Source organism: Procambarus clarkii, chromosome 45 (genome assembly GCF_040958095.1).
Source record: "Procambarus clarkii isolate CNS0578487 chromosome 45, FALCON_Pclarkii_2.0, whole genome shotgun sequence".
Taxonomy (NCBI): domain Eukaryota; kingdom Metazoa; phylum Arthropoda; class Malacostraca; order Decapoda; family Cambaridae; genus Procambarus; species Procambarus clarkii.
The window spans coordinates 1,336,517-1,406,925 of record NC_091194.1 but is presented as its reverse complement, the minus strand read 5'-3'; the positions used below and the strand labels follow the sequence as shown (position 1 = coordinate 1,406,925).

The following is a 70,409-nucleotide window of genomic DNA, read 5'->3' as shown; positions in this document are numbered from 1 at the left end:
TATATCCCTCGGCGCTTCTTTACCGGCCTCGTGACCTCCTTCCTCCTCCTCCTCCTCGTCCCCTTTGCCCTTCCCCCTTTGTAACGCAACCCCTTAGCGTTGGAAGGATGGGGGGCTAGGGGGGGTTGTGTAGTCCAATGACCTGAGGGACAGTTGAGTCTGGCTAGTGCAGCTCCTCGTGTGACTGAGGGATAGGAGATAGACTAACTGTGTTCTATTTACTAATAATTAGCTTTGTGGTCCCATAAACTGTTGTCGGTTTTGGCCTCCAACAGCAGTATAGTGTGTTTTTCACCTAGTTGTGCTTGCGGGGGTTGAGGTCGGCTCTTTCGGGCCGCCTCTAAATTGTCAATCAATCACCTGTTACTAACTACTATTTTTTCCACACACACACACACACACAGGAAGCAGCCCGTAGCAGCTGTCTAACTCTCAGGTATCTATTTACTGCTAGGTAACAGGGGCCATCAGGGTGAAGGAAACTGCCCATTTGTTTTTCCGGCGGTGCCGGGGATCGAACCCCGGTCCCTAGGTCCACGAGTCTAGAGCGCTGTCCACTCAGCCACCACCTGTGTGTGTGTGTGTGTGTGTGTGTGTGTGTGTGTGTGTGTGTGTGTGTGTGTGTGTAGCCTTCAGGAAAGGTCACCAGCTCAAGCCAGTGGTATGGGCTCCACGGTGTCAAAAGACTGTGTCAAGAGAGGGTGGTGGTGTCAAGAGGGTGTGTCGGTGTGTCAAGAGTGGTGGTGGTGTCAAGAAGCTGTGGCAAAGACTGTGTCAAGAGAGGGTGGTGGTGTCAAGAGAGGGTGGTGGTGTGTGTCGGGTTTAACATAATAGTCAGCTTGGTCCATGAGTCTAGTGGACCAACAGCGTTCTACGACGGATGTTCTCTCTTGATATCACGGTCTTCCTGTTGCTGTCACAATATACATACGAAACGCGGAAGACGAATGGTTAAACAGCTCTCTCTCTACATTTGCCACTCCGTAACAAATGTGACGTATTAGGTGAGAGGACGCGTTGCATAACACACCTCGTCCGCTAAGCCATATTTTTTTTTTGAGATATATACAAGAGTTGTTACATTCTTGTACAGCCACTAGTACGCGTAACGTTTCGGGCAAGTCCTTAATCCTATGGTCCCTGGAATACGATCCCCGGCCGCGAAGAATCGTTTTTTCATCCAAGTACACATTTTACTGTTGCGTTAAACAGAGGCTACAGTTAAGGAATTGCGCCCAGTAAATCCTCCCCGGCCAGGATACGAACCCATGACATAGCGCTCGCGGAACGCCAGGCGAGTGTCTTACCACTACACCACGGAGACTGTATCAATCAATATCGACCAATCCGTAATTTCTTACGGATTCGACCAATCCGCTTAAAATGCAATTTATTAGTATTAAAGCATCACAATATCGACGTTTTAAGTCCACCAGTCTCGATAGGTTAGGTGGGTTGGTTGGGTTCGGGCGATTCTAGTTATGCAAAACAATTGCATCGTTTAATTTGACCTTTAAGGCAAAAGAGTTGCATTTTGTACGTTTCTGGTTATGGAAAATTATTGTGTGTTTAACGGAGTGGCTGACAGAGGGGTTGATACCTGGTTGATACCTGGTTGATGGGGTTCTGGGAGTTCTTCTACTCCCCAAGCCCAGCCCGAGGCCAGGCTCGACTTGTGAGAGTTTGGTCCACTAGGCTGTTGCTTGGAGCGGCCCGCAGGCCCACATACCCACCACAGCCCGGTTGGTCCGGCACTCCTTGGAGGAAACAATCTAGTCTTGAAGATGTCCACGGTTGTTCCTGTAATATTTCTCATCTTCACAAGTTGTGTCTAACTGTAGAGAGTGAGTTTGTTTACATGGTGATATAATGAGCCCAGACGCGCGGGAAATGTGATCTGTGCTGCTTGGCCTGCTTGTTGGTCTCTGGGGTCGTGGCGGCGCTGGGGTCACACGGTGGGGGTCAGGGGGAGGGGGTGTGGGGTCAGCCGGTAGCCCAGGAGAGGGGGGGGGTGTCCTGGTATTCACATTACCACATTCTTATAAAGGACGTTCGTATGCATCCCCCTCTGGCACAGTGGCCTACGTCTTTAACTCTCAGTCGAGGAGCCCCGGGGTTCGATCCCCAGGATGGAATGAAATAGTTGGGCATGTTTCTTCTCACCTGATGGCTCTGTTCACCTAGCAGTAAATAGGTAGTTTGGAGTTAGACAATTGTTCTGGGTTGCATCCTGGGGAGGTGGATCGACCTAGTGAGACTCAACCCTCGGTACAGGCTTCGTGTCCCCGACTACGGGAATTATTATCAGTAATCACCAATGATGTTTAAATCACTTGTATATATATGGTAGTGTGTGAAGTACGACATAGAGTACTGGGAAGACGGGACACCACGAGCGTAGCTCTCATCCTGTAACTACACTTAGGTAATTACACACTCCTCGGGCCTCCTACTGATTTTCTCAGTGTTAATAATGTTCTTTAATGTTCTTGTTCTGTGGCAGAAGTTATGTTGGTGATGTGGGTGAAGGATCAGGGGCGGGCGAGAGGTATGAGAGTGGGTTAAGTAAATATCCCCTCAGTTATATGTGCTCCCTGAGCGTTTTCTATGGTTGCAGCTGGAGGCTGTTAGCCTCATAATGTCTGGTGTGTCCAGTCATGGAGTGACCCCCCTCTCGCTCTCTAGGGTGGGTGTATGTATACCCCCGGCACACCAGGGTGGGTGTATGTATACCCCGGCACACCAGTGTGGGTGTATGTATACCCCGGCACACCAGTGTGGGTGTATGTATACCCCGGCACACCAGTGTGGGTGTATGTATACCCCGGCACACCAGTGTGGGTGTATGTATACCCAGGCACACCAGTGTGGGTGTATGTATACCCAGGCACACCAGTGTGGGTGTATGTATACCCAGGCACACCAGTGTGGGTGTATGTATACCCCGGCACACCAGTGTGGGTGTATGTATACTCTGGCACCTGAGGCATTATGCGAGGCGGGCTTCGGGAGACGGGTTCGATGTGATATCACATCTCTGGGTGTCATCTTTTCTGACTGTTATCGTTTCCCTTCCTTGTGCCTGCTCTCCTGTTCTCAGCACCATCCTTAATAATAATAATAATAATAATAATAATAATAATAATAATAATAATAATAATAATAATAATAATAATAATAATAATAACATAAACATATAATGATCATTTGCAATGCTCCGTAGTAGGTACAGTATTTGAATATTATATAAAACCACTAATTATTCGCAACATTTCTGCCATAACGAATTAATAAAAACAATTGGACTTTGTGTGGGGTAATTCTTAATACTCTATATTTACTGGAATTAATATCTTGTGTAGACGATATTGTAAGTTTTTGCAACTTACCACAATATTAATTCGTACGTGCCTAGTGTCTACGTGTTCTGGGATCAATGCTCTCGGGGCCCGGCCCCGGTACCTGACCAGGCCTTTCGGTTGGTTGTCTGGTCAATCAGGCTGTTACACGCCGCTGCTCGCAGTCTGACGTGTAACATCTTGGTTGATCAGGTATTCTTTGGAGGTGTTTATCGAGCATTGAGACGTTGGAGTCTTATCTCCACTTGAAGATTATGTACAACTCATTGTTCTGAAGCCTCGAGTAGTGTGACTCTGTCTTAGGTCACTTAGGTACTCCCTTATTCACGGGGGCAACTTTCCCGTCACTTCTGGTCGTATTTCTGCCGTCTTCACCGTCTCATGAGGCGGCACGGCATCTGAGGCTTCATGACAGACCCAAAATTTACAGTCTACCGACTCAGCGGCTCTGTCTTGTTTGATTTATGTCGCTCAGTCATAGAATTATATCAACTTAGGCTTTGGCGTCTCTGAATCCAAATGCTTGTGTGTTGTAAAGTATCTTCTCTGTACATGTTCCCGCCAACCTCTTTCTCAGGGTCTTCTTCATCTGCAGTCTAGTGCTTCCTGTCAACCTCCCGTTTTGTTTTGAATATTGGCACCGTTTTTGAGGTCATTCAACTTTCTGGCAGCTCTCCTGTTTCCAGTGTCTTTGTCCGTGGCTACCATAGAACTTCAGCTCACTTCCCTTCCCCCCCCCCCCTACCCAAGATCACCTCCCTATCCAACCTTGTTCCTTCCTACCCAACCTCGCCCCCCCTACCCAACCTCGCCCCCCCTACCCAACCTCGCTCCCTCTACCCAACCTTGCCCCCTCTGCCCAACCTCGCCCCCCCCTACCCAACCTCGCCCCCCCCCCTCTACCCAACCTCGCTCCCTCTACCCAACCTTGCCCCCTCTGCCCAACCTCGCCCCCCCCCTACCCAACCTCGCCCCCCCTCTACCCAACCTCGCCCCCCTCCCTACCCAACCTTGCCCCTCCCTACCCAACCTCGCCCCCCTCCCTACCCAACCTTGCCCCTCCCTACCCAACCTTGCCCCTCCCTACCCAACCTTGCCCCTCCCTACCCAACCTCGCCCCCCTCCCTACCCAACCTTGCCCCTCCCTACCCAACCTTGCCCCTCCCTACCCAACCTCGCCCCCCTCCCTACCCAACCTTGCCCCTCCCTACCCAACCTCGCTCCCTCCCTACCCAACCTCGCTCCCTCCCTACCCAACCTCGCTCCCTCCCTACCCAACCTCGCTCCCTCCCTACCCAACCTCGCTCCCTCCCTACCCAACCTCGCCCCTCCCTACCCCTTCTCGGCCCCTGCCCAACCCCCGCCCCTGCACCCCACAGCGAGTAGTGAGGGAGGTTGTACACCGGCCATGCGAGTCAGGGTGTTGGTATTGCGTTTCCACCAGACAGTTTTTTTGCAGCATCTCCCCAGTATTGCAAGCTTCACTCTCATGTTTTTGTTTGCAATATTCTTCAAATAAACTTCATCTTGTTTGTATAACGCCTAAGTTATTATTGCTTGAAGGTGACAAGTTGTTCCAAGACTGACCTTAATAGCCGAAAGCAAGCAACTGAAGTCAACAGTAACAATAAACAGAATGGTTAGTGTTACTGTTCACTGTTATATGCTCATCCTCCACAACTACAACTAGATGAGTACAATTAGGTGAGTAGACAGGAACCAGGAGCAACACCTCATGAACTTGAGGGATGAGGGATGCTAAACTCATCATCATAGAAGACAACATTAGGAGACAGTGTAAAGAACCTGTTGCCATCAGACATACTACTACTACACCATCCAACACAATGATTAGACATTCTTCGTGGTGACTCCCTTTTGCTAAATTAACACTTCATAAACATAGATTGTATATAATACATGCTGGAGTCGTTGCGTATAATACATGCTGGAGTTGTTGTGTATAATACATGCTGGAGTTGTTGCGTATAATACATGCTGGAGTCGTTGCGTATAATACATGCTGGAGTTGTTGCGTATAATACATGCTGGAGTTGTTGCGTATAATACATGCTGGAGTTGTTGCGTATAATACATGCTGGAGTCATTGCGTATAATACATGCTGGAGTCGTTGCGTATAATACATGCTGGAGTCGTTGCGTATAATACATGCTGGAGTCGTTGTGTATAATACATGCTGGAGTCGTTGCGTATAATACATGCTGGAGTCATTGCATATAATACATGCTGGAGCCGTTGCATATAATACATGCTGGAGCCGTTGCATATAATACATGCTGGAGCCGTTGCATATAATACATGCTGGAGTCAGCAACAGCTCCTCCAGGGAGCCTTCCCTTCACATAGCTCATCATATGCCATGCTTTACTGGTTTTTCCCTGGAACACAATTTGCCTTCCAATTTATTATCTGATTACTACTGGGTGAACAAAGGCGGACAGTTAAGGATCAGTGCACCTTCGTGCAAACTGTACGAAGGTACAGTATTGCAAAGAAGAAGAAGAAAAAGGATCGGTGCATAGTCGATTCTCCTTACCCCAGGGCTCAAATCCAGCCAAAATAACTCACTAGGGATAGGGTGAGCATGCTGCTACCACACCACAATGTTTGTAATAAATGTGTGTGCATTGCATTACTACTGACACTGAACATAAGGCTAATAATGCAACTTATTGTCCCCTCCAGATATGATTATGAAGTCCTGATGAGGAATTCCACATTCTGCCTTGTGCCTCGAGGTCGACGCCTGGGGTCCTTTCGTTTCCTGGAGGTGCTGCAGGCAGGGTGTATCCCAGTGCTTCTTGCTAATGGTTGGGAGCTTCCCTTCAGCGAGGTCATAGACTGGAGCCAATCAACTATAGGTGCGGACGAGAGATTGCTTCTACAGGTGAGCAGGTTTCTTGACTCCAGTATAAGCATGATGTATCATTTAATTCTTCAAGAGTATAGTTACCCCAGCCAGGTCATGTATAGGTAATTAAAAAAGAAATGATCCGCAAAAAAAATTATTTTATGATTTTCGTTGTTTAAAATTCAGTAGTAGTTAAGATCTGGAAATTACTGTATTTGCCAGTATATAAGACACACCTAATTTATAAGGATATATGGGGACAAAAATTTAGTGTGCTTTATCATACATTTATTGTAAGTGATTTTCAGGTGGGTTTGTAGGGTAGAACATGATTTTGTGCATGTAAGTAAATACAGTACTGTATATATTGGATTAGTGGTGAACAAAAATGATCTACCTCCCAGCAATTACAGTACTGTATTGAACAAATATTTACAAAAAATTATATTCTTCTTGGATATACAGATTATTGTACAGTGTACAATATTCAAACTACATATTTATTGTATCTTCTTTATATTGAAATATATATTGAATATACAGATTTTCATATTTCCTTGGATATACTGTACAGAATTTCATATTCACTTCAAATTTTGTCAAATTGAGTCCTGAAGTTTGGAGAGAAGAATTCCTCCATAATATTGCAGGAATGGCATTTGATCCCTAATGATCAAAGTTCTCATTATCCTTCCAAGCTATGTAATCATACTACAAGTGTGTGTAGTATATAGTCCTTTCAAGCTCTCCAAATGTACTCACTAGAAAAGAGACAAGAGAGATATCAAATAATATACACTTGGAAAATACTGGAGGGCCAGGTCCCAAATCTACACAATAAAATAACAACATACTGGAGTGAACGATATGGAAGAAAATGCAGAAAAGAACCAGTGAAGAGCAGGGGTGCCATAGGCACAATCAGAGAACTGTATAAACATCAGAGGTCCACGGTTGTTCAAAATCCTCCCAGCAAGTATAAGAAATATTGCCGGAACAAAAGTAGACATCTTTAAGAAAAAACTAGATAATTTTCTCCAAGGAGAGCCGGACCAACCGGGCTGTGGTGAATATGTGGGCCTTCAGGCCGCTCCAAGCAGCAGCCTGGTGGACCAAGCTCTTACAAGTCAAGCCTGGCCTCGGACCGGGTTTGGGGAGTAGAACTACTCCCAGAACCCCATCAAGCAGGTATCATACTCCTTTCAAGTGCTATATAGTCATACTCCCTTCAAGTGCTATATAGTCATACTCCCTTCAAGTGCTATATAGTCATACTCTTTTCAAGTGCTAATTAGTCATACATGCTTAGCACTTTCTCCTCATAATAACCTTACAGTCAGCATAACCTTAGGCTTAAACTTTCTATTAGCTTTCTTTAATTCTGCTTCTATCCCCGCGTGTGCTTGGCTTGGCAGGTGCCGGACATGGTGCGTTCAATAAACGCTTCACAGATGCTTCACATGAGGCAACAGACTCAGCTCATGTGGAATCAGTATTTTTCTTCCGTACAAAAGATTGTACATTCTACCCTTGAGGTAAGCATATACAGCACAGTATTTCATTTCCTAGTGTTAAGTAGACCGTATAGGCTATAAAATATTGTTGAAATTATCAAGAATTTGATTTCTTCTTATTTATGTATATTCGGAAAATATTTAAATCTTCAGTGACTCTTGATCATAAGTTGACAATTGTTTGTAACTCAAAAATGATGTAGCTATTTAAAATACTACACTGATAACAAATTAAATGTGGGAAAATTGCATATGGTGACTGTAGCACAGTAGGAAATCTTGAATAGCTACTGTAGCAGTGTAGGGGTTAAGGGTAAAAGCTGATGCTTTGAATGTTTGCAGATTGTGGCTGACAGAGTGAGAAGGCACAGATCACGTCCACTGTCTGTCTGGAACTCAAGTCCAGGAGCTTTGGCAATTAATTTGACCTTCTCTGATTATTTACCACATTTCCCATTCTACTTGACATCTCTTGGCACAACCCCCAGTGCAAGGTATCATAAAACACGCTCTCATCAACATTTACATTGTGATAACTGTATATTGCATATATATTTGTTTAGAATTACATCTTGTTTTCAAACTACTGTAGTATTGTGTAGCTTTTGTTACCTTTCAAAAGATACAATGAATGCCCATATGATAGGAGTGCTTGTTTAACATACTGATTCTTGTACAGGTATACAGCAGTGATATCTGTAAGTCACGGAGGCACTGGTGCAATCCACACATCTCCTCTCTACAAGCTGGTTAAGAATATTGCCCGTAGCAAGTTCGTTGAAAGGGTGAGTATATAAGAGGTTTTTAATTTATTTATGAAATGCAAGTAATTAAAATTATTTATGAAATGCAAGAAACACTGGTGTTATGTACTTTAAACATATTCATGATAAGAAAGAAACAATCAATTAACAAAGAGCTTCAGAGGGGGGAAATTAGGTGAAAAGAAATGTGTCCAATCATTTCTGTTCTGCCCGTGATGAATATATAAAGACCAATCTACAGCTACAAAATGTGCTCGTCTCTTATCTTTTAAAGATTGTTGTTGTTTGGAGTAGCAACCAAGCTGCGCCCACAGAGAGTCGTCTTCCAGGAGGTAGCGTTCCGGTACACGTCGTAGTGTCGACAGATCGTTCCACCTCAGCACGACACAGCCCGCACCCACTCATTACCACTGATGCTGTGTTCTCCCTTGATGAAGATGTTTCACTCACTACCGATGAACTTGACTTTGCCTTCACTGTATGGCGAACATTCCCCGATCGAATTGTTGGGTATCCTGCTCGCTCACACCACTGGGATGATTCTAAGGTAACGTGTGAGCCACATATATTCACTGAGCCAAAGCATCATCACTTTCATTCCATTCATTTGTTCTCTGGATCATATTTTTTGTTTGTCCTTGAATTCTTGATATTAGAAAGTGTAAATATTTATATTTTTAAGTGTTTTCAACATATTCGTACATTAATTCGTTTAGGGTATAAGTTACCTGATTTACCTAATTTACCTGAGGGCCACTAACACTAGACAATCATAAGGAATGATTCCATCACATCGTTACTCCATAGCACACAATAATGAAGTTTTCTCAGCCATGAAATTGTATAGAGTAATGATGAATGTTTTAAGACTGGACTGGTAATGAGAAGATTTAGGCAGGGAATAAGTCACAGTTAAATGTCTTCTACAGTTTTCTTCCCTCTTGTCTTCTTTTGTTAACTCAGTTTTATCTTGTACTGTAATTAAGTGATATACATTTTGTATTAATGTAGTGGTATACATTGTATATTGGTGTAGTGATATACATTGTATATTGGTGTAGTGATATACATTGTATATTGGTGAAGTGATGATACTTTTATGTATACCTTTTGTAATTTATATTTGTTAATATTACTAACCTTACAAACCTTTGAATACTGATTACTGTTGGGCTGTTCAGTAATCTATTAAAAGTGGCTCATCTAATATTTTTATTTGTTGTGCTTAAATTGTTTTGTTAACTGCTTTTAAAGTTATATATGAGAAATTATAAAGCCCGAAGAAATCACAATAATGTGATATAGTATACAAAAAAATTTTTGGTTCTCTTCCATTGCTTTGTTCCAAAAAGAGTTTCTCAGATATCAAAAAAGCTGTGAAGTACAGTAGACCATAACGTATTAAGTACACAAAACATGGGTTTTGTGTGTGGTACAACAACATCCTTTTAACCTCAAAAGGATGCCTGCTGTGAGCATGTGTGACTCATGAAATATTAGTTAGCATGGGTTTTTCTTGTGTTTTCTTGTGAACCACCATATACTCTCATACAGTATATGGTGGTTCAGAGCAAGTACAATGCGCCTTTCTTTCATGAAATATATCACTTTAGAAGTAAAGTACAGTATACCTTACTATCATGAGGTATATTATGGTAGAAGTGAGCTACAGTTATGTTAGTGGTCTAGGGAAAAGTGTAGTGAAGGCTGACAGTTCCTCCACTTTCAGAGAGAGCTACATCCACCTCACACTCACAGCTTGTTACCATTCAAAATTTGATATGGAATATGTGACACTATTACCAGTAATATTCCTCAAGAGATATATATGCAGTATACATTATATCATAAATTTTCTTGGTGTTAAATGTAAACTCTCCAGATCAAACATTGGTTTCATTTAGAATTTTGTTTTGTTTTATTGCCTTATAATTCGAGGAACCTGCTTTGTTTTCAGGCGGGATGGAGCTATACAAGCAGATGGACCAATTCCTATTCTCTGGTGTTGACGGGTGCCGCCGTGTATCACCGTTACTGGCAGCACGTGTATACCCACCAATCACCCTCAGGTCTACTCTCTACGGTGAAAACCACCTCAAACTGTGATGATATTCTCATGAACTTCCTGGTTTCTGCCATCACCAGACGGCCACCCATTAAGCTCACGCAACGTAAACAGTACAAGGACAATACTTCAGAAGCAAGGTAAGAATGTTGTATCTACTGTATTGTACAATATAAATTTGTTAATTAAAGTATGCTACAATGTTTTTTAATTTACCATAAAAGAGTATCTCGAGTATTAACATTACTATTTATGAGTAATTATAAGCTGTCCCTAATTCTATGCTTCAGGGGTTGAGTTTTAAAAGTACAAGTATATCTTGCAAAAAAAAAACAAAAAAAAAAAAGCATTTTTAATTCAGCCTTATGGCCTGAAGTTGAACCCTAACTTTAAAACCCCACATGAAAGTTATACAGTATTCACATTCAAAATTGCTTCTATGATTTAAACTACCATATACAGTAGTACTCTATGTATGTCGTGTTCAAACATGTGATGTACATAGAGTACTGGTATATGCTAGTGTACAAAATTGCTTTTATGGTTCAAGATGATCATGCTGGTCATCTCTCTTAAGAGTGCATCCAAATATAACTTATGTTTTAAGAATTTATTTGTAAAGGATCCAGTAGAGCAATGGTCAGTGAATTATATTCTCACAACCAAGATGTCTCATCTTGCTGTGAGGCTCTTGGTAGTATGGAAAGAGCAGTGCTCCACATTATGTGACAGCATAATGAACTTTTTGTTGTTCGACAAATGTCGATTCTTACAGTCAGTGTTCAATTGCTAAATATTTACTGTACAGTATTTATTTTTATGTTAGTATATCTTTATGTAATTCCCTTTTCCTTTTGTGTTAGTATATCTTTGTGATCCCTTTTTCTTTTCAGATGGATATGGACAGACCCTACTCATTTCCATCAGCGAACTGTCTGTATGAATACATTTGTGTCACTCATTGGTCATATGCCTCTTCGGCATTCAAACCTTCGTCTTGACCCTGTACTTTTTAAGGACAAAGTTTCCATGCAGAGGAAAAAATATCGGCAAATTGAGAAAATAGGCAGCTAACGACAGCTCATGTTTAGGTTCTATAGTAAATTAGTGTTTGGTGGATATTTTGTTCTGAGTGAAAACTATTTTCACACTAAGCTGAATTTGGTTTGAGTGAGAACTATTTTCACACAAAGCTTAATTTGTTTAGTGAGAACTATTTTCACACTAAGCTTATTTTGTTTTGAATGAGAATTATTTTTCACACTAAGCTTAATTCAATGGAATATAGGTAAAGCAATTATAATGAGCTTTACAGATTTCCATCAGCTTTTTATGTACAGAAATCAAAGAAAGCAATTAGAGTTGGGCTATCATTTTGCCTCTGCATAAATTTTACATTAGGTTACCATATTTGTATAGTATGCAAATGTTTTAATTATCCTAAAAATTTATTAGACTTAATTATTAACCAAAAGTTACAACTTTAATTTCACAAAACAGCTGGTGAATCCCAGAAAATTATTTGCTCTTTAAAAGAGTCATAGTCCACTTTGTTTTGGAATGTATTTCCAAATTTATTGGCAAGTATGGATAGCATAGAACATATCAAATGTTGTGCGATATATTCTTCAATGTGTATTCCTAGGTCATTTTATATGCGAGATAAAACAGGTTTTAATAAAGTCGATAATAATTGGAAGTCTAGTGATTGCAACTCTTCACGTAGCCAAGTCTTGTTTATGTCTTAGATGCGTGTAATAAGAAAATTGTACAGATCTTTACACAGGATGCTACGTAAGGAAGGCCACAAGAAGTGTCTGTAATCATGAAACATATAAGTGAGTCATTCATTATTTATGGTGCCATTTCTTATAGCTATGTATGTTTATAATAAGGACACAGTCATAGCTTATTTAAGTTTTCCTTTTGTCAGGAAATTGTGCTCAAAGGTTCTTTTTATATTGTAGTTTTTTTCTACGGAATTGGAGAAACATGAATGATGGTTTGGTGAAAGATGGTGACATTCTTCACATGTTTTGGAAGGCTTCTAGAGACCATCTTCCATGCTCCTAAACTGTTAAAATTAGTGTTGTTTGTCTCAATCTATCACTAAACCTTTTTGGTATGGGAGTGTTGTGAGTTGCTCTTTTTTGCCACAGTCATTCCAAAGTTCCTGTAAACATAGATTAAGAGGTATATGTAGGAGACTATCTTTATTCCACCATTACAATACACTCTGCTTTCATATCCAAAATCATTGAGGGTTTTTACGGTACTCCTGCGTTAACAGGTTTAATTAAAGGTTTGCTTGGAATTATTCAAGATTTTGTCAACCTGTTTGGTTTCATTAAATATGCAGTACTCATATATTGCAATCCTGGGATTTCAACCCATCATCCAAAAATGCTGGAACTTATAGCAACTATTGGTCAAATGGAAAATTGGAGTGTTTTGCACCCATAAAAAGTTCATGGTTTATACTATTAATTTTGTAGACAGCAGGAGAAAGAAAGCAGCAACCAAACCTAAACTTTGCTAGGTCATATATTGCACATGTATGCACTAAATTAGACTTAAGATGGTGTTAGTTAGGCCTTGGATTGCTTATTTAGGCCTAGAACAGGTCACATTAGGTTGTATTGTTACCGTTCCAATTACAGGAATACCATATGGTGTATTCCAGTATTAGAAAACATGAATCTTTTTTCGGGTACAGAAGTCCACTTTTATATGTTTCTCCAAGGTTGCGATTAGTACTGTCATTTGTGGAGGATGGCTTGTAAGATTTGCAGTAGAGTATACAGTATGAATGTTTTGATGGTGCATGTGGGGTTAGGAAAACATTTCATAAATAACAAATCTGACAATTAGAAATGGTACTCTTTCTCAGGTGGGTGTGAAATTCATCACAGCTTACAATTCTACAATATTTGAAGAACAATATGCCTTTTTTTTTTAATGATTTTTACTTATAAGTGGAAAATATATGGAGAAATATTTTAATATCTTTAGAATTTGAATATTTAGTTGGAAAATCTAGTTTGAGAAGCTAAGGGATTCATATGAAACACAACAAATGTTTATTGAATACTCATTTTTGTGTCTAAAGCATTGGTGCTTCTTTGATGTAGTATATAGTGAAAATATGTGACAGCTTAGACGTCATCAGTATGTGTGCATATGATTTTATGTTTTGTTGTAATGTGTTGTGTATTTTCTTCTTTTGTACAGTCATGCTAAAAACATTTCACAAAATAACTGAAATGGTTCGTGGATTTCAGTTATATGGTCATTACGTTTTTGTTGTACTTTACAGTTGTGTTCATAGGAATATGATATTATCATGAATACAAATAAAGATGTTGCATACACTAAATTGTATAAACTAATTCTTGTTTAGCTCAGAAAACTTACACATTCTTTGTCATTTATCACATATTGGAGGGAGCAATGTATTTATTTTTGCATCTTCAAGTAAATAACAAGAAAAATTTACTAAATATACAGTTCAAAATATAAACTCTTAAAGACCTACAAAACTTACTAAAAATAATATTACATAAGTTCATGGCTGGTCTTAGTAATTTGAATGAAAGTGATGTTTTAATTTGATGTGGCATGATGGGCTTGTGCAAGTTGACATGAGGGAACTGCGCATGAGCAAACGTTGACATGAGCGAACTGTACGCGCCTGGTTGTACTCACCTAGTTGTGAGTACAACTAGGTGAGTACAGTACTGTGTTGAAGCTTTTGTGTGGGTCTTAGCTCATTTTATTATATTTGAAGTTTACCAGAAAATAAATGTTGAAGGGATTTAAATTACCGTAATTAAATAATGTTACGTATTTTTGCATGTACAGTACTGTAATAAATGCTGAATATAAGTGATCTGAAATGTCTCCCTATAGACTTTGGTATGCAATAGGTATATATATTATTATTGATTTATAGTTCTGATAGTTTATGTGCATTGTTTTAAGATTGTAATGTATGTTGACATTAATTACTGAGAAGTTTTGACTCATAAATAAACACTATAAGCTTGCTTACACACTAATTACCAGAATAATGCAAAGCAGGTTAAAACGAAGTTTCACAATTATGCCTGATAGCTAGTGAAGCAGTATTTGATAAACTTGTTAAAAATCAATATAATTTAAGTTCAAAATTTATTGGCAATACACATGACTACTATTATAACTACTACTACTACTACTACTATTACTACTATTACTAGTACTACCACTACCACTACCACTTATTAGTTTTAAGGAATTTTCAGTTTAAGTGAACAGCTTGAGACTATTTTTTTGTGGATGCCGTTGCTAAACTATGGTGAGTTGTGTGTGAGTTCAAATTTAATTTTAAATACGTTTATTGAGATATAAGTACTCTCAAAGGGATAAAATAGCTCAAGTTATTCTGACCTCCATTTCACATGTGAGTGTGCTGTCCTTATAAATACAGAATGAATCATGTTTTTATCCGAATGATTTTGTCATAGGTTCCTTTGAAGTATATTTTCACAGTGATATTGTCCACAATAATTGATATTCCAGGGTGTATTTTTGTAAGTTGAAAATCCACTCAAAGTGTAAATATTGTACAGCACTCAAGGAGTGAACTAAGGAGTAAATGTCACTCAGTCAACCCTATTCCATTCCCAAGTATTTGCAGTGGAAGTGAACATATTTCAAGACACCCAAACCACAAATTTGAAAATAAAGGAAGTGATAACCTTTCAGCCCATCATGGACCATTATGAAGTCGTGTGACTTGATAATGGTCCAGATCTGATAATAGTCAAGAAATGATCCAATATACAAAAATGTTGTCATTTCCTTTATTTTCAGATTTCTGGGTTGGGTGTCTAATTTTCATCCACATTATTTCGACTTACTCTCTGTATATTTCACCAATTATTGCTTGTCTGTCGCCAAACTTTCAGTATGGCCGTATACATAATGTATATTCCAGGTAATTTATGTTCAGTTTGATTAAATAAGGTTGTAAGCATTAGGATACGCTACCAGACACATGAAGCCACCATTATTATGGGTATAGCTGTGTCACTTATCCAGAAGAAACTTACTGATAAGAATTTTACTACTTATAAACTGTGCCTCATCTCATGTAATCGATCAAGTGCACAGTTCACTTAGTTCTGGGTCACCACAGTGTGCAATTCTAAAATAATTTGTAAACTAAATTGTTTTACGTGTTTCTTCTTTGTAAACGAGTTCAAATGTTTTAGAAATTTCAAATTACTGTACGTAATTAAATTCAGATTTTGATATCAGTTAATGAAATCTAGATAGAGTTAATGTTAAATTTTCTTGTAGAGTTTATGGAAAAACAAAATAAAGGAGTGAATGAAGAAAAATGCTAAAAATGGTCTCAAACTTTATATTTTGGGTGTTCTTGGTCACAGTGGTCCAAAAGTGCACAAAATTGTTTCAAATTAACGAGTCTTTATTTATAATAATGTTTGTCAGAATATTAGATTGCCAGAGACATGTCAACTCTTGCCACTAATTATAATAGTGTACGAACAAAACTTAATTTCTTGAAATTTGTGTAGTGAAAAATGTCATGTGTCGCAAACCGGATTCACCCCTTGATGAACGAACATACATCATAAGATGTAAGCCATCCTCTAAGGGTTAAGCATTCTTTGAGATTTTAATATATTTGAGAAGCTTTAATGCAAATAGATGTACAGTATCTTTGAAATTTTGACAATGTTAAGTTATTCATTTGGATGTATTTTGTCTTTATTGAGCAAAAAATTTTTTTAACTTGCAGAAACTAAACTTTCAGGACATGCTGAAATACAGTGTCTAAAATATATATTTCAAGAACATTGAACAATGATTATAGCTAATACGGTAGTCCTTGTCTCACGTTACTTCTGTAGCAGAGGAATACACACAGTTAGAGCCTTTTCCCTCACCCCTAGGCAAATTTGGGCAAACAATGATAATTTAACATTGAATTAATGTTGAAAATGTTGTTTGCATGTTGATTATCGTTACTTGAGAATATTTTGCCTGCTAGGATGTTAGGATTTGGCCTGCTTGGATAACATAAGAAAGCAGCAATATATGTAACAAATACAAACACATACACACACACACACACACACACACACACACACACACACACACACACACACACACACACACACACACACACACACACACACACACACACACACACACACACACACACGCACGTAATTAACAAATGGAATGCATTAGGCAGTGATGTGGTGGAGGCTGACTCCATACACAGTTTCAAATGTAGATATGATAGAGCCCAGTAGGCTCACGAATCTGTACATCAGTTGATTGACAGTTGAGAGGCGGGACCAAAGAGCCAGAGCTCAACCCCCGCAAGCACAATTAGGCGAGTACACACACACATGCACACGCACACGTTTGCATTCATACCGTCCAATTTTATACATGATTTCCTCACTTCATCTTCGACTTAGCTGAACTTTTTTAACAATACATATTGAACTTATCTAATGCTATATACCTGGAGCATACCCGGAGCCTACCTGAATAGTTTTTAAATGGATGCTGTTTTTTTGTATTTAAGAATTATTATTTAAGGTTTGATTAAGAAAGAGAGCATTATTTCACTAGGCAGCTGAATTTAATACAATAAGTGGAATATTATTTTGATATCATATATTTGGACATACAGTACGTGTACACACAAATTTAAATATAAGCATCAACTACATGCACCCATGTTATTATGATGCTTTCCCTTCAGAATGATTGGAAATTTTGCTCTCCCACTATTCCTTTGAGTCAGTCGTATGTCCCTTGACAAAATCTATGGTAACTCTGATTCTTCTGATATCAGTCGTCTTTCAGCTCTTGTATTGGTATTCTCAATAATTTTGTAACACAGGGTGCTAATAGCCTTTCAGGTTTGGCAATTTTTTTGTTTAACTATGTCACAATCCCTCTCCCGATCCTGAGTGTAAATGTTGCCAGCTTTCCCTTAACATGGATCTGGACCAGGGTTCATCAAGCACTGACGCAGCCTCTGTACATCTTTCCTTGAATCTGGTAGATTAATCTGTATTTATTAAACAGTTTATGAACTTATAAACTTTACAACTCAAGGTTATAATTGCTATAAACCACCTCGTAGTCTTTCAGAGCTTGTAAACTGATTAATAAATGAAATCAAAGCTGCCATAATCCAGGAAAGATATATAGGTTTTGTAAGAGAACAGTTAAGGTCATGGTGAGTCCTATTGTTTATTATGGGGTTGTACATGGATTAGGTTCTGGGAGTTCTACTCACAAGCCCAGCATGTAAGTAGGACAATACAAGCCCAGCCCAGGGCCTGGCTTGCCTTGTGAGAACTTGGTCCAACAGTTCGTTGCTTGAAGCATCCAGCAGGCCCACATATTCAATATAGCCTGGTTGGTCTGCCACATCTTGCAGAAAACTGTCCATTTTTTTGTGAAGACTTCCACTTTTGTTCTGGCAATATTTCTTATACTTGCTGAGAGGATATTGAACAATGGTAGGCTTCTGAAGTTCATACAGTGTTCTGTGATTGTGCCTATGGCACCTCTACTCTTCACTGGGTGGCCTTGTGTCTTCCTCTGTTGCACACTGTCACATGCAGTTAACTTTGAGTTCTGAACAAACTAACAATTTAGCTTCCAGCTATCTTTTGGTCTTTGAAACACCTTTAAATTTTTGACCTGGTCATGGGATTTGTAACTACTGTTCCTTGATGTTGTATTTGTGCAGTTGGCAACTTCAATTGGGTATGAGACAGCTATATGCTCTGTGTGTTTGTCAGTGAGAAAGTCGCTTAATGAGAGTGAGTGTGTGTGTGTGTGTGTGAATTTATGATGGAGGGTGGATGTGGTGAGTGACAGAGAATGTAAATGTGGAAGTGATTGAGTATATGAATGAGTATGTGTGAAGGACAGTGAGTGTGAGGGAATGAGAGAGAAAGAGTGTGTGTGTGTGTGTGTATTTTATTTATTTACTATTTGTATCTGCAGAATCGAGCTATTAGCTCTTGGACCCCTGCCTTTATAACCAATTTATTTTCCTCTTTTATATCTACGACATATATATTTCACTCTAACACATGCACACACATGCACATCCCCAGGAAGCAGCCAGTAGCAGCTGGCTAACTCCCAGGTACCTATTTACTACTAGGTGAACAGGGTTATCAGGGTGAAATAAACTCCCCATTTGTTTCTGCCTCTGCCAGGAATTGAACATGGGCCCTTAAGACTATGACCCCCAGAGCGCTGTCCACTCAGCTGCAAGGCCCCTCTCGTGTGTGTTTGTGTAATTACCTAAGTGTAGTCACAGGATGAGAGCTATGTTCATGGTGTCCCGTGTTCCCAGTACTCTTTGTCATATAACGCATTGAAACTACTGATAGTTTTGGTCTCCACCACTTTCTCACTCAACTTGTTTGTTTCAACCGTCTACCACTCTGTTTGCAAAAGAAAACTTTCAAATATTGGGTGGCGAGGGGAAATGGTAGTGTAAGAGTAATTGTAATTACCGAAGCGTAGTTATAGGATGATATTGACACCAGGTGCAGAAAGAATGTACATAAATTCTCTTTTTCCGAACCCATACACTCATAAAACAATCTATTAACCCTTGCACTGCTCACCTATTTTCGGCAAAAACGTCTTGGTGGAATTGTCAAGGACATATTTTTGTTATTTTTACAAATGTTCAGGTAAATTTAATGTCAAAATGTTTCCAAAGTCAACTATTTCCATTTCAAAACACAAATAGTAATGAAAATATTAAAAAACATTAAAATATAGTCAAATTAAAAAACAAAAAGAACAACTCTCTGAGCGCCTAAAGGCGCTTTGCGCAGTGCAGTGGTTAAGAGAGGATAAAGGCATTAATTATACCAAATCTGGAAGATAGAAGGAAAAGAGGCAAATAGGATTTCTACATTCAAAATAGTAGAATAAAAATAAACAAGAAATAATGTAAATTGAATTAATTTGTTCCACACTCCCAAAAATATTAATTTCAAAATACATTTCATACATAATAAACAAATATTTTGTACTATAGTATGTACTAGTTATAGATTACCTTTATTGATGACTCTTGTTGGTGTATAGAAGACAGTGAGGAGGGTGGGGGTGGGGTGGGGGGGGGGGGGGGGAGGAGGTGTTAGTGTTTGGAAGGGAAGTCCCTCTCCATTATACCATCAGACAGTGATGACTTCTCTGGGGTACTCTCCTATGTTTTACCTGCATACCACTAGGACCTGGTTGTTGCTCACTGCTTGTTTGTGTCACAAAGAACCTTTCCATAGAGACTTACTTTTCCTCTATGGTCATCCTCACATGTGTTTTAATAGGTTGAACCTTACAACTGACTTACTTAGGACCCATGGCATGGTATATAATAATTACTTCTATGTTTAGAAACCAGAAGAGCTGAAAGCAATGAGATTCTTTACAAAGAATTCAAGCGGGATCGTCACTACGTAAGAGGCACTGTTAAACTTCTGACCTGTGCCAGAACCTGGTCCCCTCAGAGAGGCGCAGAGAGCAATGGCCTATGAACACTTTACATTTAAAGTATATCATACGTGCCATCGACTAGGGAAGGCACCCAGAGAGGTAGGGGAAACAAAACAGACTACTGTCTGGTTGAAAAATTTGACCTATGTCCTCAAAAGAGCAAAAAACTCCACCATAAAGAAAACAGACAACACGTCATTCAACTAGCCCACAGCTCGTTAGTGTCCCCCCCCCCCCCTTATGGGGAACAGGGGAGCCGGCTCATCCAAGTCACTCGCTCACATACATATATACGTACAGTACTCAATATTACACAGGGGTACGACCAGCACCTCTCATTTATAAATATTTTAAAAGTTTAGGAAGAAATTTAGCATTTACAGTACCTGTATTGTTAGTTATGCTGTATTTAATTTCTTTATTTTGTATTGATAAAACCCTTGATTAAGAATTTTGGATGCTACTGTTAAGTTTTATTGTAAAGTAAAATCAGACTTTCAGTTATATTTTTGGTGCTTTTTAGTACTGTACTTTTAATATTATTACTTACGAAATAAACAAAATTTGAAAATGTGTTTTTAAGAGTAAATATTGTAGGAATTGTTTAGCCATAATCAATTGTGTTTTAGGCTTTGACAACTTTGTTTTAGTGAAGGAGTCAATATATGTACTTATTGAACAGATATTTGGTGTAGAAATGAGAACAGTATGTACAGTAAATACCTGACCAAAATGTGGTATAAATATTTGTAAAATATTGGTGGAATGTTGTAGTTTTTGTTATTTAAGAGTGCAGGGTACATGCAGTATAGTGGAAAAATGTACTGTAACCTTAACGATATTTTTAATGTTATACAATTCTTGATTGAATGTTTTAATACGTGTTATTTATAATGTAAATAATAAATAAATTTTTGTGTTGCAATTGTTTCCAGAAAATGTCTTGTCAATTCTATTCCACTTCATGTATGTTTTGTTTTTCATAGGAACAATGGGATCCATTAGGCATATTATTGAATTTTATAATGTTTAGGAACAGGCTTTATTGCAATTGTATCATAGATACGAACAAGTACAGTGCAGTACAGTAATTTTGTTTTTCCCATTTTTATTAAATTTTTCAAAATTCAACTTCATTATACAGTTACACACACACATACATGCCAAAAATATATAAAAAAATTACTACATTTTTAATAAATTACTAAACACTGGTAAATATGTTAAATACACTTACCAAACATGAGTTTCAGTAGGAAAAAATTGTGATGGGCTGCGAGAGGTATGAGAAGTAATTACCTAAGTGTAGTTACAGGATGAGAGCTACGCTCGTGGTGTCCCGTCTTCCCAGCACTCTTTGTCATATAACGCTTTGAAACTACTGAAGAAGTGGTTTAAAAAAAAAGAAGTGGTTTACAACGAGTGTTAGGCCGGGTGTTTCACTTGTTTATCTCTCAGTGGTAAAGGTAAATATTTTATTTTAGGCAGACAAATCGACCCCTGGTTTTAGAGTGATATTTTTATGCTTTAAATTTCGACTCATATGCCAGGATATACTGGTATGGTAATTAATTTTTATTGAGGGACAGGCAGCCTGTGTATATGAAGTATATATTTATATGTTAGGCTTATTTCAAAGTCCCCTTCCCCCCCTTCAAGGTCAGACTACTCACCCTCCCCAGAATGCAATACCACAACAGTTGCCAAACTCCTGGGTATTTACTTACTACTAGTTGAACACAGGTATTAGGTGATAGGAATGTTGCCAAACTCCTGGGGTATTTACTTACTGCTAGTTGAACAGAGGTATTAGGTGATAGGAACTGTATCCAACCATTCCTGTTCCTCCTGGGATTCAAACCAGGGATTCCCAATTGTGAGTCAAGAACGAGCCCATCTGTACTACTGAGACTCCAGTTATTGAATTGGAAGACCTTTAAAAGGTACCAGTAATTAAGAAAATGTGTAAATCTTAAATCTTAATAATGAATAGACGTCAGAGTAAATACTCATTGGAGGTGAAGGACAGATAATCCAATATTCAAATGATGCAATAAAATTAACTGATAATACAGTACATCTTTTTAGTGTTGGCTTTTTATGAAGCCGATGTTCATCCTAATATTTGTTTACAAATATTAGAAGAAAGTAGTTAAAGCATATACTGTACTATATTAAATATACCGGAAATATTTTTTATTGTAGTGAAAATACATTTGAACTTTTTTCATTGACATTTCAGAAATAAGTGAACATGGAATGTAGTTAACATTCTATTAAATGAGAAATGGACTTGGATCAGGCACAGGCACTACTGATAGGACCACAGTGAGAAGCCGTACAGTGGAATTGAGCCCCATGTCCAATTTTTATACCAAGGCTATGGCTGATAATGAAGTGTGGAATCTGGTAGCAATTAAAGTACTATATGCATTTGGGATCAAATTTAGGCCACAGCTAATACAGCACGATATAGAATAGACATTATTTTCATTGTTGTTTCATTCGTGAAAAGTTGACAAATATTGAACAGTAACAAAGGTTTATGTTTAAAACTCTGCTTTGGCATTATTGTTATAAAATATTATATTTCTCTTTGAAAATTTGGCATAAGTGAAAGGCATTGGTTACTTACTATAGAGGAGCATTTTGGAGCAAGGAAATGTAATGAATGTTTACCTGAATTTACCCGAAGACCACTATCTCTAATAGCCTTGAAGAAGCAGGAAGCTGGTAGCTTGTCTAAGGTTACTATTATTCCTGAAAAGTAAGCCCAACTACTTGGGGTGGACGGTAGGGCGACGGTCTCTCTTCATACAGGTCGGCGTTCAATCCTTGACCATCCAAGTCGTTGGGAACGTCCCCCCCCCTCCCCCTCCCGTCCCATCGCAAATCTTTACCCAGATCCCTTCAAAGAGCTATATAGTCGTAATAACTTGGCGCTTTCTCCTGATAATTCCCTCCTGAAACATAAATCAATATTGGGTTCATAGATGTTATTGATAATAAATTTGAATATTAATAAACTACTAGTGTGTGTCACAGGGATGAATGATGAAAGGATGAAACGGGCAAGCATGCAAGGGTAAGAAATAGACTAAGAGATGGAGCATCAGTGTTCAATGAGTAGTAGTAGGAAGAGTGCACATGATGTGATGAAAGATGAACAAAGAATGATTCAGGGTGTGGAATAGACCTAAGGAAATAAAGATGAAATAACAGAAGAATAAGGAAAACTAAATTTAGAGATAGAATATGAATTAATAATGTTGATATACTGTATTGTGATAAAACAATAAAAAATAATAATTTCATGTATGCCTCGAAATCACCGCAAGGTAAGGTATACCTATAGTTATAGCATTTATTGACAACATAGACTTTTCAGGACTTCATTACTGACAATTTTCAAATGAATCAGGCAAGTTTTCTTTTTATCTTCATAATCTGAATCTGATATATTCACTTGAATTCATAGTAAATTATGATGTGCAACAATTATAAGAACTTAATTTTTGTCAAGTATATTTTATTTTTTCTCATTGTCCTGTATATATTGTTGACACGATATGAAAAGTATAAAATGTATTTTGAATACTTGACCCTCAGTGTAATATACTAATTAAACTGCATTTATTGTTTATAGAAACAATTAATTTGCTCACTTCTTTATTTGTATATTGCAATAACAATTCATTGTTACAAAATCAAATGTACAGTACTGTATTTAAAATTGTGTATTTTTCATATTTTATGTGGTTTAATGTGATATAATATTTGTCAATATTTTGTAAAAATATATGTAGGATCTTGGATGTAAATTCTCTTCGTAATGTGTTCTTTAAGAGGAACATTATTTTGGAGACAGGAATAATGTTTTCCGGTAAGGCTTAGAGCTTGAGTCGTATCATGACTTATAGAAGGTAGGGCAGCTGGAGTAAGGTGAGGCTCATGTTAACCCTTCAACTCTTCCTGTAATGAAATATTTCACCCTGCACATGTGCCAAATTATTTTTAATTTTTTCTTTAGGTGATAGAATGTGTAAAATAGTAAAAAAAAAAAAAAAAAAAAATCTGTGCCGTACTGTAGCTCCAGCGCTTTCACATAATTGTACTCTGACGGCTGTTTTGTCACCCTTACCCCTGGGAAGGTTTGTACAGTATATTGGTAAGTCAAACATATTTTCTAATATTAGAAATCAAATTAATATTTGATTACTATTTGTGACAAAATAATAACACTCACATACATACAGTATTGACATAGTTTATATTTTGTTTCCTTTAGTGTGTATTTGCAAGTTGTATATTATATTTGTATCAAAGAAGCTTGGATTTTTTTGTAAAGTAGTGTTAAATCAGTATACTGTAGTGTCAATGTTATCAGTATTAATTTAATGTTGCATCAATGTCATTTGTCCAGATATTCCCGGGGGGGAGGATATGTGGTGCTGTCTCTTCACACTTGAAAACATGCAATAATATGTTCCCTGAAGTTTAATTGGTCAAGTGGCAATCTCTGGCTCCACTCGTTTGTATAGCACAGTTAATCCCTTGTGTACAGCTATGTGCCCTCGGGAAGCAAAGGACTGGGAAGTTAGGGTCATGTCATAGAAAGGAAAAGATGTACAACAGAGTTTAAAGGCTGTAAAATGTGAGAAAATTTTGAATCTACAGTCAGGACGTGTCAATTGAAGTAGAGGGGAGAGAACTGGATATTAAATTATTTAATATATAGCCTTGTTCCATATTTAATGTTGATCTTCCCATGTTGGGCCATGGGAATAGGTAACATTTAATAGTTCATAAATTGTTATTTATAATAGCTAATCATCTATCCTTCCAAAGGATGCAGATCACAGTTTGAATGACAGGGTAGAAATCCACACAAGGCTAGCAGTAAATAGGTACCTGGGAGTTAGACAGCTGCTACGGGCTGCTTCCTGGGGGTGTGTAACAAAAAGGAAGCCTGGTAGAGGACCGGGCTGCAGGGATGCTAAGCCCTGAAATCATCTCAAGATAACCTCAAGGAGGCATTTGCTTCTGGTAGATGGTACAGACACGGATGACTTCTTTAGCAAAGGCATCTGTTGGGGTCATTGGAGGCAACATAAATATGGCTGCGCAATTCTTCAATGATAAGTATTTTTCCATTATTTTTCACTCTGGCATTGCTATCTTTTCATCCAAGAGCAACTCATTATATATATGTTATTCAGAATTATCATAAAGTTTGCAGTAACTTCTGCAATACTTATTACCAGGGCATGTTCTCATAGTTTAACTTGGAGCATGTTTCTAGTATATTTTTGTGCATTTATATAATTTTTAAATTTTTTTTTATTTATTTCAGGGTTCTAGAGAGTAATTTAAATGTAAGCACATCTTGTATAAGTAAATATAAGATGGGATATGTTTTGGCAGTGTAGAATTTATTAATTTGGCCATTATAATGAGTAGTAGAATGAGAACTCAGCTCTATAAATTCCAGTTCTTATTCTTGGCTTCAAAACTACAACTCTTTGGTTCTTCACCTCCTAGCTCCTTTAGCAGCTCATGCTCTAATGTCCAGTTCTCATCTCTCTCTTCTCAATCCCTCTCTTGTAAATGCTACTCTCCTTATTTTTGCTCCAAGATCCAACTGACTGCATCATAATTTTTATGTAGAAACAAGAAGAAACAATTGTGAAAGTAGATACAGTATGTAGGTGATGAAGTGGGACATTCTTTCAAAGCTGCTAACATGCATAACATTTTGGAGAAGTCATAAACCTAACACAGAATTTGCAGTGAATTTCAAATTACAAGGTGAAACAGGCACACATTCTAGTCTTTGCTATATGCTATACATTCTCTCCTACAATGCATACCCCTCAACTTTACAGCTAATTATGGGATCTTCTATGCTATATGTCTGAAATTCAGAGGTTGCCTTGTTACCACAAACATACCTTGCCATATTCCAGCTCTGCTATCCGTTTTGCAAGAGTTGTGCTCCAGCTCCCAGTCTTATATTCCAGAGTTTATGGTATGTGATCTCAAAACCAGGTGAAATATTTAATAAATAATGAAATAAACTTTCTTGCTGTCATTTTATTCTGTATGAATTTTATTTGATTTATTGCAGTTCTAATTCATGATGCTTGTTTGGGATTCCAGCAACTGTATTGCCTTAATGTTCTTATCCAGTGGGTCTAACTTATGGGAAGATTCTTGTGGGGAAACACTGTTTATATGAATAGCTTGATATTAACATAGCATAATATTGTCTTAGGAAAACATTGATGTATGAATGAATATTTGAGCGAATTTAGCTTGCATGGGGAATGTCTAATAGTGAGGTGATGCTGATTATAATTACATTTTTGTACATATTTTGTACCCAAAGCATGTACAGGTGCATTCCTCAGCAATAAATATAAAAGTGGGCTTCTGTTTTATTTACTTTACCTAATTAGATTATTGTAAGAGTTGTTTATCTGGAGGATATTTGGTGCCCTCGTAAAATTCTCAAGTGGTTTGTCTCTGACCAGACCACACACTAGAAGGTGAAGGGACGACGATGTTTCGGTCCGTCCTGGACCATTCTCAAGTCGATTGGTCTGGTCAACATACTTTAGCCACGTTATTGTGTCTCATCGCCTGCATATGGTTTGTCTCTTCCCTTTCATTACTAATTTTTGAAGCATTAGTGCCTTTGGAAAACTCTTAAGCAATGCATTTCCTCCTTTCTCCTTATTACTCTCCCATAAAAAGTGCATTCTGTGGAACTGTTAGTAATAATCAATGTTAAAAAAATATGTAGTGAAATATCTATTTTTGGAAATACATATTGTATTATGTCTTTGTAGTGTCCTCTTAGCCAGGATTCATCAAGCATTTATGCAACCACTTGTAAATCCTCCACATCTTTCCTCAATCATGGCAGATTTGTTTACATTTATTAAACAATTTATGAGCTCCAAAGCACTTCAAGGTTGTCTATAACATTAATAATGTTTGGTTATAAAGTTTTGAAGCTCACAAACTGTTTAATAAATGTAAACAAAGCAGTAATGATTGTTGAAAGATGTATAGGTTTCTTAAGTGGTTGTATTAATGTTTGATGACTTGGTTTAAGGAGATCAACTTGATGCTGGGGCAAAGAGGAATATCAGTAAATGTACAGAGAAGACAAAGATGGATAGTACTGTAAATTCAAAACAAGATTTTGTTGTACAGTACTGCAGAGAGATCCATTGATTTTATTCACAGCTGATTCACACAAATCATTACAATCATGGCTGGACTAAACAGTAGTTTAATTGTAAAAATCTTATGACCTTCAATTAGTGGTAAGTTAAAACAACTCTCATAAGCTGCCAGTAATTATAACATTTGTTTATTACATGCAGCTTTTGCTAGCATGTAATAAAGTTTTAGCATGTATTATACAAAGGAGAAGCTGAAACTCTTGCTATGTTCATTAATTAAATTTGTGAGTAAACCAGCCAATTAACGACAATCAACATTCATGTACCAAAATGATTGTTAGGTTGATTTTTCTATCTGAAACTTTTTTCATAAATACTGTATTAAATGTTTAGTGTCTTTGTTGAAAAGATGCATTCTATTAATGAAAACCACCTATTAAATGTGCGACAATTTTATCGGTGTGCGTGGAGGGCCAATGTTCCAGGCAACAATATATTTGTAATTTTTCACACCACAATATATAGGCACTGTGGCACTTTGATTGTCAACTTGCTTTAGCGTCTCCTACCACCTACTTTCATTTTATTTTGTTATAAAATGCGTTTTTTTAATACAGTACAATTAAATTTTTTCATGTGCTACACTCTGCACCAACACTTATGTTCAATCACCATCCTGCCAGAAGTTGTTGATCCATATGTAAGAAATATAATTACGATTAGATGTAATCTTTGGAATAATTAATATTACCTTGGAATTTCATCTTTTATTGAGAGTAATAAAATAATAGTCAGGGATGGTAGATATACTATCTATTTAACAGAATTGCCAAGATTGTCTGGGTTACAATGGTATTTTGGACAACAGTCTGGGAAGTGTGCGTTTATGTCGACCTGCACGATACATTTGTAAGTGGTGTTGAAAATCTCGGAATCACATCTGGAAAATAAAATTTCAAGGTGTTAATGACATGCTTTACTGGATACGTAAGTGATTTTTTGCAATTATTTTATAGGAATGGTTTCGTATTTGGCTTAAAACCTATCAACTTCTGGAGGGTTATTTAGGCCTGTCAACCTATATTCGGGCCAACATCCTTCTTAACTTGTTCAGTATTTAAGTTTCAATGAGATCTGCCTTGTCATGCCTAGTTTACAGTGTTGTTAGTCCTGTGGCCTTCAAGCATTCCTGATATGAGATCCTGATAAGCATTTGCCAGTCTTCTGACCATTTGTGGAGAAATGTTAATGTTGATTATCTAGTATTAAAATAAAAAAAATCAACTGTTGTAAATGACATTATCAAGTTTTAAATATTTACTCATATACTAATCAAGTGTCTGGGCCTGAAGTGTACTCACGAGTCAGTTTCTATGATGAAGGAACCCCGAAAGTGTATACAGGTGCGACGTCGACAGCCCTGAGTGTACCACGTCTGGCCGGCGAAGTAGAACCCTTCCTTCGTGTCGCAGCCTCCTCCTCCTGTTCACATACACACACACAAAATTACATGTACGTAGAATAATAGATCACTCGTATTCGAATTATAATTTATGACAAGTATTCCTTGCAAAGTGCTTGAGAAAGTAATCAGGTTGATAATAATGGAGCACCTGCAGAGGATGATCTTGCAAAGGGAGGCCAGCGTGGATTCAGAGTGGAAAGCCATGTCTGACAAACTTAATAAAAGTTATGTAATAAGGAAAACAGAAGGCTGGGTAGATTGCATATTCCCAGATTTTCAAAAAGCGCTTTGATAGTGTTTTATCATGAACGACTGGTGTACCAGAGGGAGAAGCAAGTTGGGAAAACACTGAACTGCATAAGGGATTACCTGAAGGACAAAAAGGGGGACAGTCAGAGAAGTGTGGTCGAACTGGACGGATGTGACAAGTACGTGTGGGTTCCCCAAGGCTCGGTCCTCCGACTCCTGCTGTTCCTAATTTATGTGAACGCTGTACTTTGTTGAAAGGAGCCCTTATACATACCAAAGTTTGCAGATGACACAAAGCTAATGAGTAATGGGAAAACCGATGAAGAATGCAGAAAATTACAAAGAGGACCTTAACAGACTCTAGGAGTGGGCAAACAAATATACAGATTTGGGAGTGGACATCTAATTCCAGCAAACATTAGAATTTTAATTAGAAACCTAAATAAGAACTTTTTAAGGCAATTTTCACAGCCTTTATTAGAAAAAACTTGAATATGCAGCACTGACCTGGAATCCCTGCACCTTGTGAAGCACAAAATATACATTTAAAAAGCGCATAGGTTTGAACAAGTGAACAAGTGTTTGAAGTGTCAGGATATGTTAAAGGGACAAAATCTCGCAACCACAGAAAAAACTGGGAGATGTGATCACAAAAATGCTGAGGTGAATAGACAAGGTGGACAAGGAGCCTCTTTAAATTAAGAGAATGTATTACAAGAGGACATGAGCAGAAATTTTACACGAAAATAAGTTAAAGAAATGTAAGGAAATGTTCGTACCCTGTACGGATGGTCAATAAGTTGTATGCACTGAAAGTAGTAGTTGTGGAACTACCTCCATCCAACAAGACTATAGTAGGCAGGGCATAAAGAGCTGAACTTCACTTTAACGTAGTCAGTGATAGGTAAGAACAACCTCCCTGTCCCGGGAGGTGGGGCCCCGTAGAGGACTCTCCTCCCAAAAATCCCCCTGAAGGGGGAGGGGGGGATCCCCAACCAGTGTGTTATATGCCTCATCATCTTCCTGTTGTGTTGGCTTTTACTTGTCCAAACCACTTTCTCCACCACCACCACCGCCCACTCCCTGCAACCACCACCACCACTCCCCAACCAGGTTGATAATAATCAACCTGCTGTAATGTAATGTGGCTTGACAAACCAGGCATGACAGGGCGGATCTCATTGAAACTTAAAATACTGAACAATTTGAAGAATGTTGATCTGGATAATTTCTTCAAAAGGTCAGATGTAACACGAACGAGGAACAACGGTTTCAAGCTCAACAAACCACACTCTAGGACTGAGAACAGGAGGTGATTTTTCACCCATAGGGCAAGCCCATGTTCAGACCTAAGTTCATTCCATTCAGCGGTTGACCCCAAAGACGCATTCATCAATTTTAACATGCCGTTCGTTCAAACCAGAAATTTTCTCAAATATAAATTAATATTATTTTATATTACCATGTTGTTGTTATAGATCCAGCTACCCAGAACAAGTTCCAAGTAGCATGAGCCCGTAATGGACATACCTGGTACAAGAGCGGTCTCTAAATTGAGAGGCTACTAACACTAAGGTTTTAGTGGCCCTCAGGTAAACTACTGCTCACAGGATAAGTATGGGGACTCGGGGTGGTAAGACATGAAATTAGGGCTGCAGCCAAGGAGCCTTTGCCAGTAGACTAACTTTAATTTGCTTATCATGGGTTTTTAGCATGTTGTATGCATTGTTATTTTGCATATTAATGAGTTGTTGAAAAATTATTATTTTGCAGCTCCCAGAGAAGAAAGGGGGGAAGAGAATTAAATTTTCAGTTGAGGCGACCATGCAGTTTCTATTATCTGTAGTTTCAGACATGGTAGTTATTCTTTAAAGCGTATTTATAACATGAAGATTGGATGTTTATAGAAAAGATAGTAAAAGCTTGATTGCGTATCATCTATTTACCAGTGATTAGTTTTGGGATTTTTGTATTTAGTAGTGAACGTCGTCATAAGAAGAGCTGGCACCACTGTAAACAGAAGCTGAAGTAGGTTTTGCCACAACTTGAGTAGTCAGACGATGTGTGGCCACCGGTGAGGACGGTCCTGTGCTGGACAGCTGTTCATTTTCATGTTAAGTTGGTTAGTTACCCATACTTATTTTATTTACGTAGTGTTTTAATATGTCAGGCAGTGTTCCTCAATTGTAGATGTAACTTATAATGTATATATTGGAATAATGTAAGTGATAAACCTGGTCGAAGCCTCATAGGGCTAATAAAACACTGTTGTTAGATACCTTCAACAACAGGGAAGGTTGTAGGAAGGAGAACGGATGTTTTTTCTCACTCAGTTATACACTTATGGGGAATACCGAAACGCAGCTGAATTTCAAACTCATCAGAACCAATGAGGGGGACATTTGACAAGCCGCCGGCTTTATGTCCTCGTCGAGGCCACTAGAGAGACTGTCTCTGGTAAATTTGTGGAATATTGCTCGTGAAAGCTAGTTAGAGATGTAAAGAGACGCTGGTCTCAAATAGTCAGTGATTGATATTAAGTTCATTGGTGCCTATTGCCGCTTTCCTTCAAAACTGGAACATTTAGGTTTTGAATTTAACGTATTCTTGAGAGAAGAGTTACTCCAAGACGAAACATTAAAGACTGAACCGACCACAAGAATGACTAAATATTTGTTCTTAGGGCAACTGTTTCTCTGCATCACTTGCAAGTTTAAATGTATTCATTTGTCTTAAGATATTTTAAATTTCAGAACTTGTCAATTTTGGTTTGCAAACTTTTGTCCATAAAAGCAAGAGAATAATGGAAAGGAAATATCACTAACCTTCAGTAGAGTAGACATGAGGTTGTTTGTTAGAGATATGTGTTTGAGGCGAGGCTTGCAGAGTCTGAGGTGCTCCTCGAAGTGGCGGAGTGGGAGGCGGTCCTTGAAGAAGCAGACTATGGGGCCTCACCGGCGCGTGATCCGGCTTCTCAGGAAAGGGTGGGCCGTAAGAAGACAGTCCTGTCACGCCTCCGAGGAAAGATCCGGAGAAAAACGGGTTCTGCCGGAGCGCCTCATAGGTGAAAATAGCACTAGGTTCCTCGTGGTAAATAAAATGTCCATCACTTTCATCCACACTATCTCCGAGCCTTGTGTGGGCGCCTGGGTGTGGCTTCCTGGGCATGCCTGCAGCCCCCCACGATAAAAGGGGCAGCTCAACAAGCACCAAAACCACTACATATATTGACTCTCTTAACATGGCTAGTCTTCCGGACACTGTAGGTGCTCCACCTCACACTAACCTCGTCCTGGACTGTGTAAAGGCCAGATATATTTATCGTTCAACGACTTGAAGCAACTATAAATCTGTCACAAAATACACTGGGTTTAGGGATTATATATGTACTAGTCACTGAAAAAATATTGTACCAGAAACATTAAAAACATGTTTAATGTAACAATCAACCAGTCCTCAGGGAGGAGGTACTCTGGAGGTAATCACTTCAAAACCATTATGTAATTAGTGCTATTATTTACCCCCTGTCCATGGTTAGGTTAGGTTAATTACATTTGTTTGTTAATATGATGTATTATTCTCAAACGTGAATATATTAAATTTAAATCTATTTGAGTATCCCCTAGAATTGTATTCATATAAAACCAAATTCTTCAGACCATCTCAAAGAAAATGAGTGAAGCATAGACTTTATATTTTAAACTAACGATTTATAATACAATAATGTTATAACTTGAGAATATTATCTGTTTAGGACAAAATTTAACTTGCCAGTTTACAAGTGGAATATTATTGTAACTGTATTATGCTGTCATACCATCACAAATATCTAGATAACTATCCAGGTGATGTGAGAATGAGTCTGGTGCCCCATGGCCATCACTCTGCTCTGAGGACAGGCGCTATTATTTATATAAAACAGAGCTTTCTGAAATATAAACATTGATTTTTCTGTTAAATTCGACCTAAAACGTTCTCGAAAAATATAAGTAAAATAATATTCAATGCTAATATTGAAATGTAGAGAAATACTTGTTATAACAATTTGAGATGAATCAGATTGGTAATAATTTTTGTTTTCGGAAAAAAAATACATGAATTTGTTGATCAAAATGTATATGTAATTGTTTACAAGATATTACAAAAATATCGACAAAATAATTTCAAGAAATTAAAGAAAAAAAATCGAAAAAATATCAATGTGGATTTGCATTTCCATATCACTTAAAACATTTATAACCGAATTATCACATCACTGTGAGCAGCGGCTCGATGCCCTCATCTCTACAGTTATTGAAATTCTTAGATCAACGCCTTAATCATTCTAACACTAGTACTGTCGTGGTGTTGGTAGGAACAAAATAGCGTCGCTAACAGGAACCGTCCAAATAGACAATTTGCGGCGTACTGTACAACCACTGTTGGATTTTACCACGTAAAGAGTGTTGTTACACCCGCTGCTCTAGCCACCACTCTATGAATAAACACATTTCTTCGTGTTTATGAATAGAGAAGTTGTCACTTTACCCGTTTATAAGTCACTGAGTGTGCACTCTCATAGGTTGCACTCAACACAGTTCTTCACCTCAGGCACTTGTTTATGAGGTGTGATTTGCATACCCATGTCTTTTTAAAACAGAAATAGCATTTTGATTTCATGATATAAATTGTAATTGTCAGTTTCCATTCGCGCGGCATGGGGTGCATAATAAAGAAAGAAATTGAATTGCGGCTTCGGTTTTCAAGAACGAGGCTTCCATCGGGACGACAACTGTTGCAGCAGGTGTCGGCGGGTCTGGCACAATAGATAACACAGGTGTGGGCAGGTCTGGCACAATAGATGCGCAGGTGTTGGTGGGCCTGGCACAATAGAGGCACAGGTGTCGGCGGGTCTGGCACAATAGGTACTGGGGAACGGGCTGGCTGTTACAAGAACTTCAGGAAGTTTTGTCCGGGTTGGAAGAAGAGTCCGCAAGATGCTGACGTACCCCATTCGCTCGTGGAGGCTCCAAGAGCACAACTGACTGACTTACCTCTCTCCTTACCTTTAGACCCGCCAACACTACTCAGGACCAGGTGCATCGCGGTGGGCGGAGCACGGTTGCCTGTCCGCACTCTTACATGAATGGTTCCATGAGCAATCTTGCGCGCGAGAGTTTTGGAGATCACTTGCAACACATTGTTAATGGGTTTTCCAGTAGATTGTAGGTGTGCAACAGATGGTAGATGGAGGATCAGAACCCGCTTGTTACCTCGCCTTGCATTAGATGATCAACCGAAGCTGAGACTGGCTGGCTCACCAATAACAACTAAGATATCTCACTAAGAACAATTATCTGTCTTCAAAATAATGAATCTATCTGAATCCATTTTTAGTTGAAGTAATTAGTTGTAATTGGATAATTTTTTAAACTTTTAAACTGCGTTCGTTAATTAGCGACCAATCAAGACCGTTGCCAATATCTTCTTCCGCCTCTGAGGTACCAAACCTCACCATTCTCTCGCTGTGTCACAAGATGATTATTGCGAAACTATAAAGTAGCTGTGTACTTAGCAATATATACTTGAGGAGTGTTGAAATGAAAGCGACGTGTATGTATGTGTATATATATATATATATATATATAAATATATATTATATAAACGGGGAACAGCCTCGTATGGGCTAATAGGCTTTCTGCAGTTTCAAATTATTATGTTCTTATATTGTAAAACATGAACTAAACCATGATTTAGAGGTGTAAGCAATAAATTAAGAATGTCTGTCGTGAGCTATCACTGCAGCAGAGACAGTTCCACAATGACTGGTTGAACACTATACGTTGTGTCGTGCCATTTAAAGCAAGAGTCATCTCGCTGTAATTCTAGACACTAATCTCAGACTAGTCCAGTCAGCAGAGAGAAAGTACTTAAGGTGTCTGGAAGATTTGGAAATGTAGGGAGATAAATGGAGCAAAATATAAATGAGATTACGATGTAGAGCTTGTAAAGAACCAGAGGCAGTGTAAGTGATGACTGCATCGTGAAATGCAATTGTACTCTAGTACAATTGTAATTTCAATTGTAATACAATTGTAATTTTTTGTTGAATTATCTGCATGTCTCTTGCAAATTGTCTATACAGTATACCTAGGTCATAAAAGTATTTGTGTGTACGTCTGATACCATACTACTTGTATAAATGTGGAAATGTAGATGTTTATCTCTCAGAATGTTTGGTAATATGTTTATTGCTTGTGATGTGTGTCTATGTATGTATTAACACGATGTACTGAACGGGGTAAGAATAGCTTGAGCTACCTCATCCCTTTGTGTGTATTTTACCTCAATAAACTTATTTCAATTTCAATCAAATTATACTCTCCCAAGTGATGTAGCATCAACGTTAAATAATGCAACGAGGATTCACTGTGACATAAACGCGGTTTTCCCGAGCGTTGATCTAGATTAAGAGGATTGAAAGCTGACAATTCTTCAGAACCAATGGAAAAAAACAGGCAGAACTTGGTGTTTCCCATAGGCTCCGTACTAGAAACAAATATCTTTTTTGATAATCCATGAGTGCGACTTAACCAAAGCAGAAATGCTCTGCAAATCATGGGTCCCAAAATGTTGTAATCACATTAACGACTGTCCTCACAACCAATATAAAAAGAAACTAAGAGCTACCTAATCAACTCTAACTAACCTTACTTCTAAATGTAAACCTATGTTTTGCTGTCATTAAACATTACTTACAGCACTTGAACTGATACCGATATCTGCCGTGTAAAAATTTCTTTAATAATTGTATACCATCTGTTTATTCTGCGAAAATTACCAACTGTTATTCTGTTGCAATTTTTGTTGTTTCAATTATCACGTAATTTTTTTCATTTTTTTCCAATTTTTCTACCATTATGTTTATATTTCTGTACTTTAATTCATTACTGTTTCTGAGCTCACTTACTTTTAAGTTACCCCGTTGAGCTCCTGTTTGATTTTCATTGTTGCCGCCGGAGGCGGCTAGTTTATTGTGCACCCCATACTCATCCTGTGAGCGGTAGCGCAAAAAGCATTACAGAGGGCACAAAAGGTCTTTATCAGACCTCATCTTAGATTATTACATAAACAATTTCAAATATCTTTTTTGAGCTCCTGTGTTCACCATTATCTTGCACATCGTGCCAGAAACTGCCTACTAATGGGTTGCATTGAACTTGCCTTGCATAGGCCCAACCGCTTGGGGTGGACGGTAGAGCGACGGTGTATACAGTCTATACATGTACAGTGGTCGACATCGTGACTATGAGTACAGTCTAAACATGTTTTTGTTATAGATTCAGCTACTCTGAACAAATTCCAAGTAGCACGGGCTATGGTGAGCCCGTAGTGGACTTGCCTGGCACAGGAGCGGTGCTGTGTCGGGGAGTCTAAACAGGAGGATGGGCTCTTATATGCCCCTGTCACCTCTGGGTGGTTGAATCTTCATCAGTAACAGCTGATTGTGCTCAGGACCCTATTCTGAGTGTGGTCACCCTATTCTGAGTGTGGTCACCCTACTCTGGGTGTGGTCACCCTACTCTGGGTGTGCATGGTCACCCTACTCTGGGTGTGGTCACCCTACTCTGAGTGTGGTCCGGTACTTGTAGAGTATATACGGTTGAGCGACCATCAGGAGCGGAGAGGAGGCTCTTGGCTTTCACTCTGGCCTGGAGGGAGAGACCAGCATCATCAGTCACTGCACCTCCCTGGCCGTTCACCTCCCTGGCCGTTCACCTCTCTGGCCGTTCATCTCTGACCGTTCACCTCTGGCCGTTCATCTCCCTGGCCTTTCATCTCTGATCCCCGATGGTTCAAGTGATTGGGCACCGTTCCTACCCTCCGTCCCACAATCCCTGTACATCTTTCCCAAATCATGGCGGCTTTCCCAAATCATGGCTTACATTTATCAAACTGTCTACAGGCAGCGAAACTTCACAACCCAAGGTTGTTATTGTTATAAACAACCTCGTAGTGCTTCGGAGCTCGTAACTGCTTAATAAATGTTAACAAAGTCGTTATGGTGAGGAAAGATGCATAGGTTTCGTAAGTGGTTTGGGTAAATGTTTAACAAATCCTCGTATCCCTTTCGTGTGTTATATAGTCATCTTGGCTCAGAGCTTTCTCTTCATAATTCCTTTGCTTTCTTTCTAGCTCTCTCCTGTGAGACAAGAGCGCCACGTTACTTCACCGTCTGAGTCTTCCACATTATGGCAGCTGGCCAATGGTGGGGAGGGGAAAGCAGTAAACAAAGACTGCATCAGCCAATCACCTGTGACCTGCTGGAATCAATACTAACCCAAGCGCGACTGGAATAACCTCAGAGTAATCATTGTCCAGCAGTCATCAATCACCTCACCGTGCGGAGACTACCGGCATATAAGATCCCCAGGAATGCTAAGAATGTTCACCACTCCTGTGCCAGGTAAGTCCACTACGGGCTCACCATAGCCCGTGCTACTTGGAACTTGTTCCGAGTAGCTGAATCTATAACAACAACATAAGAATGTTACTCCACAGATCTCCAGTATCAGCTCTTGATAATGGTAATGGCTTAAAAGAGCCACCACTTACGGGCTATTCATGCCCGTGCTACCTTTTGGGTGGCTTAATCTTCATCAATCATCAATCTAAGAATGTTACGGGCTCACCATAGCCCGTGCTACATGGACACTTCGTCCTGAGTAGCTAAATCTTTAACAACAACATGCTAAGAATGCTAACCCTGGTTTCCCTTCAAAACGCATAAAATTGTCAAACTAAGAATGCCCTGTGCCAGGTAAGTCCACTACGGGCTCACCATAGCCCGTGCTACTTGCCCCGCTCCTGTGCCAGGTAAGTTACGGGCTCACCATAACCCGTGTTACTTGCAACTTGTTCCGAAGTAGCTGAATCTATAACAACAACAGCTAAGAATGCCAACCACTTGTGACATCGGGGATCGAACGCCGACCTGCAAGAAGCGGTGCTATCGCAGCACCGACCAGTCCAGGTGACAAAAATCTACGCATGTATATGAGAGACAGTGAAAGTGGTTTGGGTGAGTTTATAATTCTCCCTTGAACCAGAAGTCGACATTAGCATAACTAGTCTACGATCATTCCCTGAAGCCACTGACGCAATAAAGAAAAACTAGTGAAACTATCTCTAAATCGTCGTTTGGAGTTCATGGTGATTAAATAAGTTCAGTGGACAGTGGTGCATAGTCACCCCCCCCCACCCCCCCAAGCCTTTCATAAGGGAACCAGCAAGGACAGTACTTAAACAATGTAGCACAGTGGTCTGCGTTCTCGTCTCGCAACTGAGGGATCCGGATGTAATCCCGGATATATTCAGAAACGGTTAGGCACATTTCCTCTAATGCATCTGTTCAACTGGTAGTGAAATAGGTACTTAAAGAGTTAAACGTCTGTTGTGGGTTGCATCATATGGGAAGATCTGTAGTTGGCCTAGGGGTATCTTTATTCCTGACGCCTCTGTTTACCTAGCAGTAAATAAGTACCTGAGTTAGGTAACGGATGCGGGTTGCATCCTGGAGAAGGTCAATACAGCTGGCCTGGTGGCAGACCTCGATATAAGATCTGAATTTACCTGAACCTAAGGACAGCATTAACCCTGTGGGCGGTAGTGGACCCCATACCCACCCTGTGGGCGGTAGTGGACCCCATACCCACCCTGTGGGCGGTAGTGGACCCCATACCCACCCTGTGGGCGGTAGTGGACCCCATACCCACCCTGTGGGCGGTAGTGGACCCCATACCCACCCTGTGGGCGGTAGTGGACCCCATACCCACCCTGTGGGCGGTAGTGGACCCCATACCCACCCTGTGGGCGGTAGTGGACCCCATACCCACCCTGTGGGCGGTAGTGGACCCCATACCCACCCTGTGGGCGGTAGTGGACCCCATACCCACCCTGTGGGCGGTAGTGGACCCCATACCCACCCTGTGGGCGGTAGTGGACCACAGGGTCCACTTATACTTGATTAGTATAATAGGCCGAAGAGGGAGAACGGCCTATTGACATAGCTCGAGTGCAGGGGGGAGTTGTGTAAAATCCTGGTTTGTGCCTCGGAGAGGCTACGGGATCCATTAAGTTCAGTAGAACTTCGGTTTCAACCCTTTTACCCTGTCGTAGCTCAGTCGATTAAGGCAGTGTCTGGGATGCTCCCGGACGCAGGTTCGAATCCTCGTCACGGCCCTTGTGGATTTGTTCATTTGATGCATCACGTTAGTGTGATCTCTGTGCGTATTGCTCGATAAAATCCCCAAAACAAATGGGAGGGGCCTTCGACCAGCCAGACAACCTTCCTGTCCTCGTCGAGACCACTAGAGAGAGATACCTGAATATGCCCAAGGTGCCACCCTCCAGTAAATTTAGGGAAACCATGGGACCACCTTCCCGACGAAGCTGTAAATGATAAAACATTTGTAACGTACAATTATGTTACGTTGTTGAGCAGATTAGATACAGTGTTTAGTGGGTTTTCATATTTATTTAGTAGTCCTGGATACAGCAGTGTCGTAGACGGTGAGACGGAGCTTGGAGCAGAGCAGAGAGCTGAGTGAGGCCGGAGTCGCGGAGCTCTATGTGGGAGAGCGTTGTAGCTCGATGCGGTCCTAGTCTGCTGCCTGTTCTGTGTCGAAACTGTAGCGTCTTGGAGACGATTAGAACTGCCTACACCGAGTACGACATTCTTGACTGGAAATTTTACTGTTTGCTATTCTCAAATCGCTGGCTTATATACGGTGACTACACCTGACAATAAGATAGGAGGGTGGAAAAACCGTTACCTGTAAATAGGGATAGGATTATAGCTTGTGTAGTTAGTGCTAATTATAGTTATGCTATGAAGATGATGAGATAATGGAGCGAGTATAAGTTTACTCGCTACAACCCCAATGTATTGTTATGCTAGGCTGTATTAGGTTATGTTATTAAGGTTAGGCTGCATTGGGCTCGGTTGGATTAGATTGGTTTGATTTGGGTTACGTTAGGTTGGGTTGAGCTAGGTTATATAGTCGGGTTTCAAAATTCAAAATTCCACTACGCCTCTGTGGCATAGTGGTAAAGCACGCGCCCGGCTTTTCGGCAGCTCTTTGACCTGCATTCGTATCCTGGCCGGGAATGATTGACCGGGCGACAATCCTTAACTGTTCACCCAGCAGTGAATAGGTTGTTAAACGATTTTGCGGGTCGTTTAGGGGAAAAAATTAGGATTAAGGATCTGCCCGAAACGCTATGCATTCTAGTGGCTTTACAAGAATTTAAGAACTCTTTTTATATATAAATTAAAAAAACAATAATAAAAAATCCGCTGACGAATCATCTTGTGTGCGATAAAACTTGTATCTGGCATAATTAAAATATTAACTTAAATAATTCGCTTGTTAGACAATATATGATATTCAGATCTATAAATTACTTTAGAAAGTGCCTATAATTCCTATAAATATTAATTTACACACTCTTGGCGAAATACACTAGGACTTTCAATATGGCGTTCAAATAATTTTAGGCAGGGGGTCTCTGGGTCGGTGGTCGCTCGGCTCATTGGCTACGGGGCCGCCAGTCGTCAGGAAGCAGCGACGGAGTGAGTATGTCGCTCCCGTGTAGGTAAGGCTGATAAATTTTGGGGGGCTAATATATCTGAGCAGTTGGGAGGTACGCATTAATATATAGTCTACCTCCACCTACAGTGCTTAATGCATTATACAATTGTTCCCTATTATAACAGTGAGTTTTTGTAATGTCTCTGAGGGTAATTTTTCGTATTATTTTTCATCCAGGTTCCGTCAGGCTAGGCTCGTTAACGCGGCGGTCGACCGTATACCCACCTCCCAAGACAGCATTTATTATCGACTTTCATGTACCGTGTATTAAAAATAGTTTTTATCGTGTATAAATTAATTTTATATTCTATGTTTAATTAGGTGTATAGTAGGTTCGGTATTTAGGTTCTGTTGGCAATTATTTGCACTTGAAGTATGTGGAATTGAAATTGAAATAAGTTTATTGAGGTAAAATACACTCAAAGGGATGAGGTAGCTCAAGCTATTCGAGGGTGAAGTATATACAGTTGCCTGTCCTCAGGCCAGGCTCCCCTACGCGGCCGCCCAACCCAAAGCCGCATTCGTCAATTTTATCGCACTGTTTCAGAATTATTCTCGCGTATAAGGTAATATTATTTCATCAAGTTAATAGTTTAAAAAACTAAGTTTAATGATTTGATTGTTGCCGCCGGAGGCTGGCTAGTTTATTGTGCACCCCATACTCATCCTGTGAGCGGTAGCACAAAAGCATTACAGAGGGCACAAAAGGTCTTTATCAGACCTCATTTTTTTTTTTTTTTTTTTTTTTTTTTTTTTTTTATATAGATATATACAAGAGTTGTTACATTCTTGTACAGCCACTAGTACGCGTAGCGTTTCGGGCAGGTCCCTGGAATACGATCCCCGCCGCGAAGAATCGTTGTTACAACCAAGTATTATTTTACTGTTGAGTTAAACAGAGGCTACAGTTAAGGATTTGCGCCCAGTAAATCCTCCTCGGCCAGGATACGAACCCATGACAAAGCGCTCGCGGAACGCCAGGCGAGTGTCTTACCACTGCACAATAGGGACTGTAATAATCTTAGATTATTACATAAACAATTTCATCTACCCTTCACACCTTATAGTTACATGTCAGCTAGTTACAGAGAATGTTCTATTTCAAGAGCTTTATATTTACAGTAAGTCATTATACATTAATGGTAGGTCTTATCGCTAATACATAATTGAGCAATGGAGATATTACAGTCATAGGGGAGCTGCTGTTCGTCTTCACAATGCTGAGTTTCTTAATCTCATGTTTAGTGATAAGCGACAGTCCTGTGAACACTGCAATAGTTGAACAACTTCCCAACGGGGAGCGGGACACCCCTCCAGGAACTGAATTTACCTGAGGGCCACTAACACTTGTGGCCTCGATGAGGACAGTAAGCCGGCGGCTTGTCAAAAGTCCCCCCATTTGCCCTGGTGATCTTTTCCAGCTGTATTTTAAAACCCAGCAGAGTTTTGCCGTTTACGGCTTCGGCGGGTAGGTGGTTCCACGGGTTTACAACCCTATGGGTGAAAAAGCATCTGTTCTCTGTCCAACATTCTAGCTTGTTGAGTTTGAACCCGTTGCTCCTTGTTCGTGTAACATCTGACCTTTTGAAGACATTGTCCTGATCGACATCTTCCAAATTGTTTAGTATTTCAAAGGTTTCTATGAAGTCCGCCCTGTCATGTCTGGTTTGCAGTGTTAGTCCTGTGGCCCTCAACCGTTCCTGATACGAGAGATGACTAAGCTCTGGTATGATTTTTGTTGTAAAACATAGCTCCATAGCTCTTGTAAGACATGGCTCCAGAGCAGCTATGTCTTTCTGAAGATGAGGTCTCCATGCCTGGATGCAATAATTCATGTGGGGGCGCACCAGAAACTTAAACAATTGAAGGTCTACTTTCTTTTTCTTGAAGGTAAAGGTACGCATGATTTTTTCCAGTTTTTTTTTTTTTTTTTTTTTTTTTTTTTTTTTTTTTTTTTTTTTTTTTTTTTACTGCCGCTCCTACTTGTTGTACAACTGTCAGTGATTGGTGGATTCTGACTCCAAGATAATGTTGGTGATTTGGTAGTTGTGTTGTGTTTTGTTATGCCTCACGTGATGGATGCTGACTCGGTCTTTTTCTTCATCTATCTGTTGAAAGATAGTGCTGTCAATTAGGTAGCTGTGATGTGGATTGTTATGCCCCACATGCAAGATCTTGCATTTATCGACATCAAATAGTCATCTGACCATTTGTGGAGTTCACGTAGATCTCTTTGTAAGGTTTCAATATCACTTTCACTTACCATTTTACCATAGATCTTTAGTGTCATCTGCAAATTTGATGTGGTTTGTAATATTCTCATGTGTCGTTGATGTATATGACAATAAGAGTTGGCCCCAAATTGGACCTCTGTGACACCCCACTTAGCACATTGGAGGGAGGTTGGATGAGATATTTGCTTGTTAGGCTTGCGATTACACGCTGGTCGGGCTCCGGGGGTGTGACTTGTTGGGCTTCTAGTTGTTCATGGTCGGGCTCCGGTTCGTGTATGGTTGTGCACCAATGATTATTTGTGTACTAGTACTCCATGTTTGTTTGCTAGGCCTCCATGGTTGTATGTTTGCCAGAAATCCAGGTTTCTTTTTTCGCACAGAACTCAATTGTTTGTTAGATATGGCTCCATAGTTGGTTTGTAGGGCAAGTGGAAAGTTTTAGGTAGGGCTAAGGAGATTTTTGTTTGGTCAAGCTAGGAATGAAGTTTGGTTGGGCTCTGGGGCTGTTTAGCTTGGTGGGGGTTGGATGAGATGTATACTTGCTAGGCTTGTGGTTACACAACTGGTCGGGGTCCCTTTACACAACTGGTCGGGCTTCGGTTACACAACTGGTCGGGCTTCGGTTACACAACTGGTCGGGCTCCGGTAAAACAACTGGTCGGGCTCCGGTTAAATAACTGGTCGGGCTCCGGTTACACAACTGGTCGGGCTCCGGTTATAATAACTGGTCGGGCTCCGGGGTGTCACTTAGGCTTCGGGTTGTGCATGGTCGGACTTCGGTTCGTGCATGGTTGTGCTCCAGAGGTTGTTTGCTAGGGCTCTATGGTTGCATGTTTGTTAGAAATCCGGGTTTCTTTTTTCGTAATGAACTCGATTGTTTGTTAGATATGGCTCTATAGTTGGTTTCTAGGGCAAGTGGAGGGTTTTAGGTAGGGCTAAGGAGATTTTTGTTTGGTCAACCTAGGAATGAAGTTTGGTTGGGCTCTGGGGCTGTTTAGCTTGGTGGGGGGTTGGATGAGATGTATACTTGCTAGGCTTGTGGTTACACAATTGGTTGGGCTCCGGTTACATAAGTGGTCAGGCTCTGGGGGTGTTACTTGGGCTCTGGGTTGTGCATTGTTGTGCTCCGGTTCTTGCATGGTTCTGCTCCAGGGGTTGTTTGCCAGGGCTCTATGGTTACATGTTTGCTAGAAATCCATTTTTTTCGTACATAGCTCAATTTTTTGTTTGCTATTGCTCCATAGTTGGTTTTGAGGGCAAATGGATGGTTTTTGGTAGGGCTATGGAGATTTTAGTTTGGTCAAGCTCAGAATGGAGTTTGGCTGGGCTCTGGGGCTGTTTAGCTTGGTGGGAGTTGGATAAGATGTATACTTGCAAGGGTTGTGGTTACACAACTGGTTGGGGTCCCTTTACACAACTGGTCGGGCTTCGGTTACACAACTGGTCGGGCTCTGGTTACATAACTGGTCGGGCTCCGGGGGTGTCACTTGGGCTTCGGGTTGTGCATGATCGGGCTTCGGTTTGTGCATGGTTGTGCTTCAGAGGTTGTTTGTATGGTTCGTTCATACTAGGCATGTGGTTACACAACTGGTCTGGGTCCGGTTACACAACTGGTCGGGCTCTGGTTACACAACTGGTCGGGCTCCGGTTACATAACTGGTCGGGCATCGGTGGTGTCACTTGTGCTTTGGGTTGTGCATGGACGGGCTTTGGTTCGTGTATGGTTGTTTTGCATGTTATTTATTCGGTTCCTTCATGTTTGGCTTGCGGTTACACAACTGGCCGGGGTCTGGTTACACAACTGGTCCGGGTCTGGTTACACAACTGGTCTGGCTCCCGTTACGTAACTGATAGGGGTCCAGTTACGTAACTGGTCGGGCTCCGGGGGTTACTTGGATTTCGGGTTATGCGTATTCGGACTTTGGTTCATACAGCGGTTGTGCTTCAGAGGTTTTGTTCGGTTCGTTCATGCTAGGCTTGCAGTTAAACAGCTGGGCGGTGTCCGGTTACATAACTGGTCGGGCTTCGGGGCGCACAATAAACTAACACTTTTTTAGTTTAGTTCATTTATTATGCACCCCCATACCCATCTTGTGGGCGGTAATGGTCACAGAGGCACATAATGGGCTCAGGGACTGAACCCCACAACCACCACTCGCTGGTTGAATAGGGGGGATGCTTAATTAACTATCGACCTCTGGCGGCAAAAATCAGGTTTTTTTTCAGCGTAAGTGGAAAAATATCAATGAAGTTTGCAACTACGGTCTAGTTGCAAATATTCATTCTGTAATAAGAGACAAATCTATCTATCACCCTCGCTGATAGATAATAATAAGATATACAATAGTATAAGCCGTGTACTAAGCACGTCAGCCTACATTTAATATCTATATAATAATAATAATAATAATAATAATGTTTATTCAGGTAAAAGTAAAAACATACAAAACGTTACAAGCAGAATGTTGGACTTATTTATTTATTTATTTATTTATGCATATACAAGAAGGTACATTGGGACTGTGAGGATACATAATATGGTAATTACAGTCTTGTAAAGCCACTAGTACGCGCAGCGTTTCGGGCATCTACCTACAATGATTTTAGTGTAGATATTTTGATATGATTTTGGAATATGAAAGATGTTAAGACAAACTTATTTAATTCATTCAATTGTATAAGGATAAATCGCCTTGCATATTTGAAAAATATGGAGGAGGACTCACTATCACTTCAAGTTGATCTAGATAGGGTTTTGAAATGGTCAAATGATTGGCGAATGCAGTTTAATGCTGATAAATGTAAAGTTCTGAGGCTAGGTAATGAGGATAGAGTTACAAGATACGAGCTAGATGGTGTTGAGATTGCGAAAGGGATCTGGGAGTTATGATTAGTAAGAATTTAAAACAAAAGGATCAATGCATGAATGTTCGTAATAAGGCGAATAAGACACTGGGATTTATTAATCGAAGCGTTAGTAACAAGACACCAGCTTAATGTGTGTACGAAAGGGTCCCTGTATGCGATTGTCTGTGAACGAACTGGTAAGTGTACGGACCGGATGGTATACAAAACGGTAATGTACGATTAGAGTCGACCCCGGTACTCACCTAATACACCGGTGTAGTGTCCCGGGTGGCTGGAGGTGGTAGTGACCCGCTAGTGAGTGATGTCTCAGACAGTGTTCATTGCTGTCTTCTTTTATGTGCTAGCCATATGCTGTATTGTGACTACCAATTTTTGTCAACTACCATTCAAGCTGTCATTGCAACCAATCTTATATTGTTTCTGCTGTATTATGCCTACCAATTTTTTTGTCAACTACCATTCAAGCTGTCATTGCAATCAATCTTAGCTACCTATGTGCTTTAATATACTGTACGTACAATTTTCTCTCATCTTTTTTTTCATTTCATGTAATCTGTTATCATTTTTTGTCTATAATTTTGCAAGTATTTACCTCCTTAAAATTTTCTTAGATTAAGGACCTGCCCGAAACGCTGCGCGTGCTAGTGGCTTTACAAGACTGTAATTACCATATTTGTATCCTCACATTCCTTATGTACATTCTTGTATATGCATAAATAAATAAATAAATAAATAAATAAACCCTGTTGGAATATAACCAGTCTGTCAATCGGGTCAACCCAAGTGTTGCGTTTCCATGCGTTTCCAAAAGGGTCGCCCATGTTAGAATCGGTGAACGCCCTAGTAATATTGCTGAAAACATCTTAATAACTTATTAAACCAAAGGTCTTTTTATGTCAGAAGAACGGCAGAAACTAGATTATATATGAAAACTCTTTCAGGACAAAATTTAAAGTAAAACTAAAGATATTTGTAGTTGTATAAAAGTTGCATTTTTCATCGGTCGTAGAGCCGGAAATCCGCAATATTCATCTCAGAACGATGCTTATTTCACGCAGAATCGTTAATAAACGTAAGATTTTTATACGTCTCAAGAAAGATAGAAACATAAATTTACTTTAATCTAGTTTTACATAATCTAATTTTACTTTAAATTTTGTCCTGAAAGAAAAGTTTATTAACGAATTTACGTGAAATAAGCATTGTTCTGAGAGTTACTCCGTTGCTTGATCTGTGCGGGATCGGAGCTCGCCGATTAGAAAAATACACGTATCTTCGCTTTAAATACAAATATGCCCATGGTAAGGCATTTAAAATGAAGATTATGTTTCTATCTTTCTTGAGACGTATAAAAATCTTACGTTTATTAACGATTCTGCGTGAAATAAGCATCGTTCTGAGACGAATATTGCGGATTTCCGGCTCTACGACCGATGAAAAATGCAACTTTTATACAACTACAAATATCTTTAGTTTTACTTTAAATTTTGTCCTGAAAGAGTTTTCATATATAATCTAGTTTCTGCCGTTCTTCTGACATAAAAAGACCTTTGGTTTAATAAGTTATTAAGATGTTTTCAACAATATTACTAGGGCGTTCACCGATTCCAACATGGGCGACCCTTTTGGAAACGCAACACATGGGTTGACCTGATTGATATATGGGTCAGATTCCATTAAGGTTCGGAACAAGTGACACTAAACCACTAGTACCCGCTAGTGTCGTCCAAGTACCCGCCAGTGACATAAGTACCAGCAAGTGTCTTCCAAGTACGTGTTGGTGACGCAAGTATCGAACTCGCCGAGGCCTTTCTTGAATCTTACAACCTCCGTGGCACTCAAAATACACACGGGCCAAAATTCACTCTTAGTCACTTATCTGAGAATACAGTAGCATACAGTATAATAGTTATCTGAGTATATAGGGGGTCTGGTAGCTGAGCGGACAGCGTGCAGGGCTCATAATTCTGACACCCGTGTTCGATTCCCGGACCAGGCAGAAACAAATGGGTAAAATTTATTTCACCCTGATGCCCCTGTTACCTAGCAGTAAATAGGTACCTGGGAGTTAGACAGCTGCTATGGAGCTGCATCCTGGGGGGGGGGGGGTGAGGAAAAATTAGTTAGTAGCAGTTGATTGATTGACAGTTGAGAGGTGGGCCGAAAGAGCAGAGCTCAACCCCCTCAAGAACAACTAGGTGAATACAGTATTATTAGTAACAATAAAAAGAATGTTGCCTTCCTGACAACATCGACCCACTTGGACTAGATGGTAATGGGATGGCCTCGCTTCTTGTTGGTTGGCATTCACTTCCTGACCATATAAGTGGTTGGGCATCATTCCCCCCCCACCTCCTATCCCAAATCCTTGTCCTCATATCCCTTGGTGGTTTCTACTGATAGTTACCTTGTCTTCCTAACAAGACATATCCTAGCTCAAAATATATATATATTTATATAAAGACATTTCATCATGATGTCACATGATACATGGTACATAGTCTAATACACATTTAAACACTAGTTGCATAGATATGTATATGTCAATCACAATAACTCTTAAGATCTCGTTGCTGTACAGTAAATGTTAATAACATTCCTTGATGCTTGTCTCAAATCACTCGTAGCAAATACAATCTCCTGTAATCGATACACCGTAACATAAATAAAATATTTCTTGGCAATCCTCCATGCTAGTTGTTGCCTGCAGTATCATAACGCTGTACACCATGAAGTTGTTGACAAGCCAGCTCAGAAATTAAGCGTTGAATGTAATGGAACGTCTTTGCCTGGGTGGCTTCAGTAGCTCCCTGTACCTGGCCTCCCTTGCTGTTCTTTCCCTTGGGGATGTGGCAGATCTCGGTGGAAGTGGCATACGAGTAATGGTGCAGGCTGTTTGGTCCCCTTGAAGGATCCTTGAAGGATCTGAGCTGCCATCTGATGATGCAATGGGTATTGGCACTATCGTCGGCAAACTACTGCTTGTACAGTATTTTGTTTCCTTTTCACTATTTAATAAAGTTTGGATTTTGCTTTGCCAATTTTTTTGTCTTTCTCTCTGATCCCTATGCTCCCCTCACCTATATAAAATTCACCAGATTCTGTACCTGGTACAGTATGTGATAAACCTTCACAATTCCAGAGGCCTGGTAGCATTACAGGCATCTCTGACTTCCCCAAATTTATTTCAGTGTTATTCGTTTCTTATCAGCATTCTGTATTCCATGTGTTGTGTTACAGGTTAAACAATGATGGACTGGGGGGAGAGATGGAGTGAAGTTCGTAAATTGCTGGAAAGGCCTGGTCCTTTCACTCACCCTGATTTTGAACCATCCCCTGACACCCTCAGGATGCTGCAAGAAAACATAAAGGTCTTGATAATTGGTATGTTTAGTTGTAATTTAGTTTTTATATTTACAGGTCAGTGGACCCTACAAAATCTATAATAAATTTTTTTCGGACCTCATCTGGATCCTCGTTAAATTTTGATTTCTCTAATAACTGTGTCTATTTTGTATTTTCCTCCAGTCTTCTAGCTTTGGTATGTGTAACACCCAGTGTCTTATCATAACTCATGTTCTTAAGTTCTGGAAGCCATTTAGTAGCATGTCTTTGCACCCTTTCTTATTTATATATATGCTTTTTGAGGTACTGTACTGAATGGACAACACCTAACTGCTGTATATTACAATTTTGGTCTTGGGAATGTCATGAACAGTATATTTAAATGCAGTAGAGTATTGAAATTGCCTAGTGTAGCAACAGCTCCTCTCGCAGTACTTTGTGGTTCTCCGGCGATGGCTTGCTATCTAGACCCACTCCTAATCTCTCTCCTTGTCAGAGATTTTAGTGACTTTTCACATAATTTGTAGATTAAATGTAGCACTTATTTGGCCACTTGTTCTTCTCTTGTCTTGTGGCCTAAGGTAGTAGTTTTTTTATTTTATTTTAGATAACCTTTCCCATTAATGTATATATGGTATAGATTTATTTTTCAGATGTCCAAAGATTCTTTATTCCTATGATTATTTATTTTCCATCATTATTATTCAATCAATTTAATCACTGAGGTGAAGCAATTGTGGCCCCACTGATCAGGTACTTTCTGCAGGAATGTATTTGCATCTATTTCCTTCTTTAGATAAGCTATCCCATTTTTAAATTATTTATATACAGTATATATACTGTATATTTTTTTAGATATCCCAAGATTCCTTAGTCCTATGATTATCCATTTTGGGTCATTATTATTCAATGTACAGGTACAGTACTGTAATAGATTTGTTACATCATTTACCTTCAGTTAAATGTGCATTAACTAATTATAATACGGTACTCATTTACATTGTAGTCCAGTATCATATTACTAGACATTGCAGTAGTGTCACGTCACGAAAATGCCACTTTGATCCCATGTTTATAGGTTTCCTCAATCCACCATAATCAGGTAGATCACTCTCATTTTTGTGTCTTTATCCACCTCCCTTTCTTACACAACCAACCAGGCGTCCAAAAGCCTGGTTGATCAGTCCAGCAACCAGGAGGCCTGGTCGACAACCGGGCTGCGGGGACGCTAAGCCCCGGAAGCACCTCAAGGTAACACCAGAGATATTTTCTCTAAGGGCCTTGTGTTTCTAGGTAAAGCTTTGAACTTGGTCAGTAAAGCAAGGCCAGTTAAGGGCGAGTTGAAGAAGTTAACTATGTGTATGTACTCGCCTATTTGTGTCTGCAGGATCGAGCTCTAGACCTTTCCTAATATCTCTTGTCTATCAGTTCCAGGAGCCATTTAGTTGCATGTCTTTGCACCTTTTCTAGTTTGTTGATGTGCTTCTTAAGATATGGACATCATAGAACTTGCATTATTCCAACTTTGGTCTCACAAAGGTTATCTTGAGATGATTTCAGGGCTTTAGTGTCCCCGCGGCCCGGTCCTCGACCAGGCCTCCACCCCCAGGAAGCAGCCCATGACAGCTGACTAACACCCAGGTACCTATTTTACTGCTAGGTAACAGGGGCATAGGGTGAAAGAAACTCTGCCCATTGTTTCTCGCCGGCGCCTGAGATCGAACCCAGGACCACAGGATCACAAGTTCAGTGTGCTGTCCGCTCAGCCGAACGGCTCCCCTGAAGGTTGTGAACAATTTCTTAATTACTTCGCCATCCATGTATTTAAAAGCAATTCTGAAATTGGAAAGCGTAACATAGGCTCCTTGCACAATGTTCTTTGTGGTCCTCGGGTGACAGTTTTCTATCAAAAACTGCCCCCTAGATCTCTCTTTTTTTCTTTTATCTGAATTTTTTTAATGCTTTTTCACATAACTTGTAGGTTGTGTGTGGCCTATTTTCTCCTTCCACATTCATTTATGTAGCATTTAATCACATGAATTCTATTTGCCATGTGATTGTGTTTGTTTTGCTTAGCACGGACTCATGTGTGTTATGCTTATGGCTGGGAATGCATTTGAATTGTGTTCAGTATTTCTAGCTTGCATGCTGTTGAAGGTGTCACGAAGATGTCTTTTTCTTCTGTCTCTGCAGACAAGTTGCCTTCTTTTCTCCAGTTTAGAGCTTGCTTCTCTTAATAGTAGTGTCACCTCTGGGAACAGTGTGTTTTGAAGCATTTGTGTGCATCAGGACAAGCTGTTTGTCTGCTGTGGATTGAGATGCATTCTTCACTGAACAAAGATAGTGTCCTAGGTTGTGTCAGGGCCACAGCTAAGGAAAGGTTTCAGGGTGTCACTCTGAAACAGGCATTTTGTTACACTTGACAATATTTTTATTGCATTGCTTACTTTAACCAAAATTTTGACAGTTGTTAAAGTTGTAATTATATCAAATTTGTGACTGGAATTTTACATTGCAGGTGCCGGAGGACTGGGATGTGAACTACTCAAGGACCTTGGGTTAATGGGCTTCACAAACCTTCATGTGATTGACATGGATACAATTGACCTCTCCAATCTAAATAGACAGTTTCTATTTCGTAAGAAAGACATAGGACGTCCAAAGGCTGAAGTTGCTGCAGAATTCATTAATCAGCGAGTACAAGGGTGCCGAGTCATCCCGTATCCTTCCATACATTCACCGTTGAATTTTTCTTTGCCCATTGTTAAGGTGTTGACAGATTGTTATATGGTCAGTCATTTCCTGATGGCTCTTGCCTTAATGTGTGTACTAATTTCAGACTTCTTACTACCTTCTACCTATACAAACATGCACATGTATGCATGCACACACGCACATTTGTACACACATAACCAATGTAATTCATATTTCCACACACATGATAAAAATATGTACATGGTTAAGGTAGATTGACAAGGTCAGTTTTAACTGACAGCTGCTAAGGCTTCTTCTGGTGAGCATAGGTCTCTTGATGTCATTCAATAACCTTGCTGAAACTCTCGGTACTCCTGATTTTTGTCCGAGTTTGGCAAAGTTTAGTAGACAAAATTGGGACTTGTTTTTTTCTGGATTAGCAAGTATTGTATTTACAGTACTTATAAAAAGTATTATCAAACTTAATACCTCATAACTTTGACAAAATTATTCAATGCATAAGATCTTTAACAAAAATATCAGCTATTACAAAAAGATTCAAGATTTTGATGATGATTTCTATCGGAGTTTCCACCTGGTTGTAAGTGGTTTAGACTCCATTGTTGCTCGAAGATGGATTAATGGAATGTTGCTCTCACTCCTGTGTTATGAAGATGGTATGCTAGATCAAGTAAGTTGGAAGTATGTATTTTTCTTAGTTTTAGCAAATGCAAGACATCCTTAGTTACTACTGCATGTTATGTTTCATTTATTGACACTATCCCTTCCCCATTCCACCTAGCATCTAGAATACTATTATACCGAATAGGCTTTGAGTTGCTGAGTAAACACTGAAATTTGAATATATAGTACTGTTCAGTACTGTATTTGGGTTTTTCATTAGGCAGAAATTACAGTAATCCAAAATGCCCTTTGGGTTTAAAGGATTGAAGAAAGGTAAACTCAAATCATAAATCTTGTGGATTGTTCAGATTTTTAGATTGCTTGACTGCAGTTTACCGAGCACCTACTGTATTTTTTCTCCGAGTTTCTGTACAAAATTACCTTTTCGGAGTTTCTATATCAAATTGCTTTTTCAAAGTGTCTGTATGAAATTATGTTTTCAGAGTTCTGTGATCCCTTTAGTTGATGGAGGAACAGAGGGCTTTAAGGGAAATGCAAGAGTTATTCTACCAGGCCTTACACCCTGCATTGAATGTACTCTGGACCTCTTCCCCCCACAGGTTAGTCCAGGATCTATATTTTAATTAATTTATTTGCTGGGGGGTTATAAGATGCACCTTTTTTAGAAGGATATTTTGTGTAAGACTATTTTAGTATGTTTTATCATACATTTATTGTAAGTGATGTGTTAGTAGTTTTGTAGGGGAGGACATATGATTTTGTGCATGTAAATACAATATGCTGTATATTCAATTGGTGGAGGACTAAAAGCATGACCTGAAATGCTTTTTAGGATACATGCATGTATTCTAAAAGCATGACCTGAAAGATATTATAGATATTCTTACCAAAATTCAGGCTTTAGTGCCTAACATGAAAATATAACATGACTGTAGGTTATTAGGATTTTGAAATGAACAAATTGTGTAGTGAACATGACTCACAATGAATAATCCAGTGTCATTTATTTTCATTTATTATGCTAGAAAAGAAGAATTTAAAAGACTGATGTACCAGAGGGAGGAAGCAGAACAATTCAGACATCAAATGTTTAAATAATAGAAAGAGAATGGGTAACAGAGCAGACAGCACACACAGTTGTGGACCTGCCCAGCCTGTAGGAGCAAGGAAGTAGTCAAGAATAACTAGTTCAATGTGCTCTGCTTTCACTCTCAGGATCGCAATTGAAACATAATCACTACTACCCAGTCTGACGATTTGACATAGGTCAAATTTGAAGCGAGTTTGCCTGACCAAAAGTGCTTAGTCCTAGGGAATGCACTTAATCATTTGAGGCCAACACTCCTTAGTATGAGTAAGTGTCAATATTAGTGTTTTTAATTTCATCCTGGCATTTCGATGCTGTGGACGATAGCATCACAATTGCTTTGCATTAAGTGATTCTCGCCAATTTCATATTTTTATTTTTTTTAGATCAACTTTCCTCTTTGTACCATCGCCCACACTCCTCGTCTGCCGGAACACTGCATAGAGTATGTCCGCATTCTCTTGTGGCCCAAAGAAAATCCATTTGATGAAGACATTCCTATTGATGGTGATGATCCACAACATATCAATTGGATCTTTGAGAAGGCCCAGAAAAGAGGAGCTGAGTTTGGTAAGCCATATCCACTCACATTACAACTTCATTATTCTATTTTATATCTATAATTTTTTGTTAGTGTGTCCTTATCAGTTAGTGATTTTCAACCTTGGCATCTTGTTTCACTGTTGGTTGTCCAGTGCAACTATAGCACATCTGACCTGTTTCTTTGTCATAGTTATCTCGACGCCTCCTTCATTAGTGATAGTACTTACAGCACATATTGGTCAAATGTACAAGAATGGACAGTTATACCCCAAAATAAGTTTTTGTTCTATTGTAATATTCCAAATGGTATTTTAAAAATGGAACAGTAACTATACAACATTTTAACCGTTCTAGGATTAAATAAACAACCCTAAGTCTAATATATATCATCTTAAGTAATTTAGTACATGTGTTATACTAGGCCCTCTACACAACAATACAAAATATGTTTTTTTGGGTATAACGTTCCATTTTTGTACATTACACTAATAGTTTCTATAAGTACTATCATTAAAGTACTTGCACACGAAGCCCACGTCGGCCTCTCGTGAGTGGGGTCGACGGTTGGAGTCTCCTAGAGTACAGGTGAATGGAATACTGTCATTTTTGGACAACAGGTTGAACTATCTTTATAGATGTGTGGTGGAATTATCCTCCATTAAAACCTCTGATTTATTCTGCTTCTTCTCGTCGTCTCGTACACGGAAAGAAAGTCTTCCTCACTTCCATCTTGATTCAGTTGTGTGCAGTTTCTGCCTGTGACTTATTACCTTGGTAGCAGGGTGATCTCTGATCCTAATACATTACTTCTCTCATCCTACACTCCCCCCCCCCTCCCCACTATTACTTTCCTTACCTTTTTTTGTGGGAGCCAGATTATCTTCTTGTGCTCTCAGTATATCTTATACACAGGAAGGTACAGTAGTTGATGACTTCTAACTCCTGTTAGCAGGCTGAACACTTTCCCTTCCTGTAGCTCATGGTAAGCCTCCCTTCCTATAGCTCATGGTAAGCCATATCCTGCTAGTTTCCTTTCCTAGCCCTTTACCTGGATTTTTTTTTCTGAAGTCTTGGCTTTCTTTCAGGCATAAGTGGTGTAACTTACAGACTCACACAAGGGGTAGTGAAGCGAATCATTCCAGCAGTGGCATCTACTAATGCCGTCATTGCTGCTGCTTGTGCGTCCGAAGTGTTTAAGCTTGCCACGTCAGCATGTACACCTATGAATAATTACTGTGTGTTTAATGACACCGATGGAATATACACATACACCTATGAACAAGAGAAAAAGGTTGGTTGAGATTCTTTTGTTAGTAACATGGTCCCTTATTGGGTTTTTGAGTTATCAACCTGTTCTCACATTTAGCGTAAAGTCTGAAGTTGGTTTACCTAACAGAAGGATTCAAGCCTAGACAACTTGCCCAACCTCGCTTGCACTTGTTGTACAAGTTAGGCCATTGTTCATTAGTTCAAAGAAGGGTCAGTAGTGCTTTTAATTTCACTATAGAACTATAATTTTGTCTCTGTGGTTGCTAGCATTAAAATGATTGTACATTTAGTGTGAGGACAGGTTTCAGTTATAAATGTCATAAAAATATTGTAATACATTTTCATAGTTATCTGAAAATACAGAAAACTCTTCTTCCTACATAAAGTGTGAACTTGCTTGAATGACCTGTATGAAGCCAAGATGATCTGCATGAGGGATTTTGTTTGAACCATTGGACCCCTCGCAAGCTTTCCTCTAGTTTCTAGATCGCAATCTTTCCTCTAGTATAAAATACATTATTGAGATTTTGATTTATCAGGTTACATTGCATACAGCTTATAAAGTTTAACAATTAATGCATGTATTGTTGTTACAGGAAAACTGTGTTGCCTGTAGCCAAGTACCACAAGAACTAGAAGTTCAGTTGACAGAAAAGTTGCAAGATATTATAAAAAGGCTTACAGAATCACAACAGTACCAAGTAAGTTTTTCCAATTGGTATATTTTTGTCCAGTTAACTCTTACACTGCTCCAATCACTCGAGAGTCTGTATGCTTCAAATGCCGGGAGATGATTTAAGGTGCTTCATTTTTTCAAAAGCCCCACCTTTATTCAAAAGGTCCTTTGGTTTCCCTGCAGGGCCTTAGTAAAAAGATGTGATGCCTCACTATACAGTTACTGAATAAACAGACCAGCCATGTTAGGAATCATTGAACGTTTAAAAGCAACAGATCAGTGATACTGTATATTTTTATGCAAAACTTGTACTGCTGTTGACACGTCAATGCAAGCACGGAAATATTAAATAAAATGAGAAACGATAAAAATAACCTCAATCCACTCAACTTCTCCAGACCATTACAGCTAAACCACGATAGGTAGAGACTTTTTATATGGATTTTCGTGCTTCCCAGATGCTAATTAACTGTGTCAAAAGAAAAAGAATCTGAAATTTTTTCTTGCACATAACAAACAACGCATCAAAATAGCCTGCATAGTTATGGGAGTTTTACTGTATATATGTTGGTGATACAGTAATACTAAACTAAAAGGTAGACAGGGAGTTAGGGGAAAAAGTCAATCATAAGTTTAAAAATTAATCTGCTTTTAATTTAGAGAGAGTTAAATTAATTACATTTTTTTTTTAAATATGACTAGTCAAAAAATTAGACCGTTGTGTGTAATGAAATGCCTTCTTTTCTGACCTCTGCATAAGTAGATCTTAGCTCGTGAACTGGCTGACATGGCACAAATGATTCTGTAGCCGATATCTGTGAGACTCATTGGAGACCAGCAAGAAAGCAGAAGGAAACCAATGGTGCATAAAACTGTAGATGTTTCAACAACTTTGTAAGGAGCCATGGTGACCCAACTAGTACAGGCACACACGTGTATGGTGCATAACTGCAAACAAATAGATCCAAGGAGGAGTCTTGGCCTTTTTTCCTTCATGACAGGCAAAGATAAAACACTGGAATGCCCCATATTATTGCAGATCTTATACACTGCAAGCATTTTATGATTGTGTGAGTGAAGTTTATGAGCAACTTTGGAAAACGATGAATGATCAAGTTTACCAGCAGTTGCTGCTTGTTGTTGAGGATGCTGGTGAAAGACCACAATATGATCTACCCCCATTTTTGCTCAAAAGAATGAATGTACAAATAATAGGTACAGATAATGTGATTAGACAGTAATTTACTGGAATTATATCTTTAAAGTGACCGAATACAAAATAGTTTGCACTCTAAATTCTAGCTTTAGAACCTCGTAATAAATCCACTCAGTGCCTCATTGCATATTGTCTGTGGTTCAAGCTGGACTGTCTTTTAGGATAGATGAATATCTATGCTAACTTGTTCAGTCTTTCTTTCAGAAATATTGAACAAATTATTCTATTCTTTAGATGAAAAGCTATTTTAAGCTAATAAATTATTTTTTCCTTCAGATGAAAAGCCCTGGGCTGCAGGCAATGATTGGTGGAAGAACCAAATCACTGTATCTTCACTCACCTGCATCCATTGAGGAGAAGCTGAGACCCAATCTTAAAAAGACTGTTGAAGGTGAGAGCTGGGTATACAGTGACTGGTCCAACTGGTTATGAGTAAACTATACTAGTCAGATTGCTGGAGTAGGGTTTGGGCATTAGTTCATTATGTCTGACATCTCTGTTCAAGTAGTGGTAAATTGGTACTTGGAAGTTAGGCAACCCTTGTGGGTTGCATCCTAGGGAAGGTCAGTACTGTAGTTGGCTTGTGAAAATGGTTCCCAACTTGGGGTCCTTGGACCCCTGAAAGTTCACAAAAGTAAGATTTAATGTTTCTTTGTTCTTGTGTGCAATATTATCAACTCGGTATGGCAACATTGGTTGTATCATGTTCATAACAAGCTCTGATTGGCTGTTGGTGACATAGGAAAGTCTGCAATGTGATTGGTAGGCCAGAATCTGCACTTATTCATTTTATTTTATTTATTTATTTATATATACAAGAGTTTTTACATTCTTGTACAGCCACTAGTATGCATAGCGTTTCAGGCAATTCCTTAATTGTATATTCCCTGGAATACGACCCCGCGAAAAATCGTTTAACAACCAAGTACCTATTTTACTGTTGAGTTAAACAGAGAGGCTACAGTTAAGGATTTGCGTCCAGTAAATCCTCCCCGGCCAGGATACGAACCCAGGACAAAGCGCTCGCGAAACGTCAGGCAAGCGTCTTGACCACTACACCACGGGGACTGCAATAGTTTGTGGCTAGTTATGGTGGCATATATATTTGACATTTTACATGCTATATTTCAGTGGCCCAAAATTGGCAATACAGTTACAGCTGTAACTGTTTTTAAAAGTTGAAGATGAAATGGGAGCTGTGATAACAAGATTAGACTTGTGGTCCGATCTGCAGAGCAGTGTGTTTGATTCCTTTTCAACACTGGGACTTTCTGGCAGTATCTGATAGGTTTACAGAATAGTTTTAGGAATTATTTTCCTCTTCCTGATGCCAATGACAAGTGGATTAGGGATATATTTCATATAGATATAAAAAAATGTAGAAGATTTACTGGGTAACTGCAAACGAAGAAAGTAGTAGTGCTGAAGTTTTGTCAAGTTTTATGCCGTACAACTTATCAGTCTTTTTAGATGTATGTGAAAATGAGTTACTAGAACTTTCATACAAAGCACTGAAATATTTAATGCCATTCCCCCACTACATATTTATGAAAGCAGGTTCTCCCAGATGTTTTATGTAAAATCAAAATACAGTACTGTACAGAAATGGGATGAATGTGTAACCTGGTTTAAGCTGAAAACTGGTAGTGAACTTCAAATCCAGAACGTTTCTAATAGGCAGTGTTATCTGCATGCTTGAAACCTTGCATGGATTTCCCAGGGTCTTCGATAGGCTAGGTCTTCGAGTGATGTCCAGGTTCTTCCCTTTTCTGAAGCGTATTACCTGGATTCCTTGCTCCATTTTGGATCTGTATACTATACCTTCAATGCTTATATCACATGTTCAACAAGCTGAAAGACTGCTGTGGTTCAAGTTCAGCTGATTTGGAACTAAGGTAGTGTAAAAAATATAGAAACCACATGTGAAGCACCATGAATAATATCTAGAAACATTGTTGGTGCGGTGGTATGGTATACAGCATCACCACACAAGTGGCAAGTCTTGGAAATGATGCTCAATTAGGTTATTACCAACTTGAAGCACTTGGGGCCAGATTCACGAAGCACTTACGAAAACACTTGCGAACCTGTACATCATTTAACAATCTTTGGCGGCTTTGTTTCCAATTATTAAACAGTTAATGAGCTCCGAAGCACCAGGAGGCTGTTTATAACAATAACAACAGTTGAATGGGAAGTTTTCATGCTTGTAAACTGTTTAATAAATGTAACCAAAGCCGTCAAAGATTGAGGAAAGATGTACACGTTCGTAAGTGCTTGCGCAAGTGCTTTCGTGAATCTGGCCCCTGATTATCAAGACTTTTCTGTACATCATATGTATGAAGGATTTTGACATTTTTATGAGTATTTGTGAAAAATTTTTCTTTAAATTCTTTAATATTTGAAACATACTTTTAGCTTCAGTAGAGATTATAGAAGTGTTGTTTATAAGTGTTGTTTATAAGTGTTGTTTATATCGTGAAAGATGTTTAAAATGTAATTAAAATTATTGAATTATTTATTTTTCAGAGTTGGGTTTGTGTAATGGAATGGAGATAGCTGTAGCAGATGTAACTAGTCCATCAACCAGATTATTCAGGGTGAAGATAAAGACTTAATGACCTTATGTCAGTACAGTAGAGAACATTAGTATGTAACTGTCTTGATGTCTGTTCATTGTCCATTATTATTTGTGAAGAACATGTTGCATAGTTTTAGTTGTAATGTGTAGGAGTCTGCCAGTGCTTACTGTTTCACATTCTTATTCAAGATATGTTTTAAAATTTGTTGACTGCAGTGTACCACACAAGCAACAAACATTATTCACACATTAAATTTGGCACAAATAAGTCACCAATTTCTGTTTATTATTACCCTTGAGATTTATATAATTAGCAAATATAACAAGTGCACAAGGGCATATACTGTAGAGCCTGGATTAAAGAGCCGAAGCTCAACTAGGTTATCTTGAGATGATTTCGGGGCTTTAGTGTCCCCGCAGCCCGGTCCTCGACCAGGCCTCCACCCCCAGGAAGCAGCCCGTGACAGCTGACTAACACCCAGGTACCTATTTTACTGCTAGGTAACAGGGGCATAGGGTGAAAGAAACTCTGCCCATTGTTTCTCGCCGGCGCCTGGGATCGAACCCAGGCCCACAGGATCACAAGTCCAGCGTGCTGTTTGCTCAGCCGACCGGCTCCCATAGGTGAGTACAGTGGTACCTTGGTTTACGAATACCCCTCTATATGAACTTTTCGGGTTACGAGCCCAATTTCTTTGGAAAATTAAGAAATATATTTCTGTCATAACAAAGTAAACAATGGTTTCTTAAGAATTTATGTACTTTACCAAGTGTTCCAAATTGTAGAAATAAACTAGGGTTTAATAATACAATTATTTAAATAAAATGCACATTTTATTGAGCAGGCTGGAAAAAAATGCAGTGCAATAAAAATGTCATACAAAAAAATGTTTGTTACATGGACGGATACATTACCCTGCATGGCATGAATTAACTGGCAGATTCCAGTCCCTGGCCACAGACCAGCTTCCCTTCCCAATCATCAATCCAAGAATCAAAGACATTTAGCAATATCTACAATTGACTAAGTAAGATTTGTGTTACTGAATATTGTTTTTAAAGTTTCATAACTAATTGGTAATGATGGAAAGGTGTCAAGTAACAAGTTCAGGAACTGGAACTCCAAGTTCTAAGATATGCAGTTTACATTTGTGGGGAACTAGCTTCATTCATGAAGAACACTTGACACACTGCAAGTGCGATTTTCAAAGCTGGCGGGCAAAAATCGCGCGATTTAAGCCACTAGCGGCCAAAAACCATGCGATTTTCGCAGCTGGCGGGCAAAAATCGCGATTTTCGCCGCTACCGGCCAAAAATAGCGCGATTTTCGCCGCTAGCGGCCAAAAACCGTGCGATTTTCGCCGCCAGCGGCCAAAAATCGCGCGATTTTTTACGCTAGCGGCCAAAAAAGGTGCTATTTTCGCCGCTAGCGGCCAAAAATGGGGCGATTTTCGCCGTTAGCGGCCAAAAATCGTGCAAATTTCGTCGCTAGCGGCCAAAACCCGTGCGATTTTCGCCGCTACCGGCCAAAAACCATGCGATTTTCGCCGCTACCGGCCAAAAACCATGCGATTTTCGCCGCTACCGGCCAAAAACCGAGTGGTTTTCGCCGCTAGCGGCCAAAAACCGAGTGGTTTTCGCCGCTAGCGGCCAAAAACCGTGCGATTTTCACAGCTGGCGGGCAAAAATAGCGCGATTTTCGCCGCTACCGGCCAAAAATAGCGCGGTTTTTGCTCCTAGCGGCCAAAAACTGCGTGATTTTCGCCGCTAGCGGCCAAAAAAGGGGCGATTTTCGCCGCTAGCGGCCAAAAAAGGGGCTATTTTCGTCGCTAACGGCCAAAAATGGGGCGATTTTCGCCGTTAGCGGCCAAAAATCGTGCAAATTTCGCCGCTAGCGGCCAAAAATTGTGCGAATTTCGCCGCTAGCGGCCAAAAATCACGCGATTTTCGCCGCTAGCGGCCAGTAACTATGCGATTTTTGCAGCTGGCGAGCAAAAATAGCGCGATTTTCACCGCTACCAGCCAAAAACCGCGCGATTTTCGCCGCTAGAGGCCAAAAATAGCGCGATTTTCGCCGCTAGAGGCCAAAAATAGCGCGATTTTCGCCGCTAGCGGCCAAAAACCGTGCGATTTTCGCCGCTAGCGGCCAAGAATCGGGCGATTTTTCCCGCTAACGGCCGAAAACCTTGCCATTTTCGACGCTAGCGGCCAGAAACCATGCGATTTTTGCAGCTGGCGGGCAAAAATCTCGCGAATCTCGCCGCTACCTCCCAAAAATCGACCGATTTTCGCCGCTAGCGGCCAAAAATCGTGCAAATTTCGCCGCTAGCAGCCAAAAATCGTGCGAATTTCGCCGCTAGCGGCCAAAAATCGCATGATTTTCGCCGCTAGCGGCCAGTAACTATGCGATTTTTGCAGCTGACGGGCAAAAATAGCGCGATTTTTGCCGCTACCGGCCAAAAACAACGCGATTTTCGCCGCTAGCGGCCAAAAACCATGCGATTTTCGCAGCTGGCGGGCAAAAATCACGCGAATTTCGCCGTTACCTGCCAAAAACCGCGCGATTTTCGCCGCTAGCGGCCAAAAACCATGCGATTTTCGCAGCTAGCGGTAAAAAATCGCGTGATTATCGCCGCTACCGGCCAAAAACCGCGTGATTTTCGCCGCTAGTGGCCAAAAACCGTGCGATTTTCAAAGCTGGCGGGCAAAAATCGCGCGATTTAAGCCGCTACCAGCCAAAAATCGCGCGATTTAAGCCGCTACCAGCCAAAAATCGCGCGATTTAAGCCGGTAGCGGCCAAAAACCATGCGATTTTCGCAGCTGGCGGGCAAAAATCGCGATTTTCGCCGCTACTGGCCAAAAATAGCGCGATTTTCGCCGCTAGCGGCCAAAAACCGTGTGATTTTCGCAGCTAGCGGCCAAAAACCGTGCGATTTTCACAGCTGGCGGGCAAAAATCGCGCGATTTAGGCCGCTACCGGCCAAAAATCGCGCGATTTTTGCCGCTAGCGGCCAAAAAAGGTGCTTTTTTCGCCGCTAGCGGCCAAAAATGGGGCGATTTTCGCCGTTAGCAGCCAAAAATCGTGCAAATTTCGCCGCTAGCGGCCAAAAATCGTGCGAATTTCGCCGCTAGCGGCCAGTAACTATGCGATTTTCGTGGCTAGCGGCCAAAAACCGTGCGATTTTCACAGCTGGCTGGCAAAAATAGCGCGATTTTTGCCGCTAGCGGCCAAAAACTGCGCGATTTTCGCCGCTAGCGGCCAAAAACCATGCGATTTTTGCAGCTGGCGGGCAAAAATCGCGATTTTCGCCGCTACCGGCCAAAAATCGACTGATTTTCGCCGCTAGCGGCCAAAAAAGGGGTTATTTTCGCCGCTAGCGGCCAAAAATGGGGCGATTTTCAACGCTAGCGGCCAAAAATCGTGCAAATTTCGCTGTTAGCGGCCAAAAATCGTGCAAATTTCGCCGCTAGCGGCAAAAAATCGCACGATTTTCGCCGCAAGCGGCCAGAAACCATGCGATTTTTGCAGCTGGCGGGAAAAAACCATGCGATTTTTGCAGCTGGCAGGCAAAAAAAACGCGATTTTCGCCGCTAGCGGCCAAAAATCGTGCGAATTTCGCCGCTAGCGGCCAGTAACTATGCGATTTTCGCCGCTAGCGGCCAAAAACCATGCGATTTTCGCAGCTGGCGGGGAAAAATCACGCAAATTTCACCGCTACCTGCCAAAAATTGCGCGATTTTCGCCGCTAGCGGCCAAAAAAGGGGTTATTTTCAAAGCTAGCGGCCAAAAATCGTGCAAATTTCGCCGCTAGCGGCCAAAAATCGTGCGAATTTCGCCGCTAGCGGCCAAAAATCGCGCGATTTCCGCCGCTAGCGACCAAAAATCGTGCGAATTTCGCCGCTAGCGGCCAAAAATCGCGCGAATTTCGCCGCTAGCGTCCGAAAACCGTGCCATTTTCGACGCTAGCGGCCAGAAACCATGCGATTTTTGCAGGTGGCGGGCAAAAATCGCGCGAATTTCGCCGCTACCTGCCAAAAATCGACCGATTTTCGCCGCTAGCGGCCTAAAAAGGGGCTATTTTCACCGCTAGCGGCCAAAAATCGTGCAAATTTCGCCGCTAGCAGCCAAAAATCGTGCGAATTTCGAAGCTAGCGGCCAAAAATCGCGCGATTTTCGCCGCTAGCGGCCAGAAACTATGCGATTTTTGCAGCTGGCGGGCAAAAAATAGCGCGATCTTCGCCGCTCCCGGCCAAAACCCGTGCGATTTTCACAGCTGGCGGGAAAAATCGCGTGATTTAAGCCGCTACTAGCCAAAAATCGCGCGATTTAAGCCGCTAGCGGCCAGAAACTATGCGATTTTTGCAGCTTGCGGGCAAAAATAGCGCGATTTTCGCTGCTACCGGCCAAAAACCGCGCGATTTTCGCCGCTAGCGCCCAAAAACCATGCGATTTTCGCAGCTGGTGGGCAAAAATCGCGATTTTCGCCGCTACCGGCCAAAAATAGCGCGATTTTCGCCGCTACCGGCCAAAAACCGCGCGATTTTCGCCGCTACCGGCCAAAAACCGCGCGATTTTCGCAGCTGGCGGGCAAAAATAGCGCTATTTTCGCCGCTACCGGCCAAAAACCGCTCGATTTTCGCCGCTAGCGGCCAAAAACTATGCAATTTTCACAGCTGGGGGGCAAAAATCGCGATTTTCGCCGCTACCGGCCAAAAATAGCGCGATTTTCGCCACTAGCGGCCAAAAACCGTGCGATTTTCGCCACTAGCGGCCAAAAGTCGGGCGATTTTTGCCGCTAACGGCCAGAAACCATGCGATTTTTGCAGCTGGCGGGAAAAAACCATGCGATTTTTGCAGCTGGCAGGCAAAAAAAACGCGATTTTCGCCGCTAGCGGCCAAAAATCGTGCAAATTTCGCCGCTAGCGGCCAGTAACTATGCGATTTTCGCCGCTAGCACCCAAAAATCGGGCGATTTTTGCCGCTAACGGCCGAAAACAGCGCTATTTTGCGCAAAAACCATGCGATTTTCGCAGCTGGCGGGCAAAAATCGCGATTTTCGCCCCTAACTTCCAAAAATAGCGCGATTTTCGCCGCTACCGGCCAAAAACCGCGCGATTTTTGCCGCTAGCGGCCAAAAACCATGCGATTTTCACAGCTGGCGGGCAATAATCGCGATTTTCGCCTCAACCGGCCAAAAATCGCGCGATTTTCGCCGCTAGCGGCCAAAAACCATGCGATTTTCGCAGCTGGCGGGCAAAAACCGTGCGATTTTCGCCGCTAGCGGCCAAAAATTGCGCGATTTTCGCCGCTAGCGGCCAAAAACCATGCGATTTTTGCAGCTGGCGGGCAAAAATAGTGCTATTTTCGCCGCTACCGGCCAAAAACCGCGCGATTTTCGCCGCTAGCGGCCAAAAACTATGCGATTTTCGCAGCTGGCGGGGAAAAATCGCGATTTTCGCCGCTACCGGCCAAAAATAGAGTGATTTTTGCCGCTACCGGCCAAAAACCGCGCGATTTTCGCCGCTAGCGGCCAAAAAATATGCGATTTTCGCAGCTGGCGGGCAAAAATTGCGATTTTCGCCGCTACCGGCCAAAAATAGAACGATTTTCGCCGGTAACGGCCAAAAATCGTGCGAATTTCGCAGCTAGCGGCCAGTAACTATGCGATTTTCGCCGCTAGCGGCCAAAAACCATGCGATTTTCGCAGCTGGCGGGGAAAAACCACGCGAATTTCACTGCTACCTGCCAAAAATTGCGCGATTTTCGCCGCTAGCGGCCAAAAAAGGGGTTATTTTCAAAGCTAGCGGCCAAAAATCGTGCAAATTTCGCCGCTAGCGGCCAAAAATCGTGCGAATTTTGCCGCTAGCGGCCAAAAATCGCGCGATTTCCGCCGCTAGCGGGCAAAAATCGTGCGAATTTCGCCGCTAGCGGCCAAAAATCGCGCGAATTTCGCCGCTAGCGGCCAAAAATCGCGCGAATTTCGCCGCTAGCGTCCGAAAACCGTGCCATTTTCGACGCTAGCGGCCAGAAACCATGCGATTTTTGCAGGTGGCGGGCAAAAATCGCGCGAATTTCGCCGCTACCTGCCAAAAATCGACCGATTTTCGCCGCTAGCGGCCTAAAAAGGGGCTATTTTCACCGCTAGCGGCCAAAAATCGTGCAAATTTCGCCGCTAGCAGCCAAAAATCGTGCGAATTTCGAAGCTAGCGGCCAAAAATCGCGCGATTTTCGCCGCTAGCGGCCAGAAACTATGCGATTTTTGCAGCTGGCGGGCAAAAATAGCGCGATCTTCGCCGCTCCCGGCCAAAACCCGTGCGATTTTCACAGCTGGCGGGAAAAATCGCGTGATTTAAGCCGCTACTAGCCAAAAATCGCGCGATTTAAGCCGCTAGCGGCCAGAAACTATGCGATTTTTGCAGCTTGCGGGCAAAAATAGCGCGATTTTCGCTGCTACCGGCCAAAAACCGCGCGATTTTCGCCGCTAGCGCCCAAAAACCATGCGATTTTCGCAGCTGGTGGGCAAAAATCGCGATTTTCGCCGCTACCGGCCAAAAATAGCGCGATTTTCGCCGCTACCGGCCAAAAAACCGCGCGATTTTCGCCGCTACCGGCCAAAAACCGCGCGATTTTCGCAGCTGGCGGGCAAAAATAGCGCTATTTTCGCCGCTACCGGCCAAAAACCGCTCGATTTTCGCCGCTAGCGGCCAAAAACTATGCAATTTTCACAGCTGGGGGGCAAAAATCGCGATTTTCGCCGCTACCGGCCAAAAATAGCGCGATTTTCGCCACTAGCGGCCAAAAACCGTGCGATTTTCGCCACTAGCGGCCAAAAGTCGGGCGATTTTTGCCGCTAACGGCCAGAAACCATGCGATTTTTGCAGCTGGCGGGAAAAAACCATGCGATTTTTGCAGCTGGCAGGCAAAAAAAACGCGATTTTCGCCGCTAGCGGCCAAAAATCGTGCAAATTTCGCCGCTAGCGGCCAGTAACTATGCGATTTTCGCCGCTAGCACCCAAAAATCGGGCGATTTTTGCCGCTAACGGCCGAAAACAGCGCTATTTTGCGCAAAAACCATGCGATTTTCGCAGCTGGCGGGCAAAAATCGCGATTTTCGCCCCTAACTTCCAAAAATAGCGCGATTTTCGCCGCTACCGGCCAAAAACCGCGCGATTTTTGCCGCTAGCGGCCAAAAACCATGCGATTTTCACAGCTGGCGGGCAATAATCGCGATTTTCGCCTCAACCGGCCAAAAATCGCGCGATTTTCGCCGCTAGCGGCCAAAAACCATGCGATTTTCGCAGCTGGCGGGCAAAAACCGTGCGATTTTCGCCGCTAGCGGCCAAAAATTGCGCGATTTTCGCCGCTAGCGGCCAAAAACCATGCGATTTTTGCAGCTGGCGGGCAAAAATAGTGCTATTTTCGCCGCTACCGGCCAAAAACCGCGCGATTTTCGCCGCTAGCGGCCAAAAACTATGCGATTTTCGCAGCTGGCGGGGAAAAATCGCGATTTTCGCCGCTACCGGCCAAAAATAGAGTGATTTTTGCCGCTACCGGCCAAAAACCGCGCGATTTTCGCCGCTAGCGGCCAAAAAATATGCGATTTTCGCAGCTGGCGGGCAAAAATTGCGATTTTCGCCGCTACCGGCCAAAAATAGAACGATTTTCGCCGGTAACGGCCAAAAATCGTGCGAATTTCGCAGCTAGCGGCCAGTAACTATGCGATTTTCGCCGCTAGCGGCCAAAAACCATGCGATTTTCGCAGCTGGCGGGGAAAAACCACGCGAATTTCACTGCTACCTGCCAAAAATTGCGCGATTTTCGCCGCTAGCGGCCAAAAAAGGGGTTATTTTCAAAGCTAGCGGCCAAAAATCGTGCAAATTTCGCCGCTAGCGGCCAAAAATCGTGCGAATTTTGCCGCTAGCGGCCAAAAATCGCGCGATTTCCGCCGCTAGCGGGCAAAAATCGTGCGAATTTCGCCGCTAGCGGCCAAAAATCGCGCGAATTTCGCCGCTAGCGTCCGAAAACCGTGCCATTTTCGACGCTAGCGGCCAGAAACCATGCGATTTTTGCAGGTGGCGGGCAAAAATCGCGCGAATTTCGCCGCTACCTGCCAAAAATCGACCGATTTTCGCCGCTAGCGGCCTAAAAAGGGGCTATTTTCACCGCTAGCGGCCAAAAATCGTGCAAATTTCGCCGCTAGCAGCCAAAAATCGTGCGAATTTTGAAGCTCGCTGCCAAAAATCGCGCGATTTTCGCCGCTAGCGGCCAGAAACTATGCGATTTTTGCAGCTGGCGGGCAAAAATAGCGCAATCTTCGCCGCTCCCGGCCAAAAACCGCGTGATTTTCGCCGATAGCGGCCAAAAACCGTGCGATTTTCACAGCTGGCGGGAAAAATCGCGTGATTTAAGCCGCTACTAGCCAAAAATCGCGCGATTTAAGCCGCTAGCGGCCAGAAACTATGCGATTTTTGCAGCTTGCGGGCAAAAATAGCGCGATTTTCGCTGCTACCGGCCAAAAACCGCGCGATTTTCGCCGCTAGCACCCAAAAACCATGCGATTTTCGCAGCTGGTGGGCAAAAATCGCGATTTTCGCCGTTACCGGCCAAAAATAGCGCGATTTTCGCCGCTACCGGCCAAAAACCGCGCGATTTTCGCCGCTACCGGCCAAAAACCGCGCGATTTTCGCCGCTAGCGGCCAAAAACCATGCGATTTTCGCAGCTGGCGGGCAAAAATAGCGCTATTTTCGCCGCTACCGGCCAAAAACCGCGCGATTTTCGCCGCTAGCGGCCAAAAACTATGAAATTTTCACAGCTGGGGGGCAAAAATCGCGATTTTCGCTGCTACCGGCCAAAAATAGCGCGATTTTCGCCACTAGCGGCCAAAAACCGTGCGATTTTCGCCACTAGCGGCCAAAAGTCGGGCGATTTTTGCCGCTGACGGCCGAAAACCGCGCTATTTTGCGCAAAAACCATGCGATATTCGCAGCTGGCGGGCAAAAATCGCGATTTTCGCCGCTACCGGCCAAAAATCGCGCGATTTTCGCCGCTAGCGGCCGAAAACCGCGCTTTTTTCGACGCTAGCGGCCAGAAACCATGCGATTTTTGCAGCTGGCGGGCAAAAATCGCGCGATTTTCGCCGCTACCGGCCAAAAACCGCGCGATTTTCGCCGCTAGCGGCCAAAAACCATGCGATTTTTGCAGCTGGCGGGCAAAAATCGCGATTTTCGCCGCTACCGGCCAAAAATAGCGCGATTTTCGCAAAAAGCGGCCAAAAACCGTGCGATTTTTCCGCTAGCAGCCAAAAATCGGGCGATTTTTGCCGCTACCGGCCGAAAACCGCACTATTTTGCGCAAACGCCATGCGATTTTCGCAGCTGGCGGGAAAAAATCGCGATTTTCGCCGCTACCGGCCAAAAATCGCGCGATTTTCGCCGCTAGCGGCCGAAAACCGCGCTTTTTTCGACGCTAGCGGCCAGAAACCATGCGATTTTTGCAGCTGGCGGGCAAAAATCGCGCGAATTTCGCCGCTACCTGCCAAAAATCGACCGATTTTCGCCGCTAGCGGCTAAAAAACGGGCTATTTTCGCCGCTAGCGGCCAAAAATGGGGCGATATTTGCCGCTAGCGGCCAAAAATCCGTGCAAATTTCGCCGCTAGCGGCCAAAAATCGTGCAAATTTCGCCGCTAGCGGCCAAAAATCGTGCGAATTTCGCCGCTAGCGGCCAAAAATTGCGCAATTTTCGCCGCTAGCGGCCAAAAACCATGCGATTTTTGCAGCTGGCGGGCAAAAATCGCGCGATTTTCGCCGCTAGCACCCAAAAATCGGGCGATTTTTGCCGCTAACGGCCGAAAACCGCGCTATTTTGCGCAAAAACCATGCGATTTTCGCAGCTGGAGGGCAAAAATCGCGATTTTCGCCGCTAACTTCCAAAAATAGCGCTATTTTCGCCGCTACCGGCCAAAAACCGCGCGATTTTCGCCGCTAGCGGCCAAAAACTATGCGATTTTCGCAGCTGGCGGGGAAAAATCGCGATTTTCGCCGCTACCGGCCAAAAATAGAGTGATTTTTGCCGCTACCGGCCAAAAACCGCGCGATTTTCGCCGCTAGCGGCCAAAAAATATGCGATTTTCGCAGCTGGCGGGCAAAAATTGCGATTTTCGCCGCTACCGGCCAAAAATAGAACGATTTTCGCCGGTAACGGCCAAAAATCGTGCGAATTTCGCCGCTAGCGGCCAGTAACTATGCGATTTTCGCCGCTAGCGGCCAAAAACCATGCGATTTTCGCAGCTGGCGGGGAAAAACCACGCGAATTTCACTGCTACCTGCCAAAAATTGCGCGATTTTCGCCGCTAGCGGCCAAAAAAGGGGTTATTTTCAAAGCTAGCGGCCAAAAATCGTGCAAATTTCGCCGCTAGCGGCCAAAAATCGTGCGAATTTCGCCGCTAGCGGCCAAAAATCGCGCGATTTCCGCCGCTAGCGGACAAAAATCGTGCGAATTTCGCCGCTAGCGGCCAAAAATCGCGCGAATTTCGCCGCTAGCGTCCGAAAACCGTGCCATTTTCGACGCTA

The 70,409-nt window shown here is 41.1% G+C and overlaps 3 protein-coding genes across 6 annotated transcripts in view; 2 read left to right on the top strand and 1 right to left on the bottom strand.

Annotated features, from left to right (window-relative positions):
* ttv (exostosin glycosyltransferase 1 ttv) overlaps positions 1-26,567 on the top strand; it is a 178,080-nt gene extending 151,513 nt beyond the window's left edge. Inside the window, exons 2-8 of the mRNA XM_045761432.2 lie at positions 6,067-6,268; positions 7,648-7,767; positions 8,089-8,240; positions 8,426-8,531; positions 8,785-9,057; positions 10,468-10,715; positions 11,469-26,567. Coding sequence (XP_045617388.2) covers positions 6,067-6,268; positions 7,648-7,767; positions 8,089-8,240; positions 8,426-8,531; positions 8,785-9,057; positions 10,468-10,715; positions 11,469-11,649 — 1,282 coding nt within the window. The 3' untranslated portion in view covers positions 11,650-26,567. The remainder of the gene's footprint in view (positions 1-6,066; positions 6,269-7,647; positions 7,768-8,088; positions 8,241-8,425; positions 8,532-8,784; positions 9,058-10,467; positions 10,716-11,468) is intronic.
* A 1,517-nt stretch (positions 26,568-28,084) lies between these two features.
* On the bottom strand, positions 28,085-32,949 carry LOC123770214 (uncharacterized). The gene is made up of 3 exons (XM_045761893.2): positions 31,872-32,949; positions 28,694-28,814; positions 28,085-28,272 (listed from the first exon to the last, which is right to left on the bottom strand). Exons 1-3 carry the CDS (start codon positions 32,287-32,289, stop codon positions 28,146-28,148), a joined length of 666 nt encoding a protein of 221 aa, XP_045617849.1. The 5' UTR covers positions 32,290-32,949; the 3' UTR covers positions 28,085-28,145.
* A 4,519-nt stretch (positions 32,950-37,468) lies between these two features.
* On the top strand, positions 37,469-60,113 carry Uba3 (Ubiquitin-like activating enzyme 3). 4 transcript variants are annotated; one of them, XM_069301087.1, is made up of 10 exons: positions 37,469-37,492; positions 49,022-49,165; positions 51,645-51,846; positions 52,364-52,511; positions 52,948-53,064; positions 53,939-54,122; positions 55,181-55,386; positions 55,961-56,065; positions 57,533-57,647; positions 59,786-60,113. In XM_069301087.1, the coding sequence occupies exons 2-10, from the start codon at positions 49,030-49,032 to the stop codon at positions 59,872-59,874; spliced, it is 1,302 nt and encodes a 433-aa protein (XP_069157188.1). In that variant the 5' UTR covers positions 37,469-37,492; positions 49,022-49,029; the 3' UTR covers positions 59,875-60,113. The 4 variants fall into 4 exon arrangements, with proteins under 4 accessions (XP_069157188.1, XP_045617391.1, XP_045617392.1 ...); XM_045761435.2 differs by lacking the exon at positions 37,469-37,492 and adding an exon at positions 40,577-40,683; XM_045761436.2 differs by lacking the exon at positions 37,469-37,492 and adding an exon at positions 46,056-46,075.
* The last annotated feature ends 10,296 nt before the right edge of the window (positions 60,114-70,409 follow it).

Coding starts and splice junctions, on each gene's coding strand:
- LOC123770214 (XM_045761893.2), bottom strand. CDS start 32,289: ATGTTAAGAGAGTCAATATATGTAGTGGTTTTGGTGCTTGTTGAGCTG. Junction 28,815..31,871: donor TCATGTCTACTCTACTGAAG/GTTAGTGATATT, acceptor GTATGTGAACAG/GAGGAGGAGGCTGCGACACG. Junction 28,273..28,693: donor TTCATCATAGAAACTGACTC/GTGAGTACACTT, acceptor TTTATTTTCCAG/ATGTGATTCCGAGATTTTCA.
- Uba3 (XM_069301087.1), top strand. CDS start 49,030: ATGATGGACTGGGGGGAGAGATGGAGTGAAGTTCGTAAATTGCTGGAA. Junction 54,123..55,180: donor GAAAAGAGGAGCTGAGTTTG/GTAAGCCATATC, acceptor GCTTTCTTTCAG/GCATAAGTGGTGTAACTTAC. Junction 55,387..55,960: donor CCTATGAACAAGAGAAAAAG/GTTGGTTGAGAT, acceptor TTGTTGTTACAG/GAAAACTGTGTTGCCTGTAG.